General features: G+C 36.9%; 3 protein-coding genes across 8 annotated transcripts in view; 1 reads left to right on the top strand and 2 right to left on the bottom strand.

Annotated features, from left to right (window-relative positions):
* Window positions 1-26,437: 26,437 nt before the first annotated feature.
* On the bottom strand, window positions 26,438-28,677 carry LOC116190474 (protein no-on-transient A-like). Its single transcript, XM_031520163.1, has 8 exons — window positions 28,300-28,677; window positions 27,999-28,079; window positions 27,823-27,911; window positions 27,635-27,709; window positions 27,340-27,401; window positions 27,178-27,243; window positions 26,814-27,044; window positions 26,438-26,709 (listed from the first exon to the last, which is right to left on the bottom strand). The coding sequence occupies exons 1-8, from the start codon at window positions 28,420-28,422 to the stop codon at window positions 26,609-26,611; spliced, it is 828 nt and encodes a 275-aa protein (XP_031376023.1). The 5' UTR covers window positions 28,423-28,677; the 3' UTR covers window positions 26,438-26,608.
* A 12,966-nt stretch (window positions 28,678-41,643) lies between these two features.
* LOC116190469 (ethylene-responsive transcription factor ABR1-like) lies at window positions 41,644-45,339 on the top strand. Its single transcript, XM_031520152.1, has 3 exons — window positions 41,644-41,725; window positions 41,890-42,439; window positions 44,281-45,339. The coding sequence occupies exons 2-3, from the start codon at window positions 42,082-42,084 to the stop codon at window positions 45,051-45,053; spliced, it is 1,131 nt and encodes a 376-aa protein (XP_031376012.1). The 5' UTR covers window positions 41,644-41,725; window positions 41,890-42,081; the 3' UTR covers window positions 45,054-45,339.
* A 24,454-nt stretch (window positions 45,340-69,793) lies between these two features.
* The window catches only part of LOC116190471 (pentatricopeptide repeat-containing protein At2g03880, mitochondrial), a 5,122-nt gene continuing 2,826 nt past the window's right edge, over window positions 69,794-72,089 (bottom strand). Inside the window, exons 2-4 of one of the 6 annotated variants that reach the window (XM_031520158.1) lie at window positions 71,788-71,963; window positions 70,962-71,580; window positions 69,794-70,170 (exon numbers count right to left, since the gene is read on the bottom strand). The gene's annotated coding sequence lies outside the window, so the exon portion shown is untranslated. The remainder of the gene's footprint in view (window positions 70,171-70,961; window positions 71,581-71,787; window positions 71,964-72,089) is intronic. The other 5 variants (XM_031520160.1, XM_031520159.1, XM_031520154.1 and 2 more) reach the window with 5 other exon arrangements.

Raw genomic sequence — 72,089 nt, 5'->3', positions numbered from 1 at the left:
CAAAAAAAAAAGAAACATAAAAAGGCTTATTTTATCGACAAACTGCAGTAAATTATACACGGCAACAATGATTACGTACATGGTCTAGTCTCATGCATTTTCACGTACGTTGCAGCGTAATATAATTGCCATAATGACGGCCCATTTGCTAATTTTCCTAATATGCACAAAATATCGTAATAATAGGATAACTGTGAAATAGATTCAATGGTTATGGCCAACTTATTTATCTCGATGGAGAATTGTATTTTTAACGACGCTTACTCCATTTTCCCAAAACTGTAGTGACAGAAAACAGTTAAAGTATTAAAATAATATGAAAACTACAATATTTTTCCGAAATTCCTATTACATCACCGTTGTAATTTATAAAATGAGTCCTTATAAAAAGAGTCTGATAATGTTTACTAATGGCAATAACTATCAATGGTGACATCAATAGAAGTCGGAGTCATTAGTGAGCCACTCGGCTCTTTAAAAATCCAAATTTGAAGAATAGAAGTTAAGCGAAGCAGATGACAAAGGAGAACATAAAGGACATGTATAACAAAGATTTAAAATCATGTTTTTTTTTGTAAGAATAACTGAGGGGTTGCAATTAATTTTGAACTAACTGATATCCGCTTGCCATGTGTGATTTCAAAAAACTTTTTCACTATGCTTGATTTTAACTAGCAAAAGGCAAAACTCCATGTTAGTTTTTTTTTTGGTGGGGCCCATGTGTTTGCAAAAACGCCAGGCGACAAGCTACCGGATGCCTCTTTTGTGGGCCCCATGAATCGACTGCTTGATCTGGAGATGAACCAGAAAGAGGAAAGGTGGGGGAAGGGAGAACTCGGGCGATGACACTTGGGCAGGGAGCCCTTACCCAACGGTAATAATTTGGTGAAGCAAAGAGAAAAACAAAAAATAATTTTCAAACAATTGGGGCCCATAAAAAAAACGTTGACCGGGGGCTTTGTCTTTACCCCGTTAGAATAAACTAGAGTAAAAAAATTTTATTGCTAAACAGACCCAATTTTTATTTTGTTTTGCTAGTGTTACGAACGGACCTTTCTAACATCGAAGATGATCGAGAGAGTCCGAAGTTGTTGAGGTTTGCCAGGGAATGCATGCGATGGAGTCTTCTAGAGAGCCTCGGTCCCCGAACCTTCTAGAAGTCTCCCGAGTCTTCTGTAATTAATATCGGTAGTTAGGATAATTGTATTTATACCGGTAGATGGTAGAAGTAGTTGGATGTACATTAAATAGCGAGTGCCTATATAAGGGCCTCACCTTCTCATTTGTACACACACTTGAAAAAGCAATACAAGTATCATTCTCCAGAGCTTCTCTCTCTAGTTTCTCTCTCTAGAAGTTCTGTGAAGGGAAAGGCTGCCTAGAAAAGCGATTCTAGGGCCGCACGGGTAGGGAACGCTAGATAAAATAGCAAGTCCGTGACAAGTGGTATCAGAGCGAAGGTCTAAGGCGATGACAACCTCTAACCAATCGGAGGTGGTGATCGATGAGACGAGGGCAAAGTCCAAGAAGTAGCGGGAAAACTCGAGGGATCCACTAAGTTCGTTTGAGGGCCGCATGACAAAGATGGAGGTTGTCATGGCGGAACGTCCAAGGCAAGACCGAGGACGCGTCCAAGGGCATAGAAGAGCTTCGCTCGAACTTGGAGGAGCTTCAAGAGGGTATGCAGGGCGCCTTGAACACTGCAGTGGACGAGCTGACCAAGCTGGACGAGACGCTGAAGCCCTTGTCTCGGCCACGCGTGCTGAGATCGATGAGCTCAGGGCCGAGCTCGTGCAAGTGCGGAGGACTCGTGTCAATGGGGGTGGCATGGGTCAATTTAGCGCGCGTCCAGATGTCCCGAGGCCCAAGGAGTTCAAGGGAACTAGGGTGGCCAAGGACGTGGACAACTTCATATGGAATATGGGGACCTACTTCCGTGCGACGAGAGTAGAGGACGAAGCTGTCCGTGTGGGGATGGTTTCCATGTACCTTGTGGATGTCGCTTTGCTATGGTGGCGTCGGAGGTGCGACAATCGAAGTGGCAACACGGTCAACACTTGGGAGGAGTTCAAGGCTTAATTCCACCAACAGTTCTACCCTGAGTATGCGGAGGATGAAGCTCGCGCCAAGCTTCGACGCTTGGAGCATAAGGGTGAACTTTGGAAGTATGTGCGGCAGTTCACGGAACTCATGCTTCAGATTCCGTCGCTGACTGACAAAGAAGCCTTCTTCCAGTTCATGGATGGGCTAAAACCGTGGGCTAAGCAAGAGCTGCAACGCCACGGTGTGCAAGATCTGCACAAGACTATGTCGACGGCGGAGTCGCTGGTGGAATTCCGCTCATCAAGCAAGTCCGACTCGAAAGAGAAGGGCAAGCCCAAAGGTGGGGGAGATAAAGAGAAGTCCTACCGATTCGATGGTGGCAAAACGACCAAGTCAACTTTCAAGGACAAGGTGGGGTCGAGCAAGCCAAAGGGGAAGGATGAGCGGATGCTCAAGTGTTTCTTATGCGATGGTCCGCACATGGCTCGAGAATGCCCTACCAAAGCCAAGCTCGCGGCGTTGGTGAAAGCCGATGAGGAAAATGAAGAGGAGACGTGGTTGGGCTCGCTGCGTATCCTTAGCTCCATTACAACCAGGAAGGCCAATCGGTCGAAGGGGCTCATGTTCGCGGATGTTGAAATTGATGGGAAGGCATTTAGTGCTCTCGTTGACACAAGAGCATCTAACCTCTTCATCTCTGAAGAAGGCGCGAAGAAACTGGGACTTCGCGTTGAAAGGACAAGGGGGCGGCTCAAGACGGTGAATTTCGAAGAAGTCCCGACATGTGGAGTTGCTAAGGACGTGGATGTCCGGATCGGGCAGTGGAGTGGAAAGGAAACTATTGAGGTAATCCCTCTTGATGACTACGACTTTGTTATTGGGATGGATTTCCTCGACATGATCGATGCACTACTCGTCCCATTCGCTGATTGCATCTCTGTGTTGGATGCTAAGTGTCAATGCGTGGTGCCGGTCAAGCGGTCGATGAAAAATGGGCAAAAGATCTTGTCGGCCATGCAACTGAAGCGAGGGATCCAGAAAGAAAAAGTCACGTACCTTGCGGCCTTGAAGGTAGATGAGGATGCGGCCTCGGGAGATGACGTACCAGCGGAGGTCGCCCAAGTCCTCGATTCCTTCAAGGATGTGATGCTGACGGAACTTCCGAAGAAGCTTCCACCTAAGAGGGAGGTGGATCACCGGATCGAGTTGGTGCCCGATGCTAAGCCACCGCCATGGCTCCTTACCGGATGGCACCGCCAGAGTTGGCGGAATTGAGGAGGCAGCTTAAGGAGTTGCTTGATGCTAGCTATGTCCGACCTTCGAAGGCCCTGTTCGGTGCCCCGGTGCTCTTCCAAAAGAAGCACGACGGATCTCTACGGATGTGTATAGACTACCGGGCACTGAACAAGCTAACGGTCAAGAACAAGTACCCTATACCGTTGATTGCAGATCTCTTTGACCAACTTGGGGAAGCTTAGTGGTTCTCTAAGTTGGATCTGCGGTCGGGGTACTACCAAGTGCGGATCGCGGAAGAGGACGAGCCTAAGACCGCATGCGTAACGCGATACGGTTCCTACGAGTTCCTCGTCTTGCCTTTTGGGCTGACTAATGCACCGGCCACTTTTTGCACCCACATGAATAAGGTACTCCACCCGTTCCTTGATCGATTTGTGGTGGTTTATCTTGATGATATCGTTGTGTATAGCCGGTCACTCGAGGACCACGTTGAGGACTTGAGACAGGTGTTCAAGGTGCTTCGGGAGAACCCCTTGTACGTGAAGAGGGAGAAGTGTGCATTCGCTAAGAGGGAAGTCCCTTTCCTCGGCCACATCGTTGGTGGGGGTCGGGTCCGAATGGATCCATCGAAGGTGGCCTCGATCATGAAGTGGGAATCGCCAACCAAGTTGACAGAGTTGCGATCGTTCCTAGGTCTCGCCAACTATTATCGACGGTTCATAAAGCGCTACTCAAGCATCACCGTGCTACTCACGGACCTCTTGAAGAAGGCTCGAGCCTGGGAGTGGACAAACGAATGTCAAGCAACTTTTGATCGCTTGAAGCGGGTTATCACGGATGAGCCCGTTCTCGCGTTGCCTTGTTATGAGAAGCCGTTCGAGGTGGAGACGGATGCCTCGGATTTCGCTATCGGCGGGGTGCTGATGCAAGATGGCCACCCCATCGCGTTTGAGTCCCGCAAGCTTAGTGACGTGGAGCGGCGGTATACGGTCCAAGAGAAGGAAATGACGGCAGTGGTGCATTATCTCCGGACTTGGAGGCACTATCTCTTGGGCTCAAAGTTCGTTGTGAGGACGGACAATATTGCCACGAGTTACTTCCAGACGCAAAAGAAGTTATCCCCGAAGCAAGCTCGTTGGCAAGATTTCCTAGCCGAGTTCGATTTCGTGATGGAGTATAAGCCAGGGAGGACCAATGCCGTGGTTGATGCATTGAGTCGACCGGTGGAGCTCGCCGCGATCAGCCGACTTGAGAGTCCATTGTTGGGTCGGATCAAGGAAGGGCTGCAGCATGACGCTAAAGCCCGCATTCTCTTGGAGCTCGCTTGCAAAGGGAAGTCATGGCAATTTTGGTGCGAGGACGACCTTGTTTACACCAAGGGTCGTCGAGTCTATGTGCCGCCCTATGACAACCTCAGGCGGGAGATTCTACGGGAGTGCCATGACTCAAAGTGGGCTGGTCACCCAGGGATTCACCGCATTTTGGCACTCGTCGAAAAGCGGTACTATTGGCCCCAACTGCGGGATGATGTGGAGACTTTCGTGAAGACTTGTCTTGTGTGCCAACAGGACAAGACAGAGCAAAAGTCGCCCGCAGGACTCTTCGAGCCTCTCCCCATTCCAGAGCATCCTTGGGAGAGTGTTTCGATGGATTTCATAGTCAACCTTCCGAAGTCGGAGGGATGTCAAACGTTGATGGTCGTGGTTGATCGATTCTCGAAGTATGTGACGTTCATCCCGGCCAAGAAGGACTGCCTAGCGAAAGAGGCAGCCCGACTCTTCATGAAGCACGTGGTCAAGTATTGGGGCGTGCCGACCACGATAGTGAGCGATCGTGATCCTCGATTCACGGGGCGATTCTGGACTGAGCTCTTCAAGCTTTTGGGCACGAGCTTGAACTTCTCTACAAGTCTCCATCCTCAAACCGACGGCCAAACGGAGAGGGTGAATGCACTCTTGGAGTTGTACCTACGACACTACGTGAGCACAACGCAAAAGGATTGGGCGACGATGATCGATGCAGCACAATTCTCTTATACCTACAAAGGAGCGAGTCCACCGACAAAAGTCCCTTCGAGATTGTGACGGGCCAGCAGCCATCAACCCCAAGTACGGTGGCATCGGGCTACAAGGGGAATAGCCCAGCGGCATACAAGCTCGCCAAGAATTGGCAAGAAGAGGCGGACTTGGCACGATCTTGCCTCAACAGGGCGACGAAGCGAATGAAGAATTGGGCCGATAAGAAGCGTCGCCACGTCGAGTATAGTGTGGGCGACCTTGTGTTGGTGAAGCTACACAACATTCTCCGACACAAGGACGTGTACAAGGGCCTTACACGGAGATACAAGGGCCCATTCCAAGTCCTCCAGCGTGTAGGTAACGTGGCGTACAAGGTGGAACTCCCTAAGAAGCTAAAGCTCCACTCGGTATTCCATGTGAGTATGCTAAAGCCGTTCCAGGAGGACAAGGAAGATCCAAGCAGAGCCAAGTCCTCGCGTGCACCAATTGGGGCTAAGGCGGCATAAGACCAGGATGTCGAGTAAATCTTGGTTGATCGAGTTGTGAGGAAACGTTGGTGCAAGCCAAAGCGTGAGTACCTCATCAAATGGAAGGGGTTACCCGAGAGTGAGGCAAGTTGGGAACCCGCAGAAGACTTGTAGCAGTTCACAAAGCAGATTGAGGCTTTTTATGCAGAGAATGCGACGAGGGCGTCGCTAGAATAGGTGGGGAAGAATGTTACGAATAGACCTTCCTAACATCGAAGATGATCGAGGGAGCCCGAAGTTGTTGAGGTTTGCCAGGGGATGCGTGCGATGGAGTCTTCTAGAGAGCCTCGGTCCCCGAACCTTCTAGAAGTCTCCCGAGTCTTCTGTAATTAATATCGGTAGTTAGGATAATTGCATTTATACCGGTAGATGGTAGAAGTAGTTGGATGTACATTAAATACCAAATGCCTATATAAGGACCTCGCCTTCTCATTTGTACACACACTTGAAAAAGCAATACAAGTATCATTCTCCAGAGCTTCTCTCTCTAGTTTCTCTCTCTAGAAGTTCTGTGAAGGGAAAGGCTACCTAGAAAACCGATTCTAGGGTCGCACGGGTAGGGAACGCTAGATAAAATAGCAAGCCCGTGACACTAGACTCATGGTGTCCATATATATAATCAAAAAAAGAATATGCATGAAACTTATGGTTGAGTAGTTCATGAAGATTTCACAAATCACAATGTGAAAAATGACATAATATTATTATGCGACGTGGCATGAAACTATTAAGTTATGGAACATACAAGGTCTTCTATTACAGTGTTGAATAAAATAATAAATAATCATTTTTTTGTGTATACACCAGTTCCCAACAACAATTACAATATATAAAAGCAAATTCCAAATCATAAAACCTTTATACTATTTGTATAAATTGATATACAATTAAGTGTCCTTTAACATTCAGTTAAATGAATTTTTACTCTATTTTAATTTTATTAGATTCAACGAGTTATAAATATGTCTATATTATTTGTATGAAAATTAAGTGCCTTCTTGAAAAATTAGAAATCTTCTTAATACTTTTACAAGAACTCTTTGAGATACGTTATTTTTATTTCAAATTCATTGCACTAAATATCCTATAAATAGTTGAAGTGAATATTTATTTTATACATATCATCTATTTGTTTTAGTTTTTTCTGCACATTTACTCCTGCACGATATTTCTCTATACATATTATACGCTGCTTTACTATATACATACATATATATATATATGTTATTTGCATTTTTTATCAGATTAGAGTATGTATTTATTTACCAACATAATTTTCACTTCTTCATCTTTCACTCATAATTCATAGTTAATATATCTATTCGGGACAAGCCTTTATTTTCTATTTATATAAATTCCAACGACATCCATGAGTATTCGAGAAAAGACAACGACACCCTCTACTTTTAAAATGAATGCTTACTACCCTGCCCTTACTGACATGGCAGGTTACAAGGTGCCATATGGACTAGTTTACTAACATGATATTTCACCAATAATTTTTTTTTTCCAAAAGGAATCTAGAATTTAATTGTTAAAAGAAGAAAAACAGAGATGGCTCTCTCGATGTGGACTGGGAGACCACCTCGCCGGTGTAATGAATTTTATGATAAATATCTACACAAAGAAAGATCATTTTATTAAATCAAGGGTAAATTGCACTGGTAGTTTAAAAAGTTTTACAAATATTTCAATATGGTACAAAATGTTTTTTTGCTACTTGATGGTATAAAATATTTCAAAGTTATTTCAGTATAGTACAAACCGTTATCTCGCCATTGACGCCGTCAAACCGTTTTTTACAAGACTATAAATTTTGCACCATCATGTAACTTACGTAAAACATTTTGTACTATTAAGTTACAACTTCAAAATATTTTGCACTATCATGTAACGTCCCACAAAAACCGGTTTTGCACCATCAGCGTCGGCTTGACGGCGTCAATGGCGAGATGACGGTTTGTACTATATTGAAACAACTTTGAAACATTTTGTACCATCAAGTAACATATTTTTTTTTACCATATTGAAACATTTGTAAAAAATTTTGGATCACCAATGTAATTTACCCTTAAATCAATTAAAATTTTTAACTTAACTACTATCATCATTCCTTTAAAAATTTTACATGTCTTTTTGTATTTGAAAAATTGAGAGTACTTTCATTATATCTAAGCAAAGAAAGAAGAAAAACATAAATGGCTCTCTCTGATGTGGTCTGGGAGACCACCTCGTCAATGTAATGAATTTTATGATAAATATCTACGCAAAGAAAGATCATTTTATTAAATCAATTAAAATTTTTAACTTAACTAATATCATCATTCCTTTAAAATTTTACATGTCTTTCTATATTTGCAAAATTGAGAGTACTTTTGTTATATCTAAGCAAAGAAAAAAGAAAAATAGAGATGGCTCTCTCTGATGTGGTGTGGGTGACCTTGCCGGTGTAATGAATTTTATGATAAATATCTAAGCAAAGAAAGATCATTTTATTAAATCAATTAAAATTTTTAACTTAACTAATATCATCATTCCTTTAAAAATTATACGTGTCTTTTTGTATTTGAAAAATTGAGAGTACTATCGTTATACTTGAGAATACTATAACCATTTCCATATATCATAAAATTTCTACTATCTTTATATTTAGCCAATGTACCATTTATTTTAGTTATCTCATATCGTACTTTATATGATAGGTTATGTTCATATTAATTAAGGTTCAATCAATAGATAAATGTTTTTGTCGGAAACTGTGGATATTTTGCCTAGTATTATCTAAATATCATGCCAAAATAGAGGTATTGGCCATTCATAATATTATGGTTTTCCTTTTAGAATGTGAAAGGAAATTTATAGGCTTGAAGAGTTAATTTAGATAAATATTAATGGTAAACGTATCATATATAGCGTAAACATAAAGTAATATGGATGGTGGATGTAATTTCTGCATGTCAATAGTAATTTGATTTAGTCATTAAGTAAAATTAACAAATCTATCGCATTATGTGTTATATCATTGTTTATATTATGGAAAAGTATAGATTTGGTTCTCTAGATTTAAGCATTTTTCTATTTTCATCATTTTTTTAATTATTTTTCTATTTCCATCCATTACCTTTGAACAATGTTCTATTTAAATCCTTCCGTTACAAAAACCATTAAATGTGGCTGAGTTGAAGCCACATCAGTCGCCACGCGTGCAACACATTCCATGTCAATATTAGGGGAAAGAAAAAGAAAAGTCAATGATGGAAAATAAATTGACTTCTTGGGGGAAGGCAGGACCAAGAACCCAAACACTAACAACGTCCTCTTTTTCTTCTTCAGCTCCGACATTGAACTTTCTTTTGCTGACATTCGAAGAAGAATTGATTGGATTCTTCACCTCAGCCACATATGGAGCTTTGGAAGCACTAGAGCCCAAAAACGAACACACCTAGTGTTTTCTTCTCTTCGGCTCCAACACAATCGACGATTCCAAGCCAGAGGATATATCCAATAGATATCCTTCGCAGCTTCAATTGGAGAACAACTCACCAATATCTAAACAATTCAACACTAAATGCCGGAAAATCCCCTAATTTCAGTGCCTTGATCTTGATAACAAAGTTTGAAGTTAAGCCCAGCTTAGTTTACTCTGATTCACACTCCCCATCTCATCATAAGCTTCCTATAAAATGCTATTTTATCGAAGAGGAATTGAGTCGTAATTGGTGGGGGAGGGAAGACACATAAAGCGAGAGAGAGAAGAGGAGGAGAGAGAGAGGGAGAGAACTGAACAATGGCTGCAACAATTTTGATAGTGGCCTAGTACGTCATTTTTTTTTTTGATAGTGGCCTTGGCGTCTTCTCGAATCTTCAATATCCGTCAGTCTTCCTTGCCGATGACCTTTCCAATCCGTCTCGATGGGACCATTTTCTGGAATATCATGTCCTGCTCACCGCCCTCCACTTCGTCCCTGATTCCACCACCGACCCCCCTCCTTCGGCCCCGCCCGATGCTTCGTCGTGGAAGGAAGGCATTGCTTGGTGGAGATTTCAGGGATAGTATTTAGGCTCTTCAAATTGCAGAGCTCAAGAAACTTTTTTTTTTTTTTTGATCGGAAGAAGAAGGCAAGAAGCCGAACGACTTGACTATCGAGTTTTCCTTTTTTTGTTTTTTTTACTATTGATGTGGAATGTGTTGTACATGTGGCGGCATATGTGGCTCCAACTCAGCCACATTTAACAATTTTTGCAACGGAAGGATTAAAATAAAAACATTTTTAAAGGTAAAAGATAAAAACAGAAAAATGATAGAAAAAGTATTGAAAAGTGCTCAAACCTAGAAGGCCAAATCTATATTTTTCCATTTATATTAAGTATATACTATTTGACTTAGGGTTGTATATATCCAAAATTTAATCATTTTAATTTAATATAAGTATGAAAATCACGTGTCAAGATTGTATGAATTAGTTTACGTGAATTGGGTGCTATATATATATATATTTTAAACACTATTGGGTACTATAGTTTGTATAATATATGTGTGTATCATTTAATGAATTTTATGATAAAGTCAGAGTTGAACTATATAGACATTCACAAAATCTTGTTAATATAAAGGGAAAATTACAATACATAATTCAATTTTTTTTTACTTTTTTTTACAATATAATACACTATGCTTTAATTTCTTTAATGAAATTCCTTTTATTTTCACCATACTATCAACTTTCAATAATAAATGTGACAAGAAGTTGACTTAACACCTGATTTGGCTCAAGCTTGCGTACGTGTCATTCATATGGAAACAAATTATACAAGGCAAGATAATAAAGAATGGATAAAGGAATTAAAATTATGATGATAACACACGTGCTTGCAGACCACATGCTTGTGTATGTTCTTTCTTCATCTTCGTTTAGCACATGTATATACATATTATACAATGCAAGATAATAAATAATAATAATAATGTATAACAAAGAATCCTTAGGGAGGAAACTTCTTCTGATCATCACCAGTCATGTGCTGTGATTTGGAGAGGTTATCTTATCTTTTCTTTTTTTGGGTAGAAAAAGTGATGTCGCATATGTTAAAATCTTAACCAGGGTCCGTTACAATCCATCCGGGAAATGCAGATCCCGTAACATCTCTATATAAGAGATCAAACAAAAAAGATGGAGGAGTCTGCAGATCGACTGAGGCACGGGCTGCACTGTTCGCCACCAAACTTGGCCCCAGCATCAGCACATGAGTTGCCTCATTTGAATTGGCAGCACAGGAGAGGGTATCTACTTAGCAATATCCTTAGACGAAATTGGCAGCGGAATTGTTGCCCCATTTGTTGCCTCAATACTTGCATGTGGACGGTAAGAGAATATATATAATAAAAACTAGTGCACAAGAGCCACAGTTTTTATATTTTTATCTTATATATGGATGCAAATTTTATAAGTTTTTATTTGATCATATATATATGTTGATCGAGAAGGTCAATAAATAATAAAAGTTCTAAAATATTCTTACAGCCGAAAATATTACTTTTCTTCTTTTTTGACTTTTGAGGCCACTTCTTAAAGATAGATATGAGAATAAATGTAGAATGAGGTGAGCGAAGATTAAGATGGTATCAGTTAATAAACCAAACATTAAAAATATAAAATTGTGCATGGTAGGAAAAATAATAATTCTATTTTTAATAACTTTTGGAATAAGAAAAAAGAATAAAAAAAAGTCCTGATTAAATGTGGTTTCTTTTAAGAGATAACTTGAAATTAGTTTCGCTATATTGATAAATTTTTTTAAATAAAAATTAAAAAAATGTATATAAAGTTATCAATCTATTTAAGTATACTTAATTCAAGGACTCCTTACATAGGAAGAAGTGAAATATTAATTAGGAATATTCATGCTATTTACTTCCATTAAGAGCTATATCAAGAAAAGGATCTACAACGTACTATATTTAGTAAGAAAAAAGACATTTAGCTACTTTTATATAACTCTATGTATCCCTAATACAAATCTTGTCTAAGGTTCAATAGATTATCAAATGATAGTATTCAATGTGATAGTTTCATTGCCACCTAAACAAAAATAGGGGTCTTATGTCTACATTTTAAGAGCATGGGGTGTTGTCATCTTTTCTCATGACTTTAGGAGTTGTCATTGGAATTTACTCTTATAATAATTCACGTCATATGTGTTGATTATCTACGTTGGTTAAAAAAATTGATAAAATATTACAACATAACATGCGGGTATCAGTTAGTTTAAAATTAATTGCAATGCCTTAGTTATTCTTAAATATAAAAAAGCATGATATTAAATCTTTGTTATACATGTCCTTTATGTTCTCCTTTGTCATCTGCTTTGCTTAACTTCTATTCTTCAAATTCGGATTTTTAAAGAGCCGAGTGGCTCACTAATCGCTCCGACTTCTATAGATGACACCATTGAGGGTTATTACCATTAGTAACCATTATTATACTCTTTTTGTAAGTAACTCATTTTATAAATTACAATGGTGATATATTATGAATTTTGGAAAAATATTGTAGTTTTCATATTGTTTTAATACTTTAACTATTTTCTGGCACTACAGTTTTTGGGAAAATGGAGTAAGAGTCGTTAAAAATAACAATTCTTCATCGAGATAAATAAGTTGACGATAACCATTGAATCTATTTCACAGTTATCCTATTATTACGCGGCAACGTACGTGAATATGCATGAGACTAGACCATGGACCTAATCCTTATTGCCGTCTATAATTTACTGCGGTCTGTTGATAAAATAAGCCTATTTTCTGTTTCTTTATTTTTTGTGAATCGCAATGGACTTTCCAGCAATAGTGTTGATAATATGAAAGATAAGAAAGTATCTTCTTATGAATGACAAGCCCAATTATTATTCTCCCATCCTTTTCTCTTAACCACATACTCAGAGCCATTTGTCCAACTTTGATCAGTCAGCACAAATTGTGGAATTTTGTTAATACATTTTGCAACCAATAAATGGATAATATCTATTTATCTTTTAATATTTCCAATAATTTATTTATAATTCAAGTCATATATAAAAAATAAAGTAAATTGCTTGAAAATAAAAAATTTACTAGAAGTATCTTTGCAATTCATGACATTGTAGACTATAGCTAGGTAAGATAAATTGTTTAGAGAAAATTTTTTTAAAAAAAGGCTATATCATTGTACTAGATACATGTACAAAAAAGGAAAAATTGGAGAGATCCTCCAGGCTAACTAGAAAGAAATATATATGCGAAAGTATCACATCATATAAGCACGATATGATTCTAGATCCAAAGGCAATCTCTAAATCTTGAACTCTAGCCCAACCAAACGATACGGAGCCCGATTAAAACCAAGAGTATGAATGCTTCTCAAGTCAAATATTCCATGAAACTTTCAGCTATCTCATCTGAAAATACTGAACGAATCTCTATACGAAAGCAAAACTGGAGTGGTACTCGAGCACAAGGCGCACACCACAAGACCTAGAACCAAGCCGAACTGGGGGAGGTGATCAGATCCGGGAAGGTCTTTATCAGATCCGACCATATCCGGTCAGATCTGAGGTGGATCCGACCAGAGCCGGTCCTCCTGACATCTGTGTTATTGAAAATCTACAGATCATCAGCGCATGCTGGGGCCTTTATACCAAGCGACAAAAAATAAATAAAAATGAGGAGGCCTAAAAGGTCATTTTCTTTGATGCTTTGTATCGTACGATAAACACGCCAAGGACATTTAGTCACATTTATCATTTTTCTTTCCTTTTACCTAAAAGGTCACATACATCTTTGTCTTGTACACCCAAGCTTAAATAGCAGACTGATGTATAGGCAAGCTCAAGCTCAGCTCAATTATGTATTAGTTGTATCTGTGAGCTCGAGGTTAATCAAGCTTAAATAGCAGAGCTCAAGTTTGAGCTTAACTCTCGAGATATAGACCAGCAGCTCGAACTTGACATAGCTCCATTTGCAACTTCTTGTGCAAGTGGAAATCGAGCTCAATTAGGCTTCAGTGAGCAAGAATTCAAACATTCTGATAGAGGAAAAATTGCACCATTGATACAAAACCTCTTTAAAATGTAGCACTTCTATATGAAAACTAAAAATTGTAAAGATTTCATACAAAATGTTTAGATTATATTCCATTATCGATTCGTCAATTCTTGACTTACTCCGTCTATTTCAATTGACGTGGTCTATGTTGGTAGTTGATGTGTCCAGCAATGTTGACATGTCACGTCACATCATCAATATATTAATAAAAACCCAAATTTTTGGGAAAATACAATAAAATTTCAGATAATAAAAGAAATTTCAAAGAATACTGAAATTAACATAAATTTTTTTCAGAAAATTCTTAAAAGAGCCAGTTCAATAAAAATTTTCAGAAAAATAACAAAAAATTTTGAAAAAAATTAAAATAATTTTAGGGTAAGTTTTAAAAAATGTTTGCTTAAAAAATTCATTTTAAAATTTGCTGAATTTTTAAAAAATTTTAGTATTTTTTGCTATTTTTATGAAATTTTATTGAACTTTTAAAATTTAGTGGTTTTTAAAAATAATTTTCTATAAAAGTTTACTTTAATTTTTATTTTATTTTATTTTACTGAAAACTTATTGTATTTTTTGCACTTTTTTTTGTTGTTTTTTGAAAATTTTATTGTATTTTTCAAATATAGTGGTGTTTTTCTAAAATTTTTCTATAAAAAATTTTAATTTAGTATGTTTCAAAATTCTTTTGATATCTTCCTGAAATTTATTGAATTTCGATTTAGTGGTGCTTTTACAAATTTTTATTTTAATCTTTGTATTTTTTCGATTTTTTTTGAAAATTTATTGTATTTTTTCAAAAAAAAATTATTATTTTTTCTGAAATTTTATTGTATTTTCCGAAATTTTTGTTTGTTTATTAATGGCACGCTCCTTTAGTATTTATGTCAGTTGTCACTGTGGAACCACATTAGCAAAAACTGACTGAGTTAGTTGAGATTTGACGGATTGTTCAACGTTGAACATAATCTAAACGTTTTGTATCAAATCATCACAATTTTTAGTTTTTGTATGAAACTGTTACATACCAAAGAGATTTTGTACCAAGTTTACAATTTTCCCTGTGAAAATTTCATTCTTCTAACAAATATAGGGTCGATGTTACAACATATCAAAGTACTTTCAAGTGGATTGAATATTACTCATTCCCGTAAATAATAATCACCCAATATTTTTTCTTTTCAAAACGCATCAAAGGCATGCAAAATGTGATACTCCAAATAAATATGTAAACTTGGAAAACAATTCTCAAGGAAATGCATGCAAACTGTGATACTCCAAATAAATATTAAACAAATAGCAATGCTTCCCTCAAGTTGGTGAGTAGATATACCAACAGAAGGGAACAAATTTTCACATGCCCATAGTTTAGTTCCGGGTTGGAATTTTTCTCATATTTTTTTCCCCTCAGAAAGTTTACAAAAAAAATTTAAAACAAACAATTAAAGAAAAAAAGGTCTGTATATGAAAAATATATGAATCAAACGGTTTTAATTAGTGAAAATATATCATGTATTTTTATATGAAAAATACGAGCAATTGGGTTTAAAACAAGGTCTTCGGAGAGTGAGCGTCACATTTCGAAATTCGTTTTACAAGCGCGTCCCTGAAGAAAGAAATCATTGCCAATTAACTCGTATAGTTTTGAAAATAAGCACTGATAGTCAAAATTAAGTACTTAGTACTCGATAATTTATTTATTTATTCTTGATAGTCCCTCTTTTTACGGGAGATCCCCAGTTACTTTGTCATTTCTCTAATTCGATGTGCTCACTGAACAATGGTCATAACCTGGGCCGGAATGAGGTGCTTACACCGGTCCATGCTGTTATAGGGATCAAGCAACAACAATATAAGTTGTTGCAGAATAGCCTTGTGACTATTAGAACGAATAGTTAAAGGGCTTCTCCACCATCTATTGTACAACGTTTCAAATGGCCTTCTATGCTCCGCTATGTATCACTGAGTTTTTCTTTGTCATTTGCTTAAAAGCAGTGTACTTGAAGTTTATGCCATGTGACCCTTGTGAGTTGTGTCTCTCCTAAATATGGCTATACCCTTTCCCAACTGAAGGCAATTGCCATCACATTTAGTATTTAATGATAAATTCTAATGAGTTCCGACTATTGTTGCTTTTTCTTAGACCAGGCACACTTATGTGGAATTCTATTATATTATTAAATTCCATTAGGCTCTTGTTTGATCACAAGCGAGGGTGTCTTTTTCGGTAAGTCTTCAGTAGCAGCCTCTCATGAGGATTCGCCCTTGCTTTCGCCTTCAATTTCTTGTTGTTTTGTTCCAAATATAGGAGTTATGCTGGGATCTGATGGCACTGACCGAATTTACATAGAGGTCGATGTGACTATCTCATTTATTTTATCCGAGATTGTCTGGGAATGCCTTAGTTACCATCAATAAATTAGGTTGAAGAGAAACACCCTCATGCTGCTTTGAGGCTTTTATCTTGCTGCAATTAGATTTTTATGTACTGGTAAGAAATTCTACTTTTCTTGTGGAGAAATGATTGGTTGTATATTTAAAAGTTGCTTTCAATATTCAATAAGATTTATATATATATTACATGCATGCGATTGTTGTAACTTTTATGACATCCTTGATATAATGCCTTTGTGAGTGGAAATACATCTCGAGCTCTTAATGATCTGGCTTTCTTGTGATACTTGTGGACTACAACCATCTTGTTTCTTGATTTCAACTTTTTAAACAATGAATTTTTTGCTATATACATTTTTTCAGTGGTTAGACTAGACACCGTGTAGTTCAAGCAAAAGGTGATGTCCCATTCCCCTGTGCTTTTCTACTTTTACAATTTTCTCTTCTCCATGCTCTGAATTGCCTATATAGACACCTAATAGCACTCCTGCTTCCTTCGGCTTGGTGGCGGCGCTCGCCCTGCACCCTTTTTGTTATATCTATATCTTGAATTTTAAAAAAACTAGATAGTCATGTTTATGATCTGAATTAGTATGCATGCCTAATGCCTGAACAAAATGTTTCAACAATTTGGCCAGAGAACGATCATGTTCGCTATTTGGCCATTGATAAATTTTTATTACATTTATCTGCAAGACATAATTTTATAACCTGATGTTGACTATTTTTTTCCTTCACAATTATGCAGTTTTGGAATTATCATCTTTTCTTCTTGAACTTCTCGATGCCCACGGCTTCTTCCTAGGTTGAAATTTATAATTTTTTTAGCTGCTCTTTATTAAGTAGTTTGAATGCTAACTATATTGAATTTTGATACATTTTATGAGCAAATATGTTTCTGCTTTACATGTAATGTCGTCTTTCTCAGTTTTCCCTTGTAATTGCAGTACTTATCCATTACTATATACTATATAGATATGTCAAAGGGGAAAGGCTGGTTATTGAGGTGATGTTTTCCATATCTTGCCCAAGGAATGCAGTGATAATAAGAAATGTAGATACTTATTAACTGGACTTGCTGTAAATGCTAGACATATATAATTTCTTTGTAGATTACTTTTAAAAGGAAAAACAGGAGATGAAATCAGATTCCTATTACAAGACATGTCACGCATATCATTGACTTTTTGTCAATGTTACATTATATTCAACTAAACGACACCTCTTTGCAATCAAAGGTGCAGTTTTTAACTCCAACTATTTATGAGACTATAGATATGCCAATAATTTACATCTTATTGCAATTGAAAATGCATCCAATACCAAGTTACAAATTTAAGCTGAGGAAGAGTCACACGTTGGGTGCAACTATGAAATTTAGGTCTTGCTTTCACCCTATATATCACTCTAGAAAAAAAATCTGCACTGACATAGTAAGCTATGATGAATTGGCATCGCTGTTGAGGAGTGGTCTCTCTCTTTGAAATATTTTGATGTTTTATTTTATTCTTATTCTAAGTTCAGTGAATGTAATTATGTTCAATATACTAATTGAAAGTTTATAATAACTAACTTCTTGCACCTAATATAAGATTATAATCACATTAGATAACATAATTATAAACTTCTAGAAAACACACGCACATGCAACGCAAGTGCTAATACACTAGTATTTTAAAATTGGCGCAAGTTTACTATGATGAATCGAACAAACTGTTCAATAAGTTCATTGCCCCCAGTTCATCCACATAAGTTCCTCGTTGACTGTAGAATACATGTGTATTTTTAAACCACAGTAGAACACATATTGAACCCATCAATGGTCATGCACTAATGTACATATACGTGTATATATGTGAAGACGCTGCCGCCGTTTGCTATTCATGCAAACGGCGGCAGCGTCTTCACATATATACACGTACAAAGATTGAATTGCTAAGATCATTTTTTTTAATAGAAGTGGACGATATTGGAGATATGAAACATATTTTCCTTTTAAAGACAAATCAGATTATTATTTTTTATGGATTTCGCATAATACGTTATAAATAGGATGTGGATCACGCTAAACTGCAAATAATTCAACTCTTAAAAAAAGTATTGCTACCACTAGACACTAGTTCTCAAAAAGTTCATCTAACCCTAGGCATGAAGTTGTGTTGTTCAATTTTATTTTATTATTTTGTTTCATTTTTGATTCTTGATCTCAAGAATATGAAAACTGAGGCTTATCAATTTCAACTTTTTTTTTAAATATTTTCTGCACCATCAATGAGTTCGTGAGTGTATAAAATTTTAGGTATCGTGTTATTCTTTGAATCTTTCCTTTCATTCTTATAAAAATGAATTTCACGTTTTATCTTTTTCTAAAAGATTTTGCTTTTTCTCGATGTCATATTTCTCTTCAGATTAGTCATGTTACTTCAAGCCTTATGAATGTGATTTCGTTAATTTTCTTCATTACTTTTTTCATAGCGCATGTTCTAAATTATATCTTTGATTTTTTTTAATATCTCTCTCGCTTTTCAACAATTTTTTTTATGTATTGATTTGTAGTTTTTCTTTTTCAAGATGTCTTATAATTTATTGAAAGATCTAGCACTTGAAAAAGATTCGTGGAAAGTAAAAATTAGAGTGATCAAATTATGTGACACTGTGAACACATAGTAATTACTTGATTAATATGAAAATGTTTTTTCTGGGATAAAATATTTCTTATTTATTGTTATATCTATAATAAATGCAGAAAAATAAAATTGTAGTTTTAAATTATAGTTTTGACAGAATAACTCAATTTATGTACTTGTGCAAAAAAAATCAAGTGGATACATTTAGGAACCAACTAGATAAAGGGTCTGTCTTTGCTCTTGAGAATTTCATAGTATCAACATCTTCTGAACAATATCGCCAAGTTATGGGTGATTTGAATATCGTATTTTTGGTAATAACATTTGAACTTCTCAATTCCTAATTATAAGTTTGAGTTTGCAAACATCCAGACGGTTTCTAACATATGCAACATCCATACCATACTGATATAATTTTTCTTTTTAATTTTTATTCATACTTTCGTTTTGGATTGGTGGAAGTATCCCGTTCAACATATGGGCTCCGCGACTAATATATAACTAAAGTAGACTACAATGACCATTTGCTCTTTGTTTGGTCTACGAGAGCCTTTCACATGAGTTTTTCGAACGCTTTCATTGACTGACTTTTCGAATTCTAAATTTAAAAGCACAATATATGTGAAAATTCAAACCGGATAAGCACAATACAACTAAATTTAAAAGTCAATCTCCCCAGTCTTAAACTCTACTCCCGCCAAACCAAATGGACCCTATGACCACCGCCTTGGGAGGATCCTCAAGTCGAATCCATGCAACTTTCTGTTATTTCATATGAAGTTCCCGGAAGGATATCCATACAGAGCAAAATAGAAGCAGATCTTCTGCGGCACTCGAGCACAAGGATCACAGCACAAGAGCCGGAACCAATCTGAACTGCTGGGAGACGATTGAATGTGAACATGACATCACTTTTTTTTTTATTACAAAAGAGGTTTAAAACCTAATAAAATGAAAGAAAAATCTCAAATACCTAATAAATAAACACAACTAGTTTCACTAAATATCGAACATGATTGGATCGATCGCGATGACATCTCTGTTGTTGAAAATCTACGTATTGTCAGTGTATGGTGGGGCCTTCATGCTAAGCGGAAAAAACAATTAATTAATCAATAAAATAAGTGGCTTAGCATCACTTATCAGTTTCTAGCACGCTGCTTGTCAGGATAAATAAGTTTGCCATTAGTTTTCGAGTTGAATCTTGATCGAAATTAATTTGATTTTATGTAATGATTGCAAGTATTGATAAAAATATATACATTTATGAAAATATATATGTATGTATATATAGATGTGAAAGTAGATGATGTATCAAAAAATTAATTATAAAAATAATTTTAAAAATATAAGTGAAAATTTATTATTAAATAGAGAAAAGACAAAACAGTAATGCTTAAATTTTCAAGAAGAACATAATTGAATTGGATAGAGTAAAATTTTTTATTAGAAAATCAAACAAAAAAATATAAACGACATCGTGTTATGTGTATCTTATTTTCTTTTCCCAGTAAAATATCACATATATGTTTGTCTTATACACCCAAAATTAGAAAGAAAAAAAATAGTATTGTTATATGTATATATCATTGTCCACACTGAAAGAGTTTTATTTCTTAATATGATAACTTGACTTGACTGGATTAGTTGGGACCTAATTGGGTTTCCAGATACAAGAATTCACACCGAAAAAAAATAAAGAAAAGTATCTCTTTTAGGGGATGTATGTCCAGGCAAGCTCAAGCTCAGCTCAGCTCAATTATTGTATTAGTGAGCTCGAGATTGGTCAAGCTTAAATAGCGGACCTCGAGTTTGAGCTCAACTTGAGATATAAACCAGCAGCTCGAACTTGATGTGGCTCCATTTGCAACTTCTTGTGCGACTGGAAATCGAGCTCAATTAGGCTGGAGTGAGCAAGAATTCAAACATCCTGATAGACGTAGAATCTAATCATGGCGCGACAATCAAATTAGCCAGATTCGTTTCAAATTAAACGGAAATTGAAGAAAAATATTTCACTGTTTTAACAAATATAGGGTCAGCGTTACACTTACAGCCAATTAAAGTACTTTTAATTCTAATTGGCACGCGAATTATTATGGATCTAGTAGATTTCCACAAGTATTATGATTGAGCATTACTCGTTCACTGTAGATAATAATTGCCCAATATTTTTCTCGAAACGCATCAAAGGCTGCGAGATACATTATATAATGTAGACATGATAACTAGCTAGAAGTAAAATTAATAAACTTGGAAAACAACTCTCAAGAAAATGCATGCAAACTGCGATATGCCAAATAAATATTACACAAATAGCAATGCTTCCATCAAGTTGGTGCATAGATATATGCCCAACTCGTCGAGAAGCTGCGAGGTGAATTTTTTCTTAATCTAGGCTATCGTGAATAAGATGTCTGTTAGGTGTCTTGGTAGAGAAGAAATTCGTAGTGATCGGTCGGGTGCCTGTGAAACACTGGATTGGTAAAGTCTCATGAGACCGATATATCATGAATGCTCATATATGAAAGCAAATTCCGTAACAGTAGAAATTCAATAGTGCTTATCCTCTCATATGAAAAGTTATTACTAATGCCCATTATTTCGGATTGCAGGATCCTCCTCCAAAGGTTCGCCGTCTCCAAGGTGGTCCACATGTTCCGTGAAGCCAATATTGCAGCTGACTCGCTTGTGAGACTAGCGCGAGACGGCTTACCTAACTATGAGGATGTTATCTATTTTGACTCCCTGCCTATAGTTGCTCGGGACATTTTCTATGCCGATGTGATCGGGTTTGCTATCCCTAGACTTGTTACTGAAGCTATTGGGTTTCCTAACGCCGGCCCTGTAACTGATGCTACGAATACATTTTGTAACAGGGTATAACCGGAGACCATGGTTTAAGTATTATATTATTCTCTATTCCTACCCAAAAAAAAAGAAAAAGAAAAAGGAAATTCAATAGTGCTCGTTGCCTAGTAGACGAATATTCTGCTTCCATGACAGAATGCATCCTCCAATTATGATGAAATAATCTTAGAAGTGGTAGGAGGCACCGATGCTAGGTGACTGTAGGTCGCATAAGCAGTAATCCTTGGTCTAGGCTTTGCTTCAGTTAGTAATGAAGTATCGATATTATTGTGTATCGCAGTATCATGTTTAAGTTTCATCACTCAACAATATGAACTTTTGGATTAAATATGGGTCTGAATCCATCCATGCCTAGTGAAAAAATCACATTCTTCATTAACAAGCACTGCGACATCTTTAATGCCCGACATTGCTATGGATTATTACCGATCAAGATAAGATCGTTGATGCAAACCAGATATAGCTAGAAAGTTTTTGCAATGAAGTTGAATAAACAGTAGTCGGCTGATCATTGCACGAAGACAGACGTGCCTAGGAAAACTTGGTGAACCAGTTGAGATGCATGTTGTAGTTCATATAGTGATTTTCCTAATTGGCAAACTTGATCAGGACTATGATACTTAATTAAATCCGAATAAAAGCTTCACATCTGTTATAGACTAAACGGGAGAGCCCGACCCAGAAGACTAGTCTATTAGATGGGAGAGTCATTTAGTCTATAAACCCACATCAATTGCCTATACAATCAATGTGTGACAAGTCTCATGTCTTCAATTGGTTCAGTCCACAACAATCGACCCCCATAAGGACCAACGTCCTTGTTGGTCACGATCACATTGGTCATGGCTATGTTGGTCATGGCTGGCACTCCCGGGCCATCATCCATAGACCACCACTCCGAAGTTTGGCTCCGATACCAATTGTCATAGACTAAACGGGAGAGTCCAATCTAAAAGACTAGTCTATTAGGTGGAATAGTCCATTTAGTCTATAAAGCCCACATCACTTGCCCAGACAATCAAATTATTATAGACTAAACAGGAGAGACCGACTCAAAAGACTAGCTATTAGGTGGAAGAGCTCATTTAGTCTATAAACTTCACATCAATGGCCCATACAATCAATGTCGCCCATAAGGACCAACGTCCTCGTTGATCATGGCCACATTGGTAACGGCTACGTTGGTCACGGCCGGCACTCCCGAGCCACCACTGCGAGGTTTGGCTCTGATACCAATTGTTATAGACTGAAAGAGAGAGTCTAATCCAAAAAACTAGTCTATTAGGTGGGAGAATCCATTTGGTCTATAAACTCCACGTCAATTGCCCGGACCATCAATGTGTGACAAGTCTCATACGTTCAATTGGTTCAATCCATAACATCTTCATCAAGATTTTCATGCAAGAATACATTTTTCGACGTCAAGCAACCGCAAGAAAAACTCGAACAATGAACGGTTTTTCCACCTGAGCAAAAGAAAATCTATTTCTTCTTCATCCTTTAGACAAGTCAGGCCCCATCGCCGCTCCCCTCCATTTCCGATTCTTCTTGTCCTTTTCTTAATTTATTTGAGATTTAAAAAAAAATCCTTTAAAAAATATATATAATTTGAAGTGGACAATCAGTGGCTGTGTGTTTCAGTCTGTCCGAAAGAATCTTCTCAGACTCGCTATAAGTTAGAATCGTTGAGTCGACATGCTGAGTACGATCCAAACAAGCCCTTGATCTTTTGAATGTACAAATCGAACAAAGGAAATTGTATTATTTACTGCCATGATTTAGTCAGGAGGAAAGCGAAGGATCTGATACTAACAGCGAGTATAATCCAACATTAATTCAAAAATTGCAATCGGAACTCATGATTCCGAGTCCTCGATTGTTTCCTTTATTCGATCTCTGATACTCTATTGTGGAAACTGACCTATTGACATGGTTTAATCTGTACATGGTATCCTTGTGTAAATGTTCGAATCAATCCGAATTTTAACTCGTATTCAGTTGGCCTTTCCAGTTGTTCCCTGCAAATTTGTTTCCCCATACAAAATATGTGTTTCGATTCCTGCTCTAAGCATTAAAATACCAAACCATCTACAAAGTTATTGTCACATAATAACTTCAGTGGTCTTTCAATGCTATCCACAAAATTTCGCAGCCATATTCCATATTGGATGCCTCATAACAAGCTATGAACGTTGCCTCCATAGTTGAAGTGGCTGTAAGTGTCTATTTAACACTCTTCTAGGAAATGGCTCCTCAGCTAGTAGATAGACATAGCTAGAAGTGGATCTCCGACTATCTTGGTATCCAGCGATATCAGAATCAGAATACCCAATGATCTTCGACTGATCTGATTTCTAATAAGTGGGCATGAATTGTTTTGTTCTCTATATATTCTGCAAAACCCATTTGACTGCTTTCCAATGATCCATACGTGGATTACTCAAGTACCTCCCCAACATCCCAACTATGTACGCAATGTCCAAACACATACATACCTGCGCATACATTAGGCTCCTCATTGTAGATGCATAGGGGATTTTATGCATCTTGTTCTGTCCAAACTCATTCTTAGAGCACTGGCTGAGACTAAACTTGGCTCCTTTAGCAAAAGAGGTATCTCCTGGTCTGCAATCCTTCATGTCGAATCTCATCCAAACCTTTTCAATATAACTCTTTTGTGATAATCCTATAGAATACCTCAAGAACGATCTCGATGTATCTGGATCCCTAATGAAAAAGAGGCATCCCCAAGTTCCTTCATCTTGAATTTTCCGATAGAAATATCTTGGTTTCATGCAATAAGCTTATATATTTACAAGCAAGCAATATATCATCGACATACAGAACCAGGAAAATATATTTGCTCCCACTGAATTTATGGTATACACATCCATTAACCGTATTTATCTCAAAAGCAAATGAGATAATCCCTTGATGAAACTTATGATACCATTGACGAGATATTTGCTTTAGCCTATAGATGGCTTTTTGTAATTTGCAAACAATTTTCTTGGGGTAAAATTGTTTCATTAATGTCACCATTGAGAAACGTTGTCTTTACGTACATCCGATGCAGCTCAAGATCGAAATGAGCCACAAGTGTCATTATAGTCCTAAAAGATTCTTTCGAGGAAGCCGGAGAGAAAGTCTCTTTGTAGCCAATGTCTTCCTTGCCTTCCTTTTGAGTAAAGCCTTTGGCAATAAGACGAGGTTTATATCATTCCAAACAATGGTATGTCCGATCCAAGCAATTCTTTGCTGATCTTTTCAATGTACAAATAGAACAAAAGCGAATTGTATTATTTATTGCCATGATTTAATCGAAAGAATCCGAACAGCAGAGGAGGAAAGCGAAGGATCCGAAAGCTAACAGCGAGTATAATCCAACATCACTATGAAAATTGCAATTGGGAATTCAGGATTCCTTGTCCTTGAATGTTTCCATTTATTCGGTGTCTGATACCCTCGCGTGGAAACTGACCTGTACGGGGTATCCTCGTGTAAATGTCCGAATCAATCAGAATTGTAACTCGCATTAAGTTGGCCTCCCCTGTTTGCTCCCTGCAAATTCGTTTTTCTTACACGAGATCTGGGTTTCAATTTCCCTGCTCTAAGCATTAAAATCCCCACCCATCTACAAATCATATATTTCTACCAAATGCAGCCCAAATGGGCAAATGCAATTCCGGCAATGAGTCAGGCCCACACACTAGGATGAAGAACTGAGCGTGGGATGGCAATAAAAGGGCCAAGACCAAACGAGAGATGCCCGCAATCCGAAAGGCCCACCAACATCTTATCATCGGCTAAGTTGCTCTTGCTATTACATTTTACTCGAATCCAATGGATTGTTCGATCCATATGTGCAACGTGTGACCCCCGTAAGCAATTTAAGTTAACATACATTTGTCAGCAGCTAGACGAATCTAAGTGCTGCAGAGGCCACAAAGTATAGAATGTGTGAATGATGCTTGGAGAGACCATGATACAAAAGAGACGATATCGCAAAGGAGCGACCTTCATAAGTCGTTCTAGGTAGGAGCCAGAATGAGAAAATCTCAAATGATCTTCTCTTAGGATCGATAAAATTATGGGGAAACTCTAATTAGTTTTTGTTATTAAGCAAAACCATGGCCGACAATACAAGTGCTTAACAGAATGTTTGCTATAATCTTATTAGTATTTCCTCCTGTCATATTGAGAGATACGATCAGTGTTCCTCGTACAAGTGAGGAAAGAGGGCATCAAAACATACAAATGGAAGATTGAGAAAACTGAATGAAATATTTTGACAAGTAAATCAATTTGATTAGACCTACAATGTGTTTGAATTTTGATGCGATTGCTTGCGGGCTTGTTGGCACAGGCACTCTCCGCCACTCACTTGAGCAAAATCAGTGTCTCGTAAATAATGTCAAAACAATTATTCGACTAAAGTTGCCCGATTGCAGATGTCGATTTCCCACAATTGATGAATACCGTGTGAACGTACATGAACCAATTCTGGGTCATCATTCTCATCCGGCTGGAGATAATCAAGAGTGAACAAATCTGTTCACTGGCTCGAGATATTCTCTAGTTATTGAAGATAGGAAATCATCCGTGCAAAGATAGCATGGTTCATTGGCTCGAGACGATCAAGAGTGAACGAAATGTTCAGCTTTCTTATTAATCCCAAAAAACTAACAAGGGGGACTCGAAATAATTTGAACCCTTCGTCGTGCCCGCATTTCTAACTAAGAAAATGAAAAAAAAAAAAATTTAATTACCGCTGCGTCTTGGCTACAGCTAAGAGCAATTCAAAGATAATTATTATCAGGCGGCAGCTGGTTGAGATGGACCGTTGGCGTTAGACCTGAAACCTCTGCCTCGGCCTCGGCCTTGACCACGTACCATGCCCCACCCGCGTCCACGTCCTGTCAACCCCAAAAGCTCATGAGTATGAGTTACTAATAAAATTACGCCTATGATAGAAGTCCGTTGAGACTACAAATGTGATGTTTGATCGAGCTGAACTTACCACGTCCTTGGCTAGGACCAAGAGGACCTCCACCATTAGAGTTGTTTAGAGTAGAAGGATAGCGGTTTATGTTCCCACCGACGTAAGTATATCGTTGCCCTTGCCCCATATAGCCTCCTCGTCCTCGGCCCCTATAGCCCCGTCCCCAACCCCGTCCTCGACTTGAAAATCCCTGCCCCCCGTCCGCTGCCCCATCTAGAACGTGTTCTGCTCCACCATTAATATAATTCCCTGCACAATTGTATGACTAAGCAATCAGTTTATATACTGCAGCGACCAGTATGATCCAACCGCTCTTATTATTCTGGGTGTAAAAGCCGATTCTTAAATCTAGACAAGTGTTAGTTTAGTCGACGAGTGCTACCTCTACCTCGGTCCCTTCCTCTTCCTCGTCCACCCCGTATTCTGCCCATCGTGCTTTGGTGGCCCCCTATTAGTCATATACTGATCATATAAGCACATGAATAGTTTTTTTATATAACAACCGAAGGAAACTAGTTATATTCAAATGCTAAATAAACTTTACCTCCTTGATGGTCCTGGACATGCCCTATCTTCACCTGATCCTGAGGAATAGGGGGCTGGTACCTGCATTTGTATATCTAGAATCATTACATTAAAAAATGATAGATGATATCGAGAGATTTAAGGTGACCATTCCTTGTAGGGATTGCGCCCATAAGTATATCCAGTCAAAATGATCTTAAGCCTTACATCTACCAAATTATGATCACACATACTCGACAAAGCGATTAAGCCACTGAAACTCGAGATGAAAATTTATGTAAATAAATAGAATTGGAGACTTGTGTAGGACATACCCAGTAGAGGATGTGTCCAGTTCATTCTTGGACAAAGTAATGGTTATCACCGAGACATGTCGTGTTGTTTCTAATCTGCCATTGGTTACACAAACATGAATTATCCAGTCAAATGCATAAACCAAATCATAAGATATGCACCGAAAGCAAATCTTTTGGACCAAGAATTGAAACAGCGATGTGCTTACGGAAGAAGGCCTTCTTCTAATGGCTCCCAAGTGTCGGTTATGTCAGTAGAACTGATCGAAGTGTTCTGATGAAGACGAGCTACCCTTCTCTAATTCATCCCAGCAAAAAAAATGACACCGTTAGCACTTGATCACCGCAAATAGCAAGCATCAGCCGAGCGAAATTAGATAAGAACCTTAATCAGTTCGGTGATCATCACAGTCTTGTTTATGGCTCTTCCCATCGCCTTAAGCGCTATCTCCGTCGCCTCTTTCTCCTAAACAACATTGTAATACGTGAAATCCCCGAAGTGATATCATAATGTACCCTAAAGTGCACGTCAACTGATAGCTTTTACACCATGCTTGGTTTAACGATGAAACCGTTATGGAAAAGAAAGATCACATTCGGAACTGAAGCATGTGGCATTAATTCTCTTTCCATTCACATTATAATGAAGGCCGTGTAAGATGAATCAAGTGTACAAGATGTCGGACCTGAAGAAGACTGGTGGCATAAGTGATATAGTTGAGCATCCTGCCCTGCGCAGTGACACGGATCTCATTCTCATTAATGGGTGTCTCTTCTTTCGGCTTCTCGACCCGCTGATACCGGTCCATCACTCTGATTCCTTGCAACTAACCCTGCTTCAGTAATCTGATGATGACTTTTATCATTCAAAAGCAAATTGACACAGCATGCCTCATATTGATCATGACGGCAGCCAGAACGAAACAATTATGGGATATCATAGAGCATCACATAGTAACATGCGAACCGGGATATCTAGATATGCAGACGGGACGGGAGAATATCAGCGTAAGGGAAGTTGAGAAGGATGGAGAAAATAAGGAAAATCAGCCAAAGGGACTGCAATTGGCAGGAGAAGGGAGTGAAGAGAGAAGGCTATCTGGTGATTTGACTTTTCAACGCTTACGTCGCTCTCCCTTGGTGTTGGATCTGTGAAAGCCCGCGGGAGATTCGGACGGGCCTCAACTGCTTGACCGGGCCTTCTCTTCTTCTTCTTCTCTCTTATATTTTCCCTTTTCCCTTTTCCTTTACCTTGCCCAGGAAAAAAAAGAAAGGAATATGAGATCAAACAACTTTTTGTTTTTATAAATTTTGGGTGAACAAAAGCAATTGAGTTCACAAGTCCCTACCGTCAATTTCCTTCTTATTTTCATGTTAAAATGCACTGCGTAAAGAGAAATAAAATTTAGTGCAATGACACTCGCTCTTAATTTGAGATAGAGAGGTTTCGTATTTTATTGTCTAAAATGGAATATTTCATATTTCTTTTATTCAATACCGCTATACTTCTATTTCCCAATTCTCTATTAGGACTTTCCTTGTAATCGAAAGAGAAAAAAAGATATATATATATATATATATATATCACACTCTTCAAGAGGTCCATAGCCAAGCAACTGCACTGTACTGTAGCCTAATAATGGATTGGTCAAGACTCAGGTCGTTTGTCTTGACCACCCGAGTTTCCCTATGTGCCATCCCATAATCAAGTGTGTTGTTGTGGCATCAGTTTTTAAGGAGGTTGCGTAATAGGCGATACGCGCTGACCTCTAGTCCATTGATGGCGGATCACTCCGGTGAAAATGACTACACCAAACAAATGATATCGCGTCCACATATTGTGCGACTTACTTGCTATATATGTGGCTAATTGTGCGACTCAACTGACTATAGTAAGCAAAGACTGAACCATTCTGCTCAGTCGCCTTCGATTGGTTTAATCAATTTTTATTTACTATTCCTTTGTTAGAATCACTGACACAAGACTTCTATATATGCATAACTTCGAGGATTTGTTCAATATATTGTTGGCGTAATGTATTGAATTAATGTAATATTTTCTTGACGCCACTGATACAGAGGATTTGGGAAGAATATAATTGGAAGAGAACTTCCAAATGACCCAAGGGAGGATTAGATCATCGTCACATCGCTTTTTTTTTTTTTGTCTTGAGCATCATCGCATCACCTTAGATCGGAAAGAAGACATTGATGCCATCTTTTTAATGATTGGATAAGCACAAATGATTTGGAGATCATGATTCGATAGGGACAGCTAATTAGTTTCAAAAACAATTATGTAACTCTATTAATAGAAGAGATTTACGCCATCATTTCTCATTTCAATGACTATTTTTTTTCCGATTATATATATATATGATTTTCTGCAGTGGAATTATAGGTAGAGCTCGGTGAAGTGTCCGACTTAGTTATTTATTATATTATCAACGATGATGTAATATAGTAGCGCACGCCCTCGAATAGTAATTAAGAGATTCTAAGTACAATACTCGGTGGAATTACCTATATCCCTTTATTAGTTATTAGAATATCATTTCATTGTACTATATTTATGAGTCTCCCTTGTAATAAAAAATATATATATATTATATTGCATGGTCTAAGGCATGATGAGGAGGATTTTCGGTCCAAATCCATATCAACACGTCCAAGTCCAAAGAAGCATATCTTGAATATATCAAGAAAATATTCTCGTGAAGTGGAAATGGAAGATGAGATATCTTGATCCATGGATTATAAATATTACTCTTTTAATTAGGTAGTATATTTTATTCAGATAGAAATATATTTAGAATTAGATATTACTTTCGATTTTAGTTTGAGTTAAGAGCCTTCAGTTTCTTATTTTGAAACAATTACTTATTTTATTTTTTGAAGTTACATAGCAAGAGTCTAGATTATAATTTCCCATTTTAGTGTCTTCTTTGTTGTCTTAGACCTATATATATATAGTCTATCTCAATGTAACAAAAGGCTAGAACTTTATATCTCAAAAATAATAATACTTGTTTGAAAAAGTTGAGAGATTTCTCTTTTTATCATGGACCTTTTGGGTGTCATTCGTTGGGTTTGGACGTGATCTATTCCCTTTGAGTCTAAATTCATATTTAGACTTGAGAAACCGTGATACGCACCGTATAACATCTTCACCTTCCCACTTTTGCATTTCAAGAAGCCAGGAAAAAAAAAGTGAATTTCTACTCATAATTTGTGAGAATTAATATCTTTGCATTCATATGACAAAAGGTATAATACAACTTCAACTTTGCTTAAAATCAAGAGATGTTTCGATTCATCAAGTTTATTTTCTATGTCCGCTTATTTCACATTTTTCAATTCTTTATTAGGTCCATAATCCTCCATTATGATAATAACAAACAAAAAATTTTCATTTATTTTATAATAGAGTTTGCGATACAAAATTAATTATTTGACTGCAGCTCAGATTCAAAATTTCAAACCATTTCATTTTAAATTTTCATTTTTTAGCTTTTAACAAGTGGGGGAAAATGATGAGGAAGATTTTCAGCCGAAATCCATATCAACATGTCTAAGCCCAAAGAAGCATAACTTGAATATATCAAGGAAATATTCTCGTAATGTGGAAATGGAAGATGAGATGTCTTGATCCATAGATTATGAATATTACTATCTTAATTAGGTAGTATATTTTATTTAGATATAAATACATTTAGAATTATATATTACTTCCAATTTTAGTTTGAGTAAAGAGTCTTCAGTTTCTTATTTTGGAAGAATTACTTATTTTGTTTTAGGAAGTTACATAATAAGAGTCTAGATTCTAATTTCCTATTTTAGTGTTTTCTTAGTTGTCTTAGGCCTATATATATATATATATATATAGTCCATCTCATTGTTACAGAAGACTAGAATTTTATATCACAAGAATAATAATACTTCTTTGATAAAGTTAAGAGAATTCTCTTTTTATCATGGCCCTTTTGGGTGTTATTTGTCGGGTCTAGACGTGATATATTCCTTTCGAGTGTAAATTCAGATTTAGACTTGAGAAATCGTTATCCGTGCGTGTTACATCTTCAACTTCCCACTTTTGCATTTCAAGAAGCAGTGAAAAAATATAAAAAGTGAATTTCCATTCATAATTTATTTATTTTGCTGAAAGAATTATGAAGATACCTTAAAAAGAACTTATCAAAGGAAATCCTACTCTGAATAAGGATTTTCTTTTTTTGGTGAGAAATCGGATATGAGTTTTCTTCTGAAGAGATAAAAAGGGCCAGCCGACAAAAATTCACGAAAAGAAATTTGAAGAAATACATTCACATGCAGAGTGTGGAAAACATTTCTTCCTTCCTTTTCCTGTTCTTTCATTTTCAGATCTATTTCTTCCCCAAAAACGCACGCGTGGCACTCTCATCTATAAATTAAAGTTACCCAAAATTCTTTTGGCTAACTATCCAAGTCTTAACAGTTCATTTATTTAATAAATCAAGGTACACGCTCATGTTGAAAATACGCAATTTTAATTCCCTTTGACTCCTTATTTTGAAAAAGAACATGACTTTTCTTTAAATGTTTAGTGAAACATGTGCTTTTTCATTTTCCTTGAGACAAACACGTCCTCTTTTCCACTTGGAAAGTAGATGTGATCAAGAATAAAATGATCCTTTGTATCTTTGAAGCAACAACCCATGACGAGATTTTCCAAAAGAAGGGCAATATATTCACGATGATTTGCATTTAATAGTAATAATAACAAGAATAATGTTTATCAGTCCTACTCCTGATAGTACTTGATTAGTTGCGCATGCTTATCGGGAAAAAAAAAACTATTGCACGTGGGGTGAAACCTACTCTTTGGATAAACTAATCACGCCCATCACATTGAAGTCTTAAAGTAAATTCAGTAATTAGAGCCTTAATCTTCTTCATCAACTATTCTCAAGATTTTGTTATATTTGGTAAAAACGCTATGATGTATTTCAAATATATATATATTTTTTAACCTTCCAAGATAACACAATTGTTATGCTCACAATTTTTATACTATACCGCAATGGGATTTTTTAAATTTCATTTGTTTTTCATTTTAATCCCAACATTGACTTTTGCGATGGACTGATATATCAAGTGGTTTCAAATTTGATACTAATGAAACTATTCAAATTTCTTTTTTATTATTATTATAATTTTTATTTTATTATACTGAGTCACGTGCCTTCTTTATAATAAAAAAAATAATATGAGGTTTATCATAATTAGGGAGAGCGGGAAGGGAGAGAGTACAAGAATAAACTGTTGTACGAGTACAAAGGATGTGGAGAAAAATTTACCAAATTAACCCTCGACCTATTTTATTTTTTCCTCTTAATTGGAGCATGGATAAGTTTTGCAATTTATTCTAATTAAGTTGAATTTGCATCTTTTGTCCCAAGGAGATCTTATTCTTCAGATGGTTTTGTGGGGTCCTTTGTGCTTTATAGGTCTTGGTCCTCCCGTCTATAGCTATAAACCTACCCAGTCCACCTAGGCGTTCAAAAGCGGCTGACTAGAGGTCATTGGTAAATTACCTTCCCCCCAATCTCTACCGTCAGTTTTCATAACCATAGAGCTCGTGATGCTGACCTGTCAATTGATTTATTCCACATCCTAATCACGCCAATGTGACAATGACTTGCATGATTCCATGAACAATGTTGCTGGTAATTATAATGCTACAATTGATTTTAGTTCGCCGTATTTGTTACAGTTCAGTTCCTAATTATGGTTATTTCATAAACCTTAATTTGTTGTTATGCGGACTTGGTGCGACATCAATTCCAGAGAAAGAAACTTCCAAGTAGCTGGCCAACCTCATTTTCTATTTTTAATTTTTCAGTGATAGTGGAGGGCGAAAGCCTTTACAAGAAAGAAACTACGCTACACAAAAACGGGGTAAGGAAGCTCCTGCAAGATCGCCCTTAAGGAGAGCGTGAAGACCAATCGGGGGAGCAACTAAGAAATGTGAACTCAATGATAAGGAAACCGCCCATCGAGCCATTCAATCAGCGCCTGTGTTGCCCTCGCAGTATGTATGACCGACTTCTACATGTCAGTCACGGTGGAGAATATCGCTAATGCTGCTCACTAGCGGTTCGAGACATTGATTGTGGGTTGCACCATCTGATAGCAGTCGCTGAACCACTTGAGAGTCGAGTTCCAAGACCACGTGCCGATAGCCACGGTCCCAAGCCAGCTGTAGTCCCACCAGAGCACCCTAGAGTTCAGCTGTCGTCGAGGTTGCAAAGTCGACATTGTGCTAAAATCCACAAATCCAGTGCCCATCATCATTCCGTAGTAGACCTCCAGCCCCTGCAATTCTCGGATTACCTTGCGATGCACCATCCGTATTGACCTTAACCCACCATGCGGGAGGCCACCTCCATCGAATCTACCTCGACTCCCTCCTCGGCTGAGAGGTGTTGGACCGCAGATCCCTCGAGTGTTCGAAGTTGTGCGCTGTTGCACGAATAGCTCGAACTTCATCCCTCGATTGAACGAAGTCCTATTTGAAGAGGCCTTTGTTACGCCATCCCCAGAACAACTAGCATGCCACACCAAACTGAGTTGCCCACTTCTCGTCACAACTCCCCAGATTCAACATCAATAAAGGCTTAAGGGGTTCTAAGAAAAACCGACCACGAATATTCCTCGGGACTAGTCGGTACCATGCCGAGCGTGTACCTAGACAGTCCCTTAGCACATGCAGGATTGTTTCCATAGTAGAGGAGCAGAAGTCGCACAGCCTCGAGACTGCTAAATGTCGTGATACTCGCAGGATATTTGTCAGTAGTTTCTCGTGAGCCACAAGCCACAAAAATATTCGAATCATTTGGGGCCATCACCATTGCTATACCAGTCGCCAAATAGGCTCTTCCATACTCCACAATGGTTCTGCAAGCAAGGAATAAGTTGTTTTCACCGAGAATATACCCAAGGGTTCAAGTGCCCAAGAGATGCAGTTGTCTCCTAGCTCAGGAACCGGCGGTTGTTGCGCCGCTACCCTCAGGAGCGTGGAATGATCGATCATGTGCTCAAACTTGCTCTAATCCCATCCACCTGTACTCGTAGATACGTACTCACGGACTCGCGAGCTCGCAGCAGCAGCATCGACGGTGGTGGTTACTGCATGCAGTAGAGGCTCAGCCCCTCGAATCCAACGATCCTCCCAAAACAGCACTCCTTCACTGTTCCTTACACTCCATACCACCCCTCCTGCTACCAGGTTCCATGCCTTAGCAATGCCCCTCCATTGCCATGAGCCCGTCGATTTATAGGATAGTGTCAATGAAGAATCCGACCTATCACCATACTTGCCCCGGAGGACTTGCACCCACAGAGCCGATCTTCTGGTTAAGAATCCCCAACCCCTCTTAGTGAGAATTGTCGTGTTAAAGAGGGGAAGGTCCCGCAACCCCATTCCATCACACTTGGTCGGCTTGACAATAGTCGCCCACTTCACCAAATGGAGTTTCCGTTGATTCGTTGAATGTCCCCAAACAAAGTCACGACATAACCGTTGGATCTCTTTGCTTACCAAAATTGGGAGTTGCATCGTGTGCATAGCGTACGACAGCATTGCTTGGATAACGGACTTGGCAAGTGTAATCCTCCCAGCCATCGAGAGTGACTTCGAGGCCTATCCATTCAACCGTGCTTGCACTTGGTGGATAATCTGGCTAAAGTGCTCTTTGGACACTCTCCCATGTACAAGCTGAATGCCAAGGTAGCTTCCTAGTGTATTTGTGGCAGTAAAGGAACTAACTCGACAGATGGCCTCTCGGTCTTCCATTGCAACATTCCTAGAGAAAAAAATGGAGGTCTTGACTGCACTAACTTTCTCTCAGGATGCTTGACAAAAACGTTCTAGGACATCGCAAACCAACCGCATCTGATCAATCGACGCATTAACGAATAGAAGGAGATCGTCAGCAAACATTAGGTGGGAGATGGACGGCCCCTCCTGCCCACCTTGATAGGCTGCCAGCGACCATCATCCACAGTATCTTGAATCAAATGCGCCAACCGCTCGATGCACAGAACAAAGAGATACGGCGAGAGCGAATAACATTGGCGAATACCTCGACTGGTCGAAAATTCGGCTATGGTTTCGCCATTCCAAAGAATGCGCATGTGAATCGAGGAGATACAATTCATTATGGTGTGGCGGAGTCGGTCCGGGACGCCGACTGCCTCAAGTGTCTCGTCGATGAACCCCCATCTCAACCGGTCATATGCTTTCTCAAGGTCCACTTTAATGGCCATGAACTGTTTGTTGCCGTTCATACGGTGCATACAATGCACGAGCTCCTGCGCCACCACTATGTTATCATGAATATCACGTCCAGGAATAAAACTTACTTGGTTCGGCGAAACAAGTTCAGCCATGTACCCTTGTAGCCGGTTTGCTATTACCCTCGTCACCAATTTGTAAGAGACGTTACATAGGCTTATAGGGCGAAAATGTGAATAGACTCTGGATTATCGAGCTTAGAAATTAAAACAAGGAGTGTCTCATTTACCAATGCAACATCTTCACCTTCATTTAAGATCTTCCTGACAAACTCAAAAACGGAAGGGTAAACCGTCTCCCAATTAGACTGGTAAAATATAACATGAAATCCATCCAGTCCCGGGGCTTTGTACGATCCCATAGAGAATAAGGCCGCACACACTTCTGCAACTGAGGTTGGTCAGGACAATGACTGTATGTCTGCTACTAAGTCCGGCCTAAACCGAGTGGAGAAGCGTGGGCAAGCTACGTCTCGGTCGTCGGTGAACAGCGTACGGAGGTGCTTCGTGGCAAGGGCTGCAAGGTCTGTGGTGTTCGTGATCCATCTCCCATCCGAGTCCAAAAGCATCTCAATTCGAATTCTTCAGCGCTTCACTACAGCTTTAGTGTGGAAGTATTTGGTGTTTCGGTCCCCTGAATTAACCCACTCTATTCGTGATTTTTGGAACTAGAGTATCTCCTCCTGTGTCAGGATATCTTCGAGGTCTTTTGAGAGGGATTCATCTAGCTCCCTCACTTTCTACTATATTAACCACTGAATAAACTCTTTAGATAGTTAATTGCATATGCATACTGTCGATTGCTTTGCGTACAAAATAACATGATGTGGTCGACAGTACGCACATGCAATTGACTGTCTAAAGAGTTTGCTTTTCGGAGTATGACATAAATGAACCGGAGTAAGACACGTCCAGAAAAGATAAAATAGTGCTAAAGATCCGTGACTGAATTGAAAATTTTCCCTTTTACAATGTAATGTCCCCTTCACTTCACCCATTTGCTATACATATATATAAACATATATAGGGAGCTTTTGCAACTGCACTGAATGACTGTTTTGTATTCCTCCGTAAATGCATATGCATTTACTCTTTAGATAGTTAATTGCATATGCATACTGTCGATTGCTTTGCGTACAAAATAACATGATGTGGTCGACAGTACGCACATGCAATTGACTGTCTAAAGAGTTTGCTTTTCGGAGTATGACATAAATGAACCGGAGTACGACACGTCCAGAAAAGATAAAATAGTGCTAAAGATCCGTGACTGAATTGAAAATTTTCCCTTTTACAATGTAATGTCCCCTTCACTTCACCCATTTGCTATACATATATATAAACATATATAGGGAGCTTTTGCAACTGCAGTGAATGACTGTTTTGTATTCCTCCGTAAATATCCTCAATTCTTTTTCGTTTTTCTTTTAAGGAAAAGGGAGTCGCAATTTTTTCTTCCCATCAGTTTTGTGAAATTTTAAGACAATCGCAACAGTCTAATTTTAAAGGCTAAAGTTATTTATTGCTCAATATTTCCCTTGATGCATAGGTTGAGTTAGTTTTTTAAAGTCCCTTGCATGGAACTAATTAAATAAGATGACAAACGTGTGTGTATTGTATTGAACAAGCGCCCTATTATTAAATGAAAATTTGAGATAATCATAACCGTATAATTTTAAAAATTAAAGATGTGGTATGGTTATTTTTCAATAATTTTTATAGCAAAAATTAGGAAAAGAAGGTATAAAAGATCTGGAACACGAACCCCACCCGCAACCCCCAACCATGGAAAAGTGATGTTCCAATGCTGAGAATTTTCGGACTGAAGTAATTAGAAAAGAAAAACGAATAATGTGATTCGAGGAACCATAGTTTGTGCTCATTATTCTTTGATACTGATCTTCTATTCCTCTTTTGCATGCGGAAAATTTTTTGCTACTGTATTTTATTTAATTATATATATATATATATATTCTTCTATTTTAGCTCAACCATTCGTCACATCACATCATCTTTTCTTCTTTTTTTTTCTTTTTTTCCCATGTGCAGGTTGATGTCAAACTTTCTAGGACAATTGAGTTACTAGGATTAATTTCGTAGATCTGGCCCTGGCCTCTCTCTTCATACCATTTGGCGTCATAGTTGCAAATCAATCACTACAACAAAATAGATACATACTGGACCAGTTCACCCTAAATATAATATAGTTTTTGCAGAATTCATACCGCATCTCATCATGAAAATCCATGTTGGTTGATGTTAATGCATGAAAAAGAAAAAAAAATTGCCAAGGAAATATAAAATGAAGCGTGAAAAAGAAAAAAGAAAACAATTCAATGGGTAGCTAGGTTCAAAGCTTCAAATGAATGTGAGTCATATACACAACAGTAGCGTTGAGTATTCTAATAATCAAAGTTTTCAAATTCAGAGGGCAGGCGATGTAAAGTAATATTCCATTTTTTTGGTAAGAAAACGGGTGATATAAAGTATTTATTATATAGGAGAAATTACGCAACTTATTGGCATAGTCCACTTTGTTGGCATTATTTACTATCATCTGTTATTGATTGATCAAATAATAAGCTGCTTGCTTTGCTTTATTTATTTATTTTTTTGGAAGAATAGTCTTACTTTTTTTTTATAAACTATAAATAGTCTTATCTATGTGCTATTCAATATATGTATATATGTGAGATGCATTAATTTCGATATACACAATTTCAATATTCGTGTTCTGTTGGGAACCATCGAATTTCTTTGGGAAAAATCAATGGCCCAACGCCAACCACATATGAGTAAATTTGTCCATCTGCGCCACCTGAGGAAGGAAAAAGAAGAAAAATCACCCCATTGGATAACTTATACCGTACAATTGTTCTAAATTATTATAAGATATGATTGGATAATTTACGTTAAATTAAATAAAAACATATTTCACATTTGTAATTTACTTCAAGTTTTAATGTACTAAAACTTAAACTAATTTAGTCAAAATTTTATTTTTAATAAAAAAAGGATTTGGAGTGACCGACATAGCAACCCTTCAAAGCATGAGCATATAGGCATAACATTGCTGCAAAATATCCAAATCGAATCATAACTACACAAGGGAGCGACTCTAATAAAGTTTCAGAAGATATTTCACTCATCCACCACTACAAAATCAGAGTGTTCTCAAGCATATTCGGCAACAAACATGGGGCCTTTCCCCGGTATTTGCTTTTCAAGAATTCTTGAATTTCTAATCTGAAATTTAAAATATCAACGCGATATCAATCGAGTGATCACCTGACTGAAATTCAGAATTTGCGTAAGTCACCCAATAATGTTTAGCTCATTCATTAATAATGGAAGTGCGTTTTCCTCGGGTCTTCGTAATTTGCAAATGGAGAGTACAGTAAAAGGTAGTTATACTCTCCTAATTTACTTAAAAATGGTCAACGAAAAAGACCTTTTATATATTGAATTCAAAGAATTTTGCCAATAGTCCAAATGAGATTAGGATAATGCGAAAAAATTAACCTGACAGCATATCATGTGATACACGGTCATCCTATCCGTTCATCCAAGAGTCCACTCGAAGCGCACGCCTGATGGACGGTCATGATTCTGGTGTCACATGACTCCGGGTCATGATAGACTTTCATTAGGATAATAACAACACCAAACATATCGCAGAGTTGAGTTCAACATCCGACAGCTAACTAGTTTTTATCAATTTATCTCATCCAAGGAAGATTCTATATCTATATATATATATATATATATATATAATTAATTGTCTACCTTAGAATAATTTGACACGCATGAATGTTTCAGTCTTTAATTAAAAAAAGATTACTTAAAGAACAAAGGAGAGTACGTACGTACATCGACAAAAAACATGCCTATCCCAAAGTTTGCTTCGCGACATTCCAAACCTCGTTCACATCAATCGTCCAACCGCATAGTCAAATATATATGGTCGTGGATAGTCCAAGTCTAATTCTCATAGTAATTAACAATTGTTTCATAATTGCACCATGTGGTTCCATGATCGTCACACGAAATATGATAAAGAATGAACGGCCCGGTCAATCGTTCAGATGTGAAATATATCTTTCCATAACTTTCCCAAGGTCAGAGCTGGGATGCAGCTCCTCTGTTTTTTTGCCGCTTATACAATTCTTAAAGAACGGTTCTGCGAATCTCCTATCTCCGACCTGCAACGGCCTATGTTATTGCACCTAATAAAAACAGAGTGATAACTCGTGCAGCTCATGGTGTTGCCTAGCTACAAATTATTTAGACATTATTGTTAATACGGGCATAGCATTTGGTGTTAGTGCAACAATTTGATCCGGTAAATCAATAACGGGTTTGCTCTTAGATGCGAAAGCAATCGTGTTGGGTGAGCAAAATGAGTGCGAGAAGGATAGTATTATTTAAATGTGATAGGGATGGTATTCTTTCCCCATTTTCTACGACATAGATTCCATACTTAACATGGGCCCCAAATCTATTTATGCTATCGTTTCCATCTCACGGCCCATTTAATTGGATTACGACTCGATGACAGCGTCAAAGGCAGCCCAGTTTATGATTAAAAACACTAAGCTCTAAAAATTAATTAATTAGTCAATTAATTAATCAGAGTTTCTCCCAGAAAATTCTCCTTATGTCGGTAATAAAAGAATCCAATTCAAACTAGAACTCCTCATATCTAAGTTTTAACCGTCGACATTCTCTTCTCCATTGCTCCACTACCAACACCACCGCCATTACTCATTCCTCTGCTTCTCCTCAAAATACATGGGTCAAAAACCAGTGTGAACATCCTCCTCCCCCACGGCACCTTTGCCATTTTTATTTATTACTTGATTTTTTTTATTTTTCAATTATAAAGAGAGATCAATGAACCTAGAAAGAGATATGGAAAAGGAAAATGAAAAGATTAGGCTGAGTTCGATTACCGATGAAAATTCAATCTAAAATCTCTTGATTTTCGATCAAAGTTGAGTAGCAAAGCCACCACTTTAAGCCCCCCTTCTTTGACTCCGAGAGTTAAAAAAAAGAAAAAAATGAATTCTTTTACCAGATAATTAATATAAAAAAATGCTATAAAATGGTTGGATTCTACCATTAATATATTAGCTTAAATAATTTTCTTTTTTTTTAGTGTACATCACCTTATATTTGAAAGTCCAATATCGAATTTTTTCTGTGTGCATGACTCGACTTATTCAAGTTCAAGCGGGTCATCTTATTAAGAAATAAAATTCTTCCAATTGTAGATGTTATCCCTTCAAAAGACTCGAATATGATCAAGAGAGAGTATAGTGCAGTGACACACTTTTTACTTGGAGACCAAAAAGTCTCAGATCCGATATCCAGTTGAACCATTCACGCCTCTTTATTAAGTATTTAAGATTTATATTTTAATATATTAAGTCATGAATCTCCCTATTAATTGAAAAGAAAATTCAAATGTGAAATCAAGAGAAATAAATGTCAAATCACCTAAATTGACCCGCATTTATATTAGTTTAAACTTATGCATTGAACACACATTACATCGAAAACTTAACATCCGCCGGCTTTTTTTTTCCTCTTTCCTTTTTGCAATCTTCCTTTTTTTTGTCCTTTTCTGGAAGTTAATTCATAAAATAGAAATATTTATTTGGTCGATGAAAATGACGAAGAAATGAAAAAAGAGGAAAAGGAAAAAAAATCTCCTTGTAAATTAAAAGGCGGCCAAGTTGGTGCTTACAAAGACAGAGGAACGGAAACTAAGTAAAGGTCCGTAAATTCACTGTTGCGGTGACGGCGGAGCATGTTTGAGTTTCGCTTTTCCTCTCATATATATGAAAACGTTCCATCAACCCAATCCCAAAAACGATTCCTCTGCCTCTTTTTTCTTTCTTTTTTCCATAATTTTTTTTCGGTATTTCATTATTATATAGTTGCGGCAGGAGACGGGGAGACGTTTCATTAGTACATGTGCTAAGGTGGCGAATCGGCAGGGCACCGGCGAGTTTGGTGAAGTCCCACCACCAATAGGCGGCGGAGAAAGCGGCGATGATGAGGAGCAGGAACATAGCCACATCCACGTCAGAGCACAACCTGATCAAGGGCCGGCTCATTCGCGTGAACCTATGATGGATTGGCCAGTAGTGCAACCACAGCTTGCTGAGGTACCGCCCAGCTCTCCCCCGGCCATGTTCTCGTCGTTCTGCAGGCCAGGGGAGATGTCCGCTATCGTGACAGCTCTGACGCAGGTTGTCTCGGGGCAGAGAGCAGGAAGCCAGGGGACGCTTCCTCATCCAACTCCTTCTTCTTGTTTACCACTCTCCTTGCCCAGTTATTCTCCCGCTCCGTGGGTCGGACAGAAGAGACCGCGCGGGGAGGGCAGTTCATCCGGGGTTTCCGAGTTTGCTTCTCTAAGGGGTCATGGAATGTATGGTGATCTCATAGCTCGGTCACAATCAGCAGAGCCATCATCCTTTCCAACCGGTACGTTAGTTTCTTCATTATCAAATCATTTGCAGACTTAAACTATATCGGCACGTTAGTCTCTCCCGGCCCTCAAACTATGAAAACCTTAAACCGTTTCATATGTACATAAGATGATATTACTGCGCCATTGATCAAATCATCATCTCTTCGATAACCTCAAGACCTTCCTTCGATCGAATCATCAGCTTGGTCCTTTGCTTTTATCCTTATTCTTTTGGGAAAGAAGATTAAATCGCTAATCCTTTATCTAAAGTATTGATCTTTCTCTGATTTTCATGCCTTGTTGGAGAACATTGGTTTACTCAAAAACCTTGAATTTCTCTGCTCCATGTGTGTAACTTTCAAATCTTCTAGAAGCACAATCTTTCCTTCCTCTGCTTTTACTCTGTTTTCTTTTTCTTTTTTTTTTTCTCTTTAATTATAAGATTAGGTTAAGGCTCTAGCCCTGTTCTCAAAGTTGACAAATTGTCTTTCTTTTTCTTTTTTCTTTTTTTGGAATTTACAATTAACGTTAGAGTAGGTACATCGAATATTGCATGCATGCATACATAATTACTAAAACATTAGTATTTCCTAATCTCGATAAAAACAGCCACGTAGCCATTATTTCTTGTGAGAACAAAATACGAAATGCATTGATCAAGGCATGCCAATGCAAACACTACGTTAATTATTATTATTATTATTATTATTATTATTATTATTATTATTATTATTATTATTATTATTATATGTAAGCCATAACCTAATCTACGCCAATGTATATTACATATGCATATTCTAACAAATGATACCTATACTCCAGCCAAAAAAAAAAATGAATCATAACCTCTTGGTCTCAAGTCAAAGCCACTACATCAATCCCCACTTTTTTCATGTTTAGATGAAAGTGAAATAATAAAATTGCTCAAACCCGCTCACATATGTTAGTTCAAGCGGTTCAACGTTTATTTTTCTTAATGAATGTCTTTGGGTTCAAGTCTTGTGAATGCAAAAAAATCATGTTGGAAGAGTTTTACCACCTTAGTGGGCAGACCCAGTTAGAACTAAATTAGTCGGAACCTATTAGACTTTCGAATACTATGGTACACACTAAAAAAAACTTACTAGAACTCCAATTTTTACTAAATAATAATAATAGTAATATTAATATTAATAGTAAACTACGGAAATTTGAATATTCTTCATTCCATTTTTTTCCTTCAAAAAGTGAGATTCACTACAGTGCGATTCGCTTTCAACCTGATGTCAAGATATTACCATGTCAGTTTACACTAGTGGAACCAGTCGTATCTCTCTTTATTTCCCTTTTGATCCATCTCCTACTCGAGTATTAAGCTTCCTCTTTAGATATTAAAAAAAAGAAAAAAAGAAAAATACAAGATTCACATTTTATGTATTGAAATATAAAATATATATAAACCAAATTCATGTTATATATATTGAAATATTGAATAAACTAAATTCAGTCATTGGTTGGTTAAGAGGTTCGACGGTTGTTCCGCTTAAGTATGGTATCAGATTCTAGTCCTTGTAAATGGAGAAAATCCACTTTGATAGAGCTTTACCTCTTAGTAGGCCAACCGACTTGACTGAATTAGTTGAGATTCAATTGGACTTCTGGATATAAGGGTTCACCCAAAAAAAATTCACTATAAAATTTTGTGTCAAATATTCAATCCTTTCGTTTGCTTTTTTGTTTTCTATTTTGATATTCATCGACAATGCCAACCTCGCTTATTACCTTCATTTTCTATATCGTCTATTTTTCGTATATATGCCGCGATTAAGTGGTTCGGATACAAATAATACTAAATAGAGAGATCATATTTTATTAGGTATGGAGCATATGCCGTTTGTGGCGCCAGCAACTGCCACCCCACCAACTGCATCCGGCCACCCAGCATCATCCCATGATGAGGCTGGCGTTGTTGGAGCAGAGCGGCGGAGGAGATACAGGGGTGTGAGGCAAAGGCCGTGGGGCAAATGGGCGGCAGAGATCCGGGACCCTCACAAAGCTGCCCGAGTATGGCTGGGCACATTCGATACAGCCGAGGCAGCTGCCCGGGCTTACGATGAGGCTGCCCTCCGGTTCCGAGGCAACCGGGCCAAGCTGAACTTCCCAGAGAATGTCAGGATGCTCCCCCAAGGCGTCCAGACCTACACCTCTGGGCCTGCCCTGGCAGTCTCAAATGCTCCTGTGGCGGCTCACCAGGTGGTGCCACCAGCTCCACCTGAGCAGCCTCCAGGACTAGGAGGCCTTCGACCACCAACAGGTCCGGTACCTGACATAGCTAGAGACTATTGGCTGCAGGATCCGTATAGCCAGCTGATTTCGGGCCAAAACACGGTTGGTTTGTTGGAGCATATGATGCTCCCTCAATCGCAAATGGGTTCATTACAATCTTCAATCAATACCAGCTCATTTTTATCATCGAGTTCAGCTCCTTCTTCGGCATCGGTTTCAATTCCTCTGATATTCTCAGAGCAGCAATTGGCTTACCCACGGCCGCCACCAAGAGATAGCCATCAGGGAGGTGGCAGGGCGGATGTCGCGGCCCCGCCATGGTCAGCTGGCTCCTCTAGTCAACATCCACCGTCCACAGGTTGATTGGGTCCATGAAGTTATTATTTTGTTCTGATTTTTGTTTTTTATTTTTGGGTGGAATAGCCATAGCTAAAATTAGACATACATTTGTTGTATTTTTGTAAGGTCATTACCCTCTTAATTTCTCTGTAATGTGTAAGCAAATTTCTATTTGCCTTTTCTTTTTCTTTTCATACGTACGTGAAAAATGGGAAAACAGGAGACATGTTCATTTTATGGCCGTATTGTTTTCGGGAAAGGAGTCCCGTTGAAACATTTTATTTTTTAATGTTCCCATGATATTGAGAAATTTATTGTCGGTTTGATTTCGCAATTTAATTTTAAGATTTTAATTCTAACTTTAATTCTATTCAGTATTCACTACACAACAAAAGTCAACAATACAATTATCATTTTTTTATTTTTCTTCAATTTTTTTAACCATTTAATTTAATTTTTAATAATAAATTCTCTCAACTATTTATTACTTTTTTCACAATTCAACAATACAATTATTACTTTTTTTTACTTTTTCACATTTTTTCTTATAATTCAACATTACAATCATTACAAACAAATTAAAATCAAAACTCAACTCAATTCAATTTTAAAACCAAACACACTAATTTGTTTACATAAGCTACGCTTGGTAAATAAATTTGCAGTAGGCTCCATTGAAATGATTCCCGATTATATTCATTTTTATGATATCCATCCATATAATTTATCAAGATATTTTGGTTTAAATTACCCTAACTCGAGATAAGAGCGAAATGAATGGGTGCAAGATTAATACATAATGATAAACCAACTAACAGAGTAATGTCTTGGTACGTAATCTTCATAGAAGTTTCCGAGGCTGCTCTTTAAAAATAAAAGTAATGGAGAACACAATTGATTAATTTCTTTTAAAATCTAAACTTAATTAGGTTGTTGATCAACATGTACTTTGAATTAGACCCATTAATATAATATGTTTTACGATTGCACAAACGTGGCTTATTGGGAAACAAGAAACGTGTAAAACTATAATTCTCGTATTTGAATAAGAAATTGAATAAGTGGCATTGGAACATTGCATCATCGCGTTCCTCGACTCTTTAAATAAAAAATATGGAATCCAATCTCCTCACCAACAAAAATCTGAAGCCCCGTTTTAATTCAGATTGATTTCAGGAAAGTTCGAATAAAATTTCGTGCTAATAAGACATATCAATTATCATCATTCGATAAAATATTTTGAAGAAAATTGTCCCAAGTGAAAATGGCTTATGAAATCAATCTATTTAATAACTTGATTATTTGATACTGGTTCTGTCAAAATCTCGATTGTAACTCTTAAAATCTTATAAATGTTTCATTTTTTCAATGATAAATCAACTCTTTATAGATCTATAACCCTGATAAACTTGCACCAAAACTGCGATTTCATTCAGTAAAATAGTTCAAATTCAAATCTACAGAGTCAAAAATTTATCAAATTTATAGCAATTTCTAATCTAAGGAAAATTTACTGAATTTTATAGTTTACTCAAAAGTATAGTTGGTGGAACTTAGACAATATGGGAACTAATTTACAGCTTCCTCTAAGCTCACATTTTCTCTTCAGAAAGAAGAGCGAAAAATATTAAAAAGGAAAATATTTTGCTTTATGGAATACTATTATGATCTGTTTGGTTTCGCAATTAGATTTTAAAATTTTAACTCTAACTTTAACTCTACTCACTACATAACAAAAATCAATTCTTCAAAATAAAAAATGTGGGCCCCATACATAAACTCACATACAACTTCATTATACTCAATTCAATTTTTAATACTAAATTCTCTTAACTATTCATTACTTTTTCACACTTTTTCTTATAATTTAACAATACAATCATTACAATCCAATTAAAATTAAAATTCAACTCAACTCAACTATAAAACTTAACACACTGTAAAACTGTATGTTGAGCCTTTCTTAACGTTAATTACCAGGTCTATTTGTAGATATCAAAATAATTGTTGAGCACTATATTCACCTTAATAGAAACTTACGGATTAAAATTTACAGTTGATTATTTTACATTTCAATTTTATAAACTTTTTAACAGTTCTACTTTTGAAACTTGATTTTGACAACCTTCATGAGACAGATTTTATTGACTAAAATAATTATTTATAAGGATTGGGAAGGTAAATTCTTATTTGGCTTCCTGATAGATAAACAATCGGATTCTACTTAGATTTAGGTGGCATTCAACTACCTAAAATAAGTACTTAAATTAATATTTCAGCACTTAAATGAATTAATTAAGATCATCTGATAAGCATAGGTAATTTTGACTTACCTTATTAAATAAAACTAACGCTTAAAGATTCAGTATATATAAACCTACTTATTTTCGTGCTGGTTTGCTCAACAAAAACGTGATTTTTGCTTATTTGCTCTGACACCCATTAATTTTGCAACAATTCGAGAAAGCGCCATTTGCATGGAAGGGACGGAAGAGAAATGACAGAGAGAGAGAGAGAGGAGATGCGCCTGAAGACAGTAGCAAAGAAGAGCTGCTGCAGTGGCTCGTCATCTAGCCACCACAGACTTGCCAAGGTCGACATCTACCATGTACAGAGGTAGTCGGTTATGTCACCTTGGGCTACGGTGGCTCGCCAGCAGCTATCATAGCTCGGGTGAGATCATTTGCGACCACAAAGGCCACTGGCAACCTTGCCCGGGCTGTTATGGTCGACCAAGAGCTATTGCAACTCCCTCCGCCCCCGATTGATCATTCATTCTGTTTTTTTTTTCCCTACTATTTTTAAATTTTTGGAAAAGTAGATTTCGGGGTCAAATTTGAAAGTGAAAAGTTTTAGGACCTTAAGTGAAGATAAAATCAAAGACTTTAAAATACCTTGTCACATTACCACTAAACAAAATCCACTTACTATGCAACAAAAAATAATCCACTTAATTTGCAACAAAAAATAATCCATTTAATTCATTAAAGACGTTTATACACTTAATTTAACCTAATTTAATTTTACTTTGCTCTCAATTCAATAATTGAATCATTACTTTTTATTTTTTTCTTTAAATTATTTATCATACTTTTTCTTATTTATTATTACTATTAATATTTTACTACTAAATTCTCTCAACTATTCATCACTTTTTTTTTCAATTTCAACATTTTTTTCCTCAATTCAATAATACAAATATTATTTTTTTTATCTTGTCTTTAAATTCTCTCACAAACTTTTTCCAACTGCTTTTACCTTCAGCTTCTCCAATCAAACTAAATCAAATTAAATCAAACTTAACTTCGTTATGGAGCGCAACTATATACTTAAATTATAAATGTTAAGTTTTCGGTACTTAATAAAAATTTAAATACATACCATCTTCGTTTTCAAGAGAATTGGAATGCCAGACACTTTTTTCAAGAGATGATTTATAGATTTTGGGAATTCAATAGACACCTGGTTTCTAAAAGATAAAAGGGAAAATAGTCCCATATAGCATAATTTTTACCTTATTTTCACTTCATAGTACGTTTTTAAAAGTTATCACGATCTAGCATGAATCACCATTTTATTCCCGGATCTAGCACACCGTTAAACTCCCTCTAAAAACCGTTAAACACCGTTAGACGGAATTTAACGGTGTGCTAGATCCAGAAATAAAATGGTGATTGGTGTTAGATTGTAACAACTTTAAAAAAACGTGCTATGAAGTGAAAATACGGTAAGAACTGTGCTATATTTGGCTATTTTTCCTTTTTTTATTTGAAGATTCACCTCCCAAAAATATCTGAAAATTAGTGTGGAGCTTTATAATAATATCAGGAACATTGGTTAAAAGTTTCAGGTATTTTTTAGATTGGATGATTCACAAAAACTATCAAAATTAGAATACCGAAAAATGGATAAATATTTTTTATCTGAAAATTCACTATCCAGAAAAATCTGAAAATCTGTGTGGAGTTTTATAATAATATAAGGAACATGGGGTAAAAGGTTAATCTCATTTTGAGATCGGGAGATTCATAAAAACTATCAAAATCATAACACCGAAAAGATAGGTAAATATATTTTATATGAAGATTCACCGTCCAGAAAAATATGAAAATCTGTGAAGAGTTTTATAATAATGTTAGGAACATGGAAAAGAAGTGTCATCTCGTTTTGAGATCGGACAGGTTCACAAAAACTATCAAAATCAGAGCACAGAAAAGAAGAGTAATTATTTTTTATCTGAAGATTCACCGCCCATAAAAATTTGAAATTTTGTGTGGAGCTTTATAATAATATCAGAAACGTAGGGTAAAAGTTTCACCTCATTTTGAGATCGGACGATTCACAAAAGCTATCAAAATCACAACACCGAAAAAGGACATAAATATTTTTTATCTGAAAATTTACCATCCAAAAAAATCTGAAAATTTGTGTGGAGTTTTATAGGAACATCAAGAACATGGGGTAAAAGTTTCACCTTGTTTTGAAATCGTACGTTTCACAAAGACTATCAAAATCATAATATTGAAAAGAGGGGTAAATATTTTTTTTTTTAGAAAATAACCCCATGTAGCACAGTTTTTATCTTATTTTTACTTCCTAGCACGTTTTTAAAAGTTAAAAATCACCATTTTATTCCCGGATCTAACACACCGTTAAACTTCGTCTAACGGTGTTTAACGGTTTTTAGACGGAGTTTAACGGTGTGCTAGATCCGAGAATAAAATGGTGATTCGTGCTAAATCCTGAAAACTTTTAAAAATGTGCTAGAATGTGAAAATAAGATTAAAATTATGTTATATGGAGCTATTTTCCCATAGCTGTAAGATTTGAATGCTTTATAAGATTTCCATCGTTAAACCATGTATACGGAGTTTTCTTTTCTTTTTTTTTTCTTGGTCGAAGTACACGGATTATGTGGTTTAATCCCTGGTTCTGTAATTATTTTGCATGATCTGGTTACATAATTTGGGCCACCTTAAGTTCCACAAAAATAAAAATCCAACACTATGAGGTTATTTGTTCAAGCATTGCATATCCTTAATTAATTCTCTCTGATCTACATCCGTTAAAAAAAATCATCTAAATGTACCCCTTTAGGCTACATTTAGTCTGCTAGAATGGAATTGATACATAATAGAATGGACATAGATTAGAATTGATAGAGAATATAATAGAAATTCTGATGAAATTTATTTTATTTGGTAGGACTGAATAGAGAAATGGCGAAAACCAATAATATGACCGTTAGGGGATTCGCGAACCTAGGGGTCACGGTGTCAAGGTCAACCTCTTAGGTGGCAACTTTCCCGATCTCCGCCTCGCCTCTATAGCTACATCGTCTTCAAGTGTCAAAGCCTCGCGGAGGAGGAAGCAGATACAAAGCGGTGACAGCAGTTGCCCCGATAAGAGCTGCACTTCTGGATGGGAGACCTCGCGAAGGTGCTGGCATTGTCATCTCGGTGATAGTAGTGACAACGGCCTTGCCGTGAGGACTTCGAGACTGGACCGCGTAGAGGACCTCCTAGGTGGCTCTTAAGCCACCCCAGATCCAACCTCTTGAGTGGCTCAAGGTCGAATTTGTGGCTCGCGAGACTATGACAAGCGACGATAAAGTGAAGACGAGTGCACGTCGCCGGTGATGATGGTGGAGCTTGGGAGGCAGCAACAGTTGAATGGTGGCAATGAAGGGGCTGAGTTGAGGACAAGATGGAGATTTGATCTCTATTCCCAATGCGAATTGCTATGGAGGATGGTGCAATGGGTAATGACCATACTCCTCATATGGAAAATGAGAGAGTTCATTTGAATTGCCATTTTTATTTCGGATACAAACAAACGCGAGTAATGTTATTTCTCGTGGAATAGATGCGGAAGGAACTGTCAATTTCGGTCAACCAAACATACCATTATAGTTTGTGTGATAACCCTCAGTGACCCACGTAACCCGTATTCCAAACCAAAGATTAATCTATGTACGATGTACATAGATTAATATATTTAATCATTACATATAAAGCTTTGGTTTTCTCAATGTACTCCAACAAATATATATATATATATATATATACACCGCTTAATCAGCTTTTAAAAGCAATCTCGGTTGATTCTTTTTGTTGTTGGAAGAGGAAATTATTCCCTAGAAAACATCCTTCTTTTTTTTGTTGTGGGGGGAATATTTTTTTCGGCGGTCAACTATATATTCATAAGCACAATGGATCCCTGATTAATTTAATCAAATCTAGTCAGCTCGTTAAGGATAAGCTGTTCCAGAAAACATCCATTTTCAATTTGCAAGATCTTCTTGTTGCATTTTCTACTTATCTTACCCTGAAAGATACTACTTACACATTATTATAAGGATCAATTATCTTCTCATACTAATCATCATTTTGCGCCTTCATCTTCTGTTTAATCTACTTGATTGTAAGAAATGGACAAATATCTCCAAAAATTTATCCTACCTTTTCCATATATATATCATGCCATTGAGAACCGAGAGGGCTTGAGGGGATAGGTGGCTTTCCCCAAATTTCCGACTTAATGTAGAACTTTGTACATGTTTCCTTAATTCTATAGCGTATTTTCCCATGTAAGACTACTAGTTTCACCATTTTTTTAATAACTCAAATGAATTCTATTATATAAAGGAATTTTTTATGTTGTGGGGATCTTGATCTAATTATGTGCAATTCACATATTATAAATACATCTCAAGGCAACCCAATCGGGCTACGGCCCCTGATTTGTAGAAATTCAATTAGTTATAATCAATTCCACAAATTCACCAATTTACTCATTTATAGGTCTCACCCCTTCTCACGCAAAATCCCGAGTCCATCCCTGAGGGCATGATCTTTTTATATTTTCTTGTTCTATTCCACTTTGATATTCAGAAACCCAATATATTCTCAATAATTTATATTCGAGCTTAGTTGACACACTAAAAAATAAAACTCTCTCAATTATAAATTCTTTCCATTCACAAGACACGATTTCGAGGCCTTACTTTGTTATTTATCCATAAGCAAGATATTACCCATAAAGGATAGCGTAGATAATTGTTAATTAAGCAGTTAAATGCCATGACGCAAGAGAGTTGCTTGGCAATGAAGACTACGTATCCAGTAAGCATGCACGCATGTTTGTCTCTTTCACATATACCTTTCGGATGAAGATTGTCCCTGAAATTTTTTTCTTTAATATTACCCTAAAACAAATAAACAAAGTACGATTTTCTTTTCCCAAAGAAAGATTCATTCTATATCGGGTCAATTCGGCACGTCTTCCCTTCACACACGTTACAGGAGCTCCTTGTCCTCGGGGATGGAATTGGACGGTCCCACGATTGGCACGTGTAACACGATCTGCTCATAGCCTCTCTTTTTTTGGGGGGTAAAGGAGGTGGGGCCCGCCTGCTCCGCCATGTCATTTGGTGTTTCGGTCCTACCGGGTTTGGTGCGACGTGTCGTGCTGTATGGGAATGGGTGACCTTTTGGCACACGTGCTTATTTTATTTATTTATTTATTTTCTTTCCGAATTCGAGGATCGCAATAGTAGCGACTTGGGCTAAGAGGGTTGGGGATTGGCATTTTATTTAGGTGGGTTACCTACCATTTTGGGCAATGAAAGGACACCCGAATCATTGCAAGTTCTCTGCGATTGTTCCAACAAATCATTCCCAACAGTTATAATTTTAGGATAATTTCCACTTTATAACGTTAAAAAAAAATATTTGCTCGAATTCTCACATTTAGCACGTATTTTATATAATTATATCAAGAGATATGAGGTTTAAATTCAATTCTAGCATGTGGTTAAAAAACCCGTTAAATGCTGAATTTAGCACATGTTTATATAATTTACATCGAGAGGAATGCAGATTAAATTCAATTCTAGTATATGGTAAAAAACACGTTAAATGTTGACATGTCACATTTGGCGGGCCACCACTACACATGTGAACATTAACATTTTGTTTGGATAATGGGATGGGACGGGTTATGGAGCGATAGGATAGGGTGGGTTATCAAGGGGTGAGATGGAGTTAGGAGTGATATATGAGGGGATTCTCTTAACCCTTTATAATTCATGGTTTGATGGTATTAAGAAAGGATGTAGTGGAATAATATAAGCATAATATTTAGCATTATACCCATTTCATGTAATGCATGAAGAAAGGTAAACGACTGATTTATAATATTTACTAGGTGTATATATATATATATATATGTCTGTCCGAATGGTGTAAATGTGTAATGAATATATATATATATATATATATATATATGTAGACAGAGGTGGACAAATAATAGCTATAAAATTGGTAAATAACCCAAAAAATCACAAAATTTCAACTTTTTCAATGTTTTATCACAAACTCTTTTTTTTCTGCGAAATATACGCAAACTTTCAATCATTTATACGTTTTACCATGAAGTTAATTTTTCCGTCAATTTTGACTAACGTGCTGATGTGGCACTAATGGTGCCACGTGATGCACGTTGATTGGGCGCGTAGAACTCACATGAAATTTTTCAAAAAAATTAAATCTAAAAATAAATAAATAAAAAATCCCAAAAAAAAAAGAATAGGAGGAGGCCAATCAGTGGGGCTGCCACCAGCCACTAACCACCCAATTAGGGTCGTCGGTCACTACAGCGATGATTGGCGAACCCGATTGGGGGGTGGTGGCCAGCAAAGAGGCCCCATCAACCAAAATTAGGGGAATCCCCAATGTTGATCGGAATTTGGAATTCTCCCAATTCCAGTTGGTGGGGCCTCTTCGCCGGCCACTACCACCCCCATCCCCCCTCCAAAATCAAGGTTGTCAGTCACCGTCGTGATGACTAGTGATCCTGACTGGGGGGGTGATGGTCCGCCACGAGGCAATTTCGATCAAAATTTGGGGAATTCCCAATTCCGATCGCCCCCTCCCCTTCCTTTTTTTTTGCTGAATTTTTTATTTTCTGATTTATTTTTGTGAAAAATTTCATGTATGTCCTACGTGCTTAATCAATGTGCACCACATGGCACCATTAAGTGCCACATCAGCACATTAGTCAAAATTGACAGAAAAATTAACGTCATGGTAAAACGTATAACGAATCGGAAGTTTGTGTATATTTTGCAGAAAAGAAAAGTTTGTGATAAAACATAGAAAAGAATGAAAAGTTCGTGATTCTTTTAGTTATTTATCCTAAAAAAATATGATAGAGTTTAGACGATATATACATATATAATATAATAGAGGTGTGTATAGATAAAAGAAAATGATTTATAATATCTATATATGTATATATACATCTAGGTACATACTTATGAGCGAGCAAAGGTAATATAATTAGAGAGGGCATTATTATAATTTTGTGAAAAGATGAGGGCTAAAAACGATTTTTGACAACTTATTTCTTCATAACACTCTGAATTGGTGGAATAATTATATGGGTTTTTCATGGGTTATGGAGAGTTAAGTAATCTCACTATAACCCTTCATAACGCTCTATTTTTTAATTGTCAAACATAGGTTATTTTAATCCTTTTATAAAACTCCCCTCCATACATATATATATATATATATATAATATGCATACACATGTATACACAATATATATATATATATGAATTTGTTTTTTCTATATATCACAGCCATATATATCTACATATATATAAGCATTTGAATGGGAGAATTTCTTTTGTCCCACCTTTGTATAACTAAGAGTAATCATACAATTGGCGCATGTTTCTGTCTATAATTGGCTCCAAGTGGTTCCATAGAAAATAGCCACTTAGCACACCATTAAATCTAATAAATCGGGTCTAATTAATCGAAAAATTTAATCTCATTAAATATCCGATTAATTGGTTGTACCTTAAATCATCTAATCTTTATTAGACGATTTTGTTGTTTCAAAATATCTTGTCAATTTAGTCGTAGTGTGTGACCTTGTAGGTTCCCAATTACGTTGACAGTAATATCGAAATCTCTATTTTAATATTACAAACAGTGAGCGGCATCTAGCAATGCATCACTGTTACTCAAGTAATCGAAAAAATCAATTTCTCGACGAACCTTGTGACCTACGTTACCGTGTAATATAATCCATTTGTCCTCTATATCTTTATTGAGCCCAAGGCATGGTCGATGACATCCTTGTATGGCTCAATATCTCTCTTTCTTAGTTTACCGGGTAAGTCTATCAGAACAAATGAGTTCGATATCGCTATATCGACTCATTTGGGTATGCATACACTTTTAGACTTAACCACCAAATGGCCGTGAGATATCGCTCCCGTTTCGTAGGAGGGACAAATCCTATCTTGGTCACTCACATTCCTCTCCATGCTCTGTGATATACCCAATAACTGTCTTTATAACCAGCCTGTTATGGTGGCCTTTGACAGTATCAAAGTATATAACATTACATGTAGGAATCAATGGTGACCTCAAGTTAAAGGACCATTACAATATAGTCACTTTGAGATATGCTAACGACAGTCACGTAACAACCCATGTAGCAATCTCATGGCGGGTCAGTCCAATACACATTACTCTTAATGTATACATGTGGTGTGACTTGATATCTGCATATCCATGATCTGTGAGACTTGGTCATCAATCAACACCCACACTAGTATAACCGTATTATCGTTATCCTAATTAACGATAATACTTTGACTAGGGACATTTAGTAATAATGTTCGGTAATTATAGGACCTCACAATCAAGTCACACTTGATGCCTATTGAACCTACTATTCTAAGGACATTATTGTGTAAAATCATATTTAGCGCAATTTACACAATAACAGAAATGCCTCGTATTATAATGAAATACATATCATATTACAGAACTGATGATAGATTGCCTTTAGAGCATACACCAATTCTCAACAATCTTCCACTTGCACTAGAGCCAATTTGGCATCTCTCTAATGCCAATAGATCTAGTGTGAGCCTCGTACTTGCGCTGCACAAGAGGCTTCGTAAGTGGATCTAAGAGATTCTCATCTGTTGGTATTCTGCATATCTTCACATCTCCTTTGTCGATGATCTCGCGAATAAGATGGAAGCGCCTGAGTATATGTTTGGATCGCTGGTGAGACCTGAGTTCCTTAGCTTGCGCGATGGCTCCATTATTGTCACAATGGAGATCCACTGGGTCTGCGATGCTAGGAACCACAGCAAGTTCTGTCATGAACTTCTTGATCCAAACGGCCTCTTTTGCAGCGTTAGAGGCAGCAATATACTCGGCCTCTGTGGTAGAGTCGACTACTGTCTCCTACTTGGAACTCTTCCAACTCACAGCACCTCCATTCAGGCAGAACACATACCCTGACTGCGATCTACTGTCGTCCTTATCGGTCTGGAAGCTAGCATCGGTGTAACCTCTTACAACGAGCTCTTCTTCGCCTCCATATACCAAAAACATCTCCTTAGTCCTTCGTAAGTACTTAAGGATGTTCTTTACTGCGATCCAATGTCTCTCACCTGGATCTGATTGGTACTGACTCGTCATGCTCAAAGCATAAGAGACGTCAGATCGAGTGCATAACATAACATACATGATAAATCCAATAGCTGATGCATATGGAATCCTATTCATGCGATCCCTTTCTTCTCGAGTAGAAGGACTCTGAGCCTTCGAAAGGCTTATGCCATGTAACATAGGCAGCAACCCTTTCTTAGAATCCTGCATACTAAAACGCCGAAGCACTTTATCTATGTATGCACTCTGACTTAAGCCAAGTAGTCTCCTGGATCTATCTCTACAGATCCTGATACCTAGCACATAGGTAGCTTCGCTTAAGTCCTTCATAGAGAAACACCTTCCCAACCAAGACTTCACAGACTGTAGGGAAGGAATGTCATTCCCGATCAGAAGTATGTCGTCTACATACAACACCAGGAAGATCACTATACTCCCACTAACCTTCTTGTAAACACAGGGTTCATCTTCATTCTTAATGAAGCCAAACTCTTTGACTGCATCATCAAAACGAAGATTCCAGCTTCTAGAAGCTTGCTTCAGTTCATAAATAGACCGTCGCAGCTTACAAATCTTTCCAGCACTTTGTGGATCAACAAAACCCTCAGGTTATGTCATGTACACATCCTCGAGGAGCTTCCCATTCAAGAAAGCAGTTTTGACATCCATCTGCCAAATCTCATAATCATAATAAGCATTGCAAGCAAGATCCTGATGGATTTGAGCATAGCCACCGGAGAAAATGTTTCGTCATAGTCAACACCATGAACTTGTCAGAAACCTTTTGCCATAAGTCGGCCCTTAAATGTAATTACATTACCGTCCATGTCAGTCTTCTTCTTGAAGACCCACTTACACCCAATGGGTTTTACCCCTTCGGGTGGATCAACTAACGTCCATACTTGGTTAGTGTACATGGACTCCATCTCAAATCTCATGGCCTCCAGCCATTTCTCAGAGTCTGGGCCTATTACGACTTTCGCATAGGTTGTGGGCTCATCATTATCTATGAGCAATACGTCATTGTCTTGAGTCGCGAGAAATCCATATCTCTCGGGCTCATGACGTATCCTACTAGACCTACGAGACTCCTGTGTCACATGTGCAGAAGATTGTACCACAACACCTTGTGGTACTTGTTCTGCAACCTCACCCGTCGATTGGTCAATGTTATTTTGTGGTAGAACTTCCCCAAGTTCTAATTTCCTCCCATTAGTTCCTTTGGAGAGAAACTCTTTCTCAAGGAATACCGCAGTTCGAGCAACAAACACTTTGCCCTCGATGAGATTATAGAAATAGTATCATCGAGTTTCCTTAGGATACCTCACAAAGTAACATTTGTCCGATTTAGGGCCAAGTTTATCCGAAGACAATCTCTTCACATAAGTTTCGCAACCCTATATCTTTAAAAAAGATATTTTGGGACGCTTCCCATACCACATCTCATATGGTGTCCTTTCAACTGATTTCGATGAAGCATGGTTTAATATGAGAGCAGCTGTCTGTAAAGTATATCCCCAAAAGGAGTCAGGTAAGTTTGCATGACTCATCAAAGATCGAACCATATCTAATAAAGTTCGATTCCCCATCTCAGCTACACCATTCCACTGTAGTGTTCCAGGTGGAGTCAATTGAGATAAAATCCCACACTATTTAAGATAGTCAGCGAACTCATAGCTCAAATATTCACCTCATCGATCTGATCGAAGAACTTTAAGGGCCTATTTGGATTCCCAAACACCAAATTTTAACTTTAACTTTAATTTTAACTCAATACACTACACAACAAAAATACACATTTCCCAAGTAAAAAATTTTAACTTTAACTTTAACTCAACACACTACACAATAAAAACACACGTTTCCCAAGTCAAATTTATAATCACATCTCATTTGTCATTTTCCACAATCAAAATCAAAATTAAAATTAAAGTTACTTTAACTCTGAATCCAAACGCACCCTAATACTCTTACCCAACTGATTCTCCACTTCATTCTTAAATTCCTTGAACCTTTCAAAGGATTCAGATTTGTGTTTTATCAAATACACATATCCAAATCTACTGAAATCATCAGTAAATGTAATGAAGTAGAGATACCCACCTCTAGCAAGCTTGTTTACTGGTCCATATACATCGGTATGTATGAGAGCCAGAAAATCACTAGCTCGCTCACCCTTTCCGGTAAAAAGTGCTTTAGTCATTTTCCCCATTAAGCAAGGTTCGCATGTCTTGATCGATTCTAAATCAAACGAGTCCAATAATCCATCCTTATGGAGTCTAGAGATGCGACTCTCGCTAATGTGACTTAAACGACAATGCCAGAGGTAAGTCGGGTTCAAATCATTAGATTTGAGCCATTTGGTTTTCACATTATAAACGGGCGTATCTAGATCAAGAACATATAAACCATTATTTAAATGTGCACCGCCATAATATACATCATTCATGTATATAAAACAATACTTGTTCTTGATAGTGAAACAAAATCCCTTCTTGTCCAAACAAGAAACATATATTATGTTTCTACTAATAGCAGGTACATAATAATAGTCGTTAAGATCTAATACTAGCCTAGGAGGCAAAACCATGTGATAAGTCCCTACAGTTAATGTAGCAACTCTTGCTCCATTTCCAACTTGTAGGTCCACCTCGCCCTTTGCCAACAATCTACTGTCCCTTAGGTCCTGCATATTTTCACAAATATGAGCACCACACCCGGTATCTAATACCCAAGATGTAGAAGTAATAGATACATTGATCTCTATAACATGGATACCTGAAGTGGAAGTCTCACTTCCTTTCTTCTTCTTCAACTCCTCCAGGTATACCTTACAATTCCGCTTCCAATGTCCAGTGTTGCCACAATGGAAGCAGTAATCATCCTTTGCCACCTTAGTTTTAGGCTTCAACGCATCCAAGTCATACTTGGATGCACCTTTAGCCTTCTTGCCTTTACTCTTGCATTTGCCCTTTCTTTTGGTCCCTTGGACTAGTAGAACGGGCATCCCCTTGCTGATATCATGCTCAGCTGTTCTTAACATGTTAAGCAGTTTAGACAATGGTTTATTGTAGTCATTCATATTATAGCTCATGATGAACTGACTATAACTGCTGGGCAACGACTGTAGGACTAAATCTGTGGCCAACTCTTGACCCAGAGGAAATCCCAGTCGTCCTAGAGCCTCGACGTACCCAATCATCTTGAGTACATGAAGACCCACCGGGCTACCCTCAGTCAACCTTGCCTGAAAAGGTGCTTTAGAGATCTCGAATCTCTCATGTCGGGCCTGCTCTTGATAGAGCTGCCTGAGATACACGATCATATCGTACGCCCTCATGTTCTCGTATTGCTTCTGAAGCTCTGAGTCCATGGTGACTAACATGAGACATCCGACGTTCACAGCATCATCATGATGCTTACTATAAGCATCTTTCTCAGCTTGGGGGCGTCGTCAGGTGGTGGCGCAGGAAGAGGTTGCTCCAAAACATATAACTTTTTCTCCTGAGTGAGAACAATTCTCAAATTTCGATACCAACCTAGGAAATTATTCCTTGACAGTTTATCCTTCTCAAGGACTGATCGCAAACAGAAAGTACTAGAAGTGCTCCCTGCCATGGTAACTACCGCAAAAATATGCAAAATAAGTATTATGACACAACAATATTTAATGAGAAATTTATTAAATATTACTCCCACTATTTATATCAAATCAATGACCCTCAACATTGATTCGGAGAATATCATTTTCATAGTAGTTCAACATCTATATCTCACCAAGTTCTGAGTCAGCGAGGGTTGATTCACCCAGAGCTGGCTATTTAGGTATGGAACTTACTTTCCCAATTGCATCACATGTAACTCTTGACCAATTGGGTGAATAACTCCTTATTCAAATCTATCTTGTAGATCGATGCCCAATACATGCCTCTAAACTCCTAATCCTATTAGGCTTGCTCAGTTAAGTCCGACCCACTGGTAAACACCACGTCTTACTAAGATAGATGGGGGCATCCTACGAGGGCAAGGTCTACACACTCATCGATCTTGGTCTTGACGAGCGTTACACGGTGGAAGGATATGGACTTAAAATTTTGAGGGATTTTATTAACATTTAATCGACCTCACCATACACTATTATATAACCATTACATAATAGTCCACACGTATAACTACTATACTAACACAACTAGGACCTAGTCCATGTCTAACAGTCATGCATCGCAAATATCAAACATAATCACACCAGTACCAAGCATAAAATCATATTTTATGCTATTATCTACTCAGATTCTAACTAACTAATCTCTGATACCAATTGCTAGTTTCACGGGGCCTACGGAAACGTAAAAGGAATAGAAATTCAAAATTTCCTACCCGTGAAACTAATTCCAAGAGCTACTACAAGAATAAGAGTAAATAAAAGCGTACCTGGAATATTTAAAGTTGTCGACCGAGCGTTCCACGCGTGACGCCTCTATCGGTATCCATACCGACTTTGTCGACGAGTCTTCGAGATCGGCGGTGCTAGCGACCAATACTCAAAGGAAACACCGATGCAAGACCCGAAATTTATTAGACTAATGGACCTAATTTGAGTTGAACAATTCAACCCAAATTATATATATATATATATATATATATATAATATGCATATGCATACACATGTATACACAATATTTATATATATATATATATGAATTTGTTTTTTCTATATATCATAGCCATATATATCTACATATATATAAGCATTTGAATGGGAGAATTTCTTTTGTCCCACCGGTGTGGGATTAAGAAAATTAAGGTTTCCATGAGCCAAGTGTATAACTAAGTGTAATCATACAATTGGCCCATGTTTTTTTTTTATAATTGGCTCCAAGTGGTTCCATAGAAAATAGCCACTTAGCACACCATTAAATCTAATAAATCAAGTCTAATTAATCGACAAATTTAATCTCATTAAATATCCGATTAATTAGTCGCGCCTTAAATCATCTAATCTTTATTAGACGATTTTGTTGTTTCAAAATATCTTGTCAATTTAGTCATAGTGTGTGACCCTGTAGGTTCCCAATTACGTTGACAGTAATATCGAAATCTCTATTTCAATATTACAAACAGTGAGCGGCATTTAGCAATGCATCACTGTTACTCAAGTAATCGGAAAAGTCAATTTCTCGACGAACCTTGTGACCTACGTTACCGTGTAATATAATCCATTTGTCCTCTATTTCTCTATTGAGCCCAAGGCATGGTCGATGACATCCTTGTATGGCTCAATATCTCTCTTTCTTGGTTTACCGGGTAAGTCTATCAGAACAAATGAGTTCGATATCGCTATATCGACTTATTTGGGTATGCATACACTTTTAGACTTAACCACCAAGTGGCCGTGAGATGTTTCGTAGGAGGGACAAATCCTATCTTGGTCACTCACATTCCTCTCCATGCTCTGTGATATACCCAATAACTATCTTTATAACTAACCTGTTACGGTGGCGTTTAACAGTATCAAAGTATATGACATTACATGTAGGAATCAATGGTGATCTCGAGTCAAATGACCATTACACTATAGTCACTTTGAGATATGCTAATGACAGTCATGTAACAACCCATGTAGCAATCTCATGGCGGGTCACGGGTTGTCATTGCTGCCCTTCTTTGGCCTAGCTTCGTCCTATCTCATTCCCTCACCCAAGAGCTATAACAAAATGCAACCGCTTTAGCCTCATCTTTGCCTGCTACACTTACCTTCTTTTCAGCGACCACTGCCCTTTCAGCTGTCTCGTGAAGTCCATAGAAGCTTGTTCAAGACGGAGACATTAGAAAAGAAGTTAAGAACATGGGACAAAATTTAAAACCAAAGAAATGTTGTGATCTCTCTTAAATTGGGAGTGATGCCTGGATTACACGTGTCACTCTTTTATTGGAGGAAAATGTGTTTTGGTGTTTGCTGGGGCCCACATAACACTAACTGATGTCCACAATGGCAATGGTGGGCTAGCAATTGTGCCACATAAGCATTAAACGCAATTCAATGGACATGCTAGAATTAGGATGAAGCTCAAACCTTATGCTTGTTTGTGTAATTATATAAACCATGTGCTAGATGCGAGAAAATGAGAAAACCACGTGCCTATCTATTTAGGAAAAATGTTTTAAGAGTGGAAAGGAAAATAGAGACAATGTCCTAACGAAAAAAAATAGAGATAATGTTATGTATAATTAGTAAAACTAAGGGTGATCCGGCGTGATGCTACGAGTTAGAAATGTTTCTCCAATTTTTTGATTTATCATAATTGTTTGTGCAATAATCCATATAGTATATAACTGAAATCAACAATAAAATTACTTATTCGTAAAAATTATGAGCTCTCTATTAATAGTAAGTAATCTAATTTTTCCTTTTAAAAGATGGTATCATGTTATCATATATACCATCATTTTTCTTTATATTTCATGAAGTGCATTTTGAATGCGTTAATGGGTTGATTCTTGAATATAAAGTTTATAGTTTTGCTCCTAAAAAGAGATATACTAATAAAATTTGAAAATAATATGAAGTAAAGGAAGACATGATGGACGCTAAGAAAATAAAAATATTTGCATTTTCTAAATTTATGAAAATAAATTAACAACAAAAATAATTTTCATTATTAGGTCTTTCCATATGAATAAAGGGAGAAAAAGTATTACAGGTAATTGAAAAACTATATGTTTGGTTAGTATAATTTCTTGAGAAATATACAATATAGACCAAGAAAACCTCCTGTGAATGAATATTTATAAAGAAAAATAAAGTAAAAGAAACATGTATAACTCATTAGAAAATGTAAAATAAATAGAAAGAGTATAGTAAAATACATGGTGTCAAATCTTATGATCGAAAAATATAAGAAAAATTATACACCATATGGACATAAAACTTGACATTATTTTTTAAGGAATAATTAACCAACCATAATGATCGGTCATTTGACTTGATAAATCAATTAGGTTACATCAATATCTTGTTGGGCTAATATTAAAATATTGGACAAAAGAAGGAAAATAATAAAAAAAAAGGGAAAGGGAAAAGGTTCCGCACTCATAAACTAAAATTTGAAAAAGAATTTTATTTATATATATATTGTAATTTGCATATCTGGTACTTCTAGTACAAAATGTCTTCTAATTTTTCTAAATAAAAGTAGGGATAAAAGTATTTTTTCGAAAATAGTCCAACTATAACAATCTGGTATAACACGTCGACCGGATTATGTTGTATCTTATTCAATAAGATTTGAAAATACTAAAAAGGTGTAACATTTCGACCTAACGATTGGATCATTTGACGTAACTTGTCGACCGAATTACGTGAAACCTTATTAGGGTCGAATCTGAATTAGCTGAAAAGGTGTAACGTGTCGACCTTATGATCGGATTACGTGGGACCTTTTTCGGATTGTTTTCGGAGTGGATTCAAGAGCGCTAAAAGAATGAGAAAATTTTACGAAATGAAAATTAAAAAAATGAAAAATTGGATCACGATCAGATTATTTGGCATAAAATGTTGATAGGATTACGTGGTACTATATTCAGGTTAGACTTGAAAACATTAAAAAGGTATAACATTTCCTCTTAACGATCGGACTAATTGGAGTAACGCTTCGACCGAATTACGGGGAGCCTTATTGATTTCGGGTCTGAAATCACCAAAAAGACGTAATGTGTCGACGTTACGATCAGATCTTTTAGTATAATTGATTGAATTACATGATACCTTTATCGGATCAAATTTGAAAACGCAAATATATATATATATATATATTTTTTTTATTATTATTATTTTTTTGTTTAAGGGTGGTCGCTGCGGGTGGGAAAAGCCCACCCACTTGCCCCCACACTGTTATGGATCCATAATCATATCTGGTACATAAGAAAAAAATATGAAAGCGGGTCCATTTGATAGAAAGGGAGTTGGTGGGTCCCCCCTTCCCTTTATAATTTTCGTATTTTTTATTTTTATTAAATTTAATTATACATATTTTTTTTCTCCAGTGTGTACCACTTGCTATTCCGAAATTTACTAGGTTTAATTAATCTAAATTCGAGCGAGATCGACCTACTAAGAGGTAAATCTCTCCTGATCGTAAATTTTTTCTAATCACAAAACTTGCACCCAGTGCCTTACCTAAGAATTACAAGCACGACTTACCTAAAGCCAACGTGATAAACCCACGTTGATAAAAAGTCTATAATTTTTTGGTCCGACAATTAGTCACCAATTCAAATAGTCACTTTTTATTTGTGATTTTTCAGACCGTTCACTTAATATTAAAAATATCCAAGTTCGATTAATCTAAGTTCGAATGAAGACGATCCACTAAGGAATAAAGCTCTTCCAGTCGTGAATAATATCCAATCACAAGACTCACGCCCGAGATTGTATGTGCCATGCGTGGCAATATACAAAATTATTAAAGAATAATATATAATAATAGTACTCTTTAGAAAAATATAATTGATTTAATGCCATAGATAGAATTGGAATGATATATTATAATGAGTAAAAATTAAGTTATATGTTTATAGAAAGAAAAGTGGCTTAGTAAGGGGTTTACTTGAAGTATTTTTTTCCCTTTTTCTTACTAAAATATGTGTTCTACGCTAATGTGGGTGTTAAGAGAGGAGGACTTTCATTTCTTGTTGAAAATTAATTAATTAAATTGATTATATAGGTAGTTTCTTGAGAGTTAATAAGATTATTTAATATAATTAAGTTTTTTTGGTAATTCATTTAATACTTTTGTAATAGTAACCGATGTTCGAAAGTAATTTAAAGTACCATATATTTTTTGGTGTTTATCTAGATTATATAACAAGTCCTAATATATCATAATGATTTTTTATTAAAAATACCAAATAAATTCTTTTTTATATATTTCAATATCCTAACAAATATCGATTGAAAAATTAGTCTAATAAAATAGAGCTTAACTTTATAACTGTTATAAATAAATTTTAGACAAAGCTTAAACAGCCATAATTTTTTAATTACATGTAATATTTTTTCCCTTTATCCGTACGAGAAGTCTCATATACATTCCAAATCTATCATGTTAGGATATTATAATCATATATAAATAAGTGGGTGCTACAAATAATAATTTCTTAATATTGAATATATCTAACAAATTATTTGAGGGAACTTTTGTACCCTCGGCGAAACGCGGCCACATTCCCTAGTATAATATTAAAATTAGTTTTTGATTGAGGGTTAATTTTTCGTTTGATAATTGAATAATTTCATAAAATTTATGTTTTTATACTTTTACGGACTCAGAGATGACTTCATAATTGTTAATTGAAGTATCATTTCATGTCTTAACAAGCCTACATGCATTTAAAAAATTGTTGGAATAAAATCATAATGCTGAAAATTTATGTTTTTATACTTTTAAGAACTCAAAGATGACTTCATAATTGTTAATTGAAGTATCATTTTATGCCTTTACAAGCCTACATGCATTAAAAAAATTGTTAGAATAAAATCATAATGCTGAAAATTTGCAAATATGGCGAGTGACACGGATACGCAATCTAGTATGTGTATATATATTCCTATATAATAAATATTTTATTCTTTTTCTTGGGAAATATTTTATTATCATTTTAATTTATATTATAATAACACATATATCGTGGAATATAATTTTAAGATTGATATTCAATTGATAGAATATTAACAAAATGGAAAGAGGAAAGGAAGACGAACCATGAAGAGAGACCAGACTGGAGGGACGGACTCAGGCTTTGGACTTAGGTGGCGAGATCATTTAGGGGGCAAACAAAAAGATAGTTTTCCCTAATTATGGGGTAAATATGATAAATTTCATTAAAATTTGAAGAATCATATATAAATTTCCTTAATACATGCAAAATTTAGGGGAGCAACTGGCACCCCTAACCCCACATGGTCCATCCCTGGACAAGAGCGAGAGAGAGTTCGTAATAAAAGGGTGGACGTGGCAGTTATTTGTAAGAACTATATTTTAACTCTAATTATGTAATGCTCCTAATTAGTTTTGAGAAAAATGGTATCTATATACACGTCCAGTTGGCCAGTCATTGTTTAACCGTATATTTATCAGTCTACTTATTTAAGTTAATATATTGATCAATGAGTAATATTCTAATATTTGTTTCGAATAATATTATTCATAGTTGGTCAGTCATTTTACAACCGGAGATTTATAAACAGCCTACATATGTCAGGTGATTATTGATCAGTCAGTCTTATTCTAATAGTAGTATTGCTTGACCAATTGGTGTCCTGGGGTCAATCCAGTTTTATTGTACAGTCTTCCTTCCGATCTTTTCTGTCGTTCGATGAGGTTGAACTTTTAATAATGACCCAAGGATCCGCATACTTAGCAGTCTGGTCAGGAGAGGCGTCTATGTTGTGCTGGAAGAAGGTTATGTAATTTGTAGAACGTCAAGAGATTTTGGATTTAGTTCTTATTATTATTGAGACTTCACATGCACGTTTACTTTCCCTTCGCTCAACTTTTTCTTGACAAATGTGCATGCATTATATATATACTAAATACTTTAACTATTATTTATGACTGAAATTAATATGTTTTATTAATTAATTAAAAGTACCAATGTAACAATTTTTTTATGAATATTTAATAAAGTTAATTGATAACTAACAAGAAAAAAAAATAGTGCTGAGGGTTCTGTTTTGTTTTGTTTTGTTTTGTTGTGTTATTTTTCTTTCTTTTTAAGTATTTAAAATTTGTATTTTCTGAATTCGTTGATATTATTATATTTGTCTTGAAATTTTTTGATGATATGGTGATGCCACATTAGAAAGTTTACAGAAAATCCAACAATATGATAGATTTGAGACTGGAATCAAATAACGTAATTTTATGATGAAAAAATAGTTTGTTATATAATAATAATGAAAGTTTATGATATTTTAAGTAATTTATCCTATATTTTCTTTAAAAAAATAATCATATACCAACTTAGGTTACTGCAAGCTATTCGGTAATTATTTACCTTAAATAAGATTCGGGATTCAAGTTTTGTGAATTGAGAAAATTTCACGCTGGGAAAGTTTTATCCCCTTAATGCGCTGAGTTGACTCGAATTGAATTAGTCGGCCCATTAGACTTTTTGATATCAAGGTACATATTTAAATAAAATAAAATTATCCTTATAAAATTGATCACATTGACCCCAACTCGTATCGTCAATATTATATTTTGCAAGAGGCATCTCTTAAAAATCAAAGCGCTTGTGAGACCTTAAAATTTACATAGCTCAAACGAAGAATATACTTTTAGCAAATGTTTTTGGTACAAATGCATAGAAAGGATACGAACTTGAAACCTTAGGTTAGCAATTACATGAGAGTAAATTTGGATTGACTGGACCATCATTTTTTGTGGTTCGATATCGGATTCTTGATTATGCATCTTAGCCCGCTTCATCGAGGGTGACGACCCTGAATTTGACTCTCAAATAGAACCAATCAGATCAAACACATAACAATAAAAGCCGATATACGAAAATGTCCGCCTCTGAGGTATTGTCCTTATTGGAACTGTACGCCTACTTGTCTGTTGCAAAACGTGCCTTTAGGAACGAGGATGTTCTCGGAACTTGCAAACACACGCCAACATCCTCATTCCTTTTTTAAGTAAAGGGATGAGGTCGCCCTCATGACAATCCCCGCATATAGTAATCATATGGGCTCAAATCGTATCGTAAAATGTTCAAATACGAGACATAATTATAACAGAATCCAAGAGTTTGGGGTTGTACCGCCTATTTGCATGTCTATAGTAAGAATACTATCATTGCGGGTGGATTCGATAACAAATATAGAGACTTTCCCTGCTTATTTACTCTCAAGACGTTGAGAAGACTTGAACTCCTGACCTAATACTTGAAACATTAGCCCGTTAGTAATTGAGCTATACCCCGCTTATTCTGCTCATTGCTTTCTCTTCTTTCACCGAAGGCCAGAAGCTTCAACATTGAAGAATGATATAAACGTATCTATAGAGAAAACAATATTTGAATTATCTATGATTTTCTTCTCGGGACAACGGTTTTTCGGTTGAGTTGTTGTGGACTATGATATTCTCAGATTTTCCGGTTTGTTTCTTTAGATTGTTCGTGGAAGCCATTTCTATTTTTTTGGGAATTATTATTGAGAGCTGGTTTTCCATTCCCCTCCATCTCTTGCCCGTGATTCCCTGGGCGAAAGTGGGGAATCATTATTCATCTCAATTACATTGCTTTAGGGGGGTGTATTTGAGGACAGGTCTATGAGTGTGACTAGTCTTCTCGTGGGGGTTGGTTAGGGCAGAAAACCCATTGACCATGTAACGCATTATACGTGGTCTCTCTATCAATTATTACTTCTTAATTTAGAACTGACCAATCCAATAGCCGACCATTACCTACAGTTCTGATCTGGAATAATGTAAATAATAATGTATTGAAAAAGCATGCATTTCAATACACTTTTTATTTTATTTTATAAATAGAGACAGCTCTTTGATGACATCATTTCGTGGCATGCTTTCATTGTCATAGACTAAACTCCGCATCCTCAAGATCCAATTATATCCATAAAAAAAAAATCGAATTAGATTAATATCCGTCGTCCTTAACGTGCCACGGCTTCAAGAATGCACCACATAAGCAACATCTAGGATCCTAGACTCCAACTAGTATTAGAGTTCCGACAACAACGTCCCAACCCCTATCTGATCATATCCTGCTAATCGGATGACCATAGCCGGATCAGAATGAACCTTTAGACCAAGACAGGGTTTGTAGGTTTCCCGCGGACACAACGGACTCGGTTTGGTTCCTTCGTGACTCGTATTTATGGATGTGTACGTATGCCCATTTTAGCTATAGAATGGAGACATGTGCCTAACTCCAACTGTGAATTGACCCACACAGTAAATAAACATGGGTTTCCCATCTCGTGGTCGTGGCAAGAGGGTCACACATTTGCCACTTTTACTAATGTTGGGGGTTGCGATGTTAATAATCTGTCCACAAACTATTGGAGAAATTGCTTTTATCGTCTCTGAGTTGAGAGCTTTGATTGGGACCAGTCCCTAACTTTCAGTTTCATCCCCCCCGTTGGGAAGCTCATGTCATGTTGTATCATCGGTCGCATCGCCTGTAAACTGTTAGAACAAACCCGTAAAATAATTGGAATCCGCCAAACACAGTATTATCCGGCAGGTTATGAAGTAATATGCTAAACGGCCCGTAGAGATGGGCCGTATCTGTCTAAACTCAATAGGTATTAATGGATCATGAACATATATTGCAACTTCGGGCTTGGGCACCATGATGGCTGCAAGATGCACAGTCAACAAAACCCAGAAAGATATCATTTTGTACGATGATAACAATCAGTGAGTTAACATTCTTATTCATTTGAATGTGATTGGGACGGTGACAGCATTACTGGAGAACCGAGTGCTGCCGACAGGCACTCTAGCTGTTGTCATAGTATTGCATTCTGGGAATCTTGCCGACTAGAAACAGCGACGTCACATTACCGGGTTGAGTATAGCCCATCTTCCAATTCACATTTCCAGTTTGCTAAACCTCAATTATGGCACCTGAAAATAGCAAACATTGTAATTAACAACGATTAAAACAATAAAAGGAGAGAGAGAGAGAAACTCTTAAATTAATGTAGGAAAAAGTACAAAAACCCCATTGTGATTTGAGCTGGGGATAAATTAGACCTTGTGATTTTTTGAATGACAAATAACACCACGTGGTTCACTTTGTAAACCATATTGGACCTCACCGTTAATTTTTTTTTTCACTTTTGATCCTCAAACTTTTTTTTCCAATTATTACTCTCAAACTTTTAACTTCTTTTCAATTTGGTCCTAAAATTTGTGGGGGGCGAGAGGGGAAGGGAGGGGCCGAGACCGTCTGTCGGCGACCCCGACCCCACCACCGAAGTCGCATGCACCCACAAAGGATGCCAACGACCATGGAGATGGGGTCGAGACCTCGAACTCGAGATCCTGGTCGATTCGGGAACTAGGGCCACCAATCGGAGACCTCGACCCCACCCTCGAGGTGTCCGACGTCCTCTGTGGGTGTCAACAACCTTGGTGGTGGGGTCGGGGTCACCGACCGGCAGCCCAAGTCCCTTCCCCCTTTTTTTTATTTTAGGATTAAATTGCAAAAAAAATTCAAAGTTTGAAGGTAATAATGACAAATATAAAAGTTTGAGGATTAAAAGTGATGAAAAAATTAACGGTGAGATCCATTACGTTTCACGAAGTGAACCACGTGTTATTTATCTCTAGAAAAATCACATGGTCCTATTTGTCTCAAGCACAAACCACAAATGGGATTTTTGTACTTTTTCCATTAATGTAACATCAAGTACCTCAAGCTTCACTCCTTACATATCCTCCCGGGCACTGTTATCATCAACCTACAGCAATCAATTGAGGGAAGGGGTAACAGAGGTCTATTGTGTGATTGAGCTCATGTGCCATAACTGCCAATACAGAAATATCAACCTCCAAATGCCCGAGCATTGACGAAAAATCAATTGAGCTCTCACTCTATTTCTACCAACTTTGACTTACCACACCTAGATGAGTTGAAATTAACTATCGATCAAATAGTGCACTCTTTCTAGACGATAATTGCAGTTCTACATCTACTCAACAGTCAAGCGAGCCAGACCGTGAAATCTCAGTGACACTGGATCATCGAGGAAGATCAAGACGCAAAGAGAGCATTAAATCACAGAATAAAAGAGCCCAAACTGATTATAAACCAACATTTCCATCACTTCCTGTGACCAACTAAACTTTGCGAAACGTCTCCAAATTCCACAATGCCTCTGTCCAAAGGTATTGTCTCCTCTATTTTTTAAAGACAAATTCCTCTCACCTAACTTATAGCCTTTACTATTGAAGCATTCAGAGCTATAATACGCCATTTCCCCAACCACATAAAAGTTCCATCTTCGCAGCAGAACACCAAAATGAAACATCCTAAAGAAGCAAATTTCATTTAGATTCTGAAAGACTAAAAGCCCAAAACATTGAAACGTAGGCGAAAATGGCAGAAATGGCAGGGCCGGGAGGGAGAGTTGGGGGGGGGGGGGGGGGGGGGGGGGGGGGGGGAAGTGAGAGACTGTATGCACTTATTGAACCAGCCAAACTGCGAGCCAATACAATGAAACACCTACTAGAACTCACCTGGGAAGTATCCTCCTCGTTCCCTTATGAGTCCCATCAGAACACAAGATCTTTGCATTAAACACTGCCACCGATTCTTCACTTTTCTCTGCTGAATAGTGAACACTACAAAAGAGATCAGAATCAATGTCTCGCACTTACTTGCCCTATAAATTCCACAAAATCCTCACCCAAGCCTGAAACAAACCATCTCAAACTCAGAACCTTCTACAAATTTCAGAAATAAATGAAGCAGCATCAACTATACACCAATAGATGAGTAATACTCAATGCAAACAATTCTGTCAAACAACAAATTTATA

The sequence above is a fragment of the Punica granatum genome, unplaced genomic scaffold, assembly GCF_007655135.1.
Source record: "Punica granatum isolate Tunisia-2019 unplaced genomic scaffold, ASM765513v2 Contig00460, whole genome shotgun sequence".
Lineage (NCBI taxonomy): Eukaryota > Viridiplantae > Streptophyta > Magnoliopsida > Myrtales > Lythraceae > Punica > Punica granatum.
Note: the sequence above shows the minus strand (reverse complement) of the source record. Positions and strands in the feature narration are given on the sequence as shown.

What these genes read in the sequence shown, in the direction of transcription:
- LOC116190474 (XM_031520163.1), bottom strand. Translation starts at nt 28,422, where the DNA reads ATGGACCGGTATCAGCGGGTCGAGAAGCCGAAAGAAGAGACACCCATT. An exon ending in TGATCACCGAACTGATTAAG is followed by an intron (nt 27,912 to 27,998) that starts GTTCTTATCTAA and finishes GGGATGAATTAG; the next exon opens with AGAAGGGTAGCTCGTCTTCA. An exon ending in CTGGACACATCCTCTACTGG is followed by an intron (nt 27,402 to 27,634) that starts GTATGTCCTACA and finishes ATACAAATGCAG; the next exon opens with GTACCAGCCCCCTATTCCTC.
- LOC116190469 (XM_031520152.1), top strand. Translation starts at nt 42,082, where the DNA reads ATGATGGATTGGCCAGTAGTGCAACCACAGCTTGCTGAGGTACCGCCC. An exon ending in GCCATCATCCTTTCCAACCG is followed by an intron (nt 42,440 to 44,280) that starts GTACGTTAGTTT and finishes ATATTTTATTAG; the next exon opens with GTATGGAGCATATGCCGTTT.